The following is a 72,089-nucleotide window of genomic DNA, read 5'->3' as shown; positions in this document are numbered from 1 at the left end:
ACCACCAGTTGGATTCGAACAGCAGTTAAGTGAGAACAAGCAAAAGGAAAGGTTTTCTTCACATTTATTCACAAACAGTCAATGGAACTCACTACCACAAGATTAAATCTGGTCTTAATGCAGGACCTAAAGCCTTCCTTTGTTGCTTTACCCATTGCATATGAAGATATACTGCCCCTTACCATGGAGGATCCTTTTACTCAACATGGTTACTTGCTATCCCTCCTCCATGATATTTGTCTAATCCCTTTTTAAAGCACAGCTGGGAAACTTCTCAATCTTGTTTGACTACAACTCCCATCATCCCTAGCAGCTGTCAGTTGGAGTCCCTCAACATCTGGAGGGAGCATAGATTCCCCAACCCTGTATTAAAGCCATTTACGCCAGTAGCTATCAACCACAACTGGTGGCAGATGGTTCCACAAATTCATATGATTTCACTGCCATGCATCGTGTAAAGAACGTCCTGAATCTTCTGCCCTCAGGGGAGCCAGGAAAGGAGGACAGGCAGGAAAGGGCAGGGCTGCATCCAACATGCAGGGAGCAGCCTGTAGGGAGAGAGAAAAAGAGAGGAAATCTGACCCAATCATCTCGTGGAAGTACAAAGCCACCTTTGAAGAAATTAGGCTCCTGAATTTGGCGAATTCAAGGCTCAGAGATGCTGTAGTCAACAGCAAACGAGAAACATCCACGGCTCTTTGGAGGCAGAGAGATAAAGGATGAGGAACGCAAGCCCATGAAACAGAAAAAGCACATTTAAAAAGGGGCCCTCCTCCCCTTGCTCATCTCCTCCACACACCTTGAAGAGCCTCAAAGTACTGAATAATTTCATTAAAAGTGAAATTCAGGCTAAGGGAGCCAGCTCGGGCAAAGAAGGACACTGCTGCGCCGGTGGAAACCTTAAAAGCCCGGTGCCATAGCAGAGCATTTGTTCACCCATCCATTGGAAAGGCAAAGGAAATGTGGCAGGGTTTCTGGTTTTGCCCCCCAACCCCACACCCCCAAAGGGAAGTCGCAGCCAGGAAGCCTTCTGGTCCCCTGAGGGGCCACCTCCAAAAATTCAGCATTTTCCCCAGGCCCCGCAAATGGAGAGTAACGACCCACCAGTGCGGCTTTCCCCTCAAGAGACACGAGTCAGAGGCCTGGTACCTAATGATGAGTGGGTGGCGTCAAAGAAACCAGCAGGGCAAAATTCATTTAAATAAGGTGGCAAAAGAGTAAGCAAGGTGGGGAAGCAGAGGACCACATTCCCTTCATTCCGGGGGCCACATGCCAGCGGTGGGAGAGGTCAGAGGCAAAAGTGGGCAGAGCAACACACGTGAACTTTTACTTTGGCCCAGTAGGCCAGTTTCTACACACACCTCTCTCTATCTTTCATCAGGCAAGCAGGAGGCATTATTAGAGATCAAGCCAGGCACAAACATTCCAAGTGTAAAGCAGGGCCAGTGAGAGATCTAGCCTGAGGGGAGACCAGCGGTTCTGACAAAGCAACCTGGAGGACTGCATTTGGCCCACAGGCCTGAGGCTCCCTGTCCCTGTGACAGAGACTTGGGGAATGCCAACCTCTTGGTGGCAGAGCTCCTATTCTGCACGCCCTGGTTCAATCCCCAGCATCTCCACGCAGGGCCAAGAAATCCTCCCTGACTCAAATCTTGGAAAGCAGCTGCCAGTCTGCACATACAAGCCTTTTTTGAGGCCTGGGGCTGATGGGAGTTGTAGGCAGTCACACGTCTGGAGAGAACCGGCTCAGGGAAGGCTAGCCCAGGGAGACAATATTGAGCTTGGGGTCCTACTAAACTTCCTTGGGGGGGGTTGCCATTCAACAGGTTGTCAATGCCAATATTCAGGTTGGGCCGCCATGGCGCACCCACCCTCAGCCTCCTCCTAGGCACAATTTTTCTCCGCTGTAATGTTATAGATGGGGAAATGGGACCAGCCTCAGAATACTGACAAACAGTACCAGGGCACACATTTCTTATTCCACAGCAGGCAATTCTGAGGCTTGGCTACACACTAGATTCCTCTTCCTGGCATCAACATTTGCATTTATTTTTATTTGTAGCTTGCTGCTCTCCCAGAAGTCCCATGGTGGGTTACAGCAATTTTACAATACAGCTTTTAAAATCAATTAAAATCGACCAAAAATCACAAAATTAGGTGGATCCTAGAAATATGCGCCTCAGGTGTCAAAGGCCAGGGTAAACAGGAGCATTCACTGAAAATTGTCCAGTGAGGCTGCCAGACGCATCTCAGAGGGGAGGGAGAGCCCCGGCTTCACACAGAAGGTCCCAGTTTCAATCCCCGACATCTCCTTGTTGGGCTAAGAACGTCCCCTTCTTGAAGCCCTGGACAGCCACACCCAGCCAGTGTAGTGAGCTAGACTGACCAACTGTCTTGACTTGATTGAAGGCAGCTTCCTATTTAAATCAGCTCTCAATTTAGAACCATGAGGACGGGAACCCTATTTTACTGGGAGGGGGAATGAACCATAACTCAGTGGCAGAGCACCTGGTTTACATGCCAAAGGCAGCCTGCGACAATCCCTGGCAGCATCTCCAGATAGGGAGAAAGGCTCCCTGCCTGAAACCTGGAGAGCCTCTCCCAATCAGTGCAGACAACCCTAAGCTAGATGGAACTGTTGGAATGTATGAGGTTCAACTCCAACTTGTGGGTTGAGGCTGCATGGGGTTAAAAAGGGTAGCTAGAGAGGAGACCTCTTGGTTGCTAGGCTATACCTGTCCTTTGATCTCCTGCTGTCTCTCCCTTCCTCCTAGACTGATATGCAAAGGATGTTGATCCCAGTCGCTTCCTTCATTCCCAGTTCTTCTTCTCTCTCGAGAGGGGAGCACACATCTTCTCTTTGTCTCTCCTTGTCAACCAGCATGAGGGCTAGCACTGGGACCAGTGCCGGCTGCTCCAACTTAGCTAGTTAGCTAGATATAGAACTCTTTCCTATCAAGTATATACTTATTTTAAAGCTTAAAGTCTCTGACTAATTTGCAGGGAAAGTATAATCTTAGCAAAGATTCGAACGCACACAAGTAAGCTTGCTCAGTAATCTCCATTGCCCAGCATCGCGACTCTCCGACAGCTTATGTGGCCCAGCCATGCAAAACGAGATTTGAGCAATTAAAGGAGCTGTGTGTTGCGAAACAAGGAAGCTAGCAGAGACCTTCAGAGTTTTAGTCAGTGAAGAGTTAAGCCTTTACTTAAGGATAGCTAAACCATTGTGGGGCAGTTAGCCACCAACAACGTCCTCTTTTCCTCACCCTGCCAAGAAACCATGTATGCTTTGGCCCATGAAGGAACCAGCTTCTGGCCCGTGAAGTAACCAGCTTCTGGACCATGAAGGAATCAGATCATCACCCCAGAACCAATTATGATGCAAGATAAACCATTGTGAGGCAGTTAGCCACCAACAGCAACCTCTTCACCTCACCATGATAATAAAAGATGCAAGCTGTGAACAATGAAGGACCCCGCTTCTCGCCCATGAAGGACCCCACTTCTGGCCCATGAAGGACCCCGCTTCTGGCCCATGAAGGACCCCGCTTCTGGCCCATGAAGGACCCCGCTTCTGGCCCATGAAGGACCCCACTTTTGGCCCTTAAAAGACCCCACTTCTGGCCCATGAAAGAACCAGGTTTTCATACAGGCACCAAGTATGATGCAAGCTAAAGCATTGTGGGGCAGATAGTGACAAACAACGTCCTCTTATCCACTTGCAGACAATAAAAGATGTAAGCTGTGGCTCATGAAGGACCCTGCCTCTGGCCCATGAAGGACCCTGCTACTGGCCCATGAAGGACCCCGCTTCTAGCCCATAAAGGACCCCACTTCTAGCCCATAAAGGACCCCGCTTCTAGCCCATAAAGGACCCCGCTTCTAGCCCATAAAGGACCCTGCTTCTAGCCCATAAAGGACCCCGTTTCTAGCCCATAAAGGACCCCGTTTCTAGCCCATGAAGGACCCCATTTCTAGCCCATGCAGGACCCCGTTTCTAGCCCATGAAGGACCCCATTTCTAGCCCATGAAGGACCCCGATTCTAGCCTATGAAGGAACCAGGTTTACGCTCCAGCAGCAAGTATGATGCAAGCTAAAGCATTGTGGGGCAGTTAGCCACCAACAACGTCCTCTTTTCCTCACCCTGCCAAGAAACTATGTACACTTTGGCCCATGAAGGAACCAGCTTCTGGCCCATGAAGCAACCAGCTTTTGGACCATGAAGGAATCAGATCATCACCCCAGAACCAATTATGATGCAAGATAAACCATTGTGGGGCAGTTAGTCACCAACAATGTCCTCTTCGCCTCACCCTCACAATAAAAGATGTAATCTGTTCCCCATGAAGGACCCCGCTTCTGGCCCAAAAAGGACCCTGCTTCTGGCCCATAAAGCACCCAACTTCTGGCCCATGAAAGAACCAGGTTGCACTCCAGCACCATGTAGATGCAAGCTAAACAATTGTAGCGCAGTTAACCACCAACAATGTCCTGTTCACATCCTCACAATAAAAGATGTCAGCTGTGCCCCATGAAGGACCCTGCTTCTGGCCCATAAAGGACCCCGCTTCTGGCCCATAAAGGACCCTGCTTCTGGCCTATGAAGGAAGCGGGTTTTTGCCCGAGCACCAAGTATGATGCAAGCTAAACCATTGTGGTGCAGTTATCCACCAAAAACATCCTCTTTGTCTCACCCTGACATGAAGGATGCCACTTCTGGCCCATAAAGGACACCACTTCTTGCACATAAAGGAACCCGTTTCTGGCCTATGAAGAAACCAGGATATCGCTCCAGAACCAATTATGATGCAAGATAAACCATTGTGGAGCACTTAGCCACCATCAACGTCCTCTTCACCTCACCCTGACAATAGAAGATGTAAGCTGTGACCCATGAAGGACCCCACTTCTGGCCCATAAAAGACCCCGCTTTTGGCCCATGAAGGACCCCGCAACTTGCCCATAAAGGACCCCGCAACTTGCACATAAAGGACCCCACAACTTGCCCATAAAGGACCCCGCAACTTGCCCATAAAGGACCCTGCAACTTGCCCATAAAGGACCCCGCCTATGGCCCATAAAGGACCCCGCCTATGGCCCATAAAGGACCCCGCCTATGGCCCATAAAGGACCCCGCCTATGGCCCATAAAGGACCCCACCTCTGGCCCATAAAGGACCCCGCCTCTGGCCCATAAAGGACCCCGCCTCTGGCCCATAAAGGAACCAGGTCTTAGCCCAAGCACCAAGTATGATGCAAGCTAAAGCACTGTGGGGCAGATAGCGATGAACAGCTTCCTCTTCTCTCGCAGACAATAAAAGATGTAAGCTGTGGCCCATGAAGGACACCGCCTCTGGCCCATAAAAGACCCACCTCTGGCCCATAAAGGACCCCGCTTCTGGCCCCATAAAGGACCCCGCTTCTGGCCCCATAAAGGACCCCGCTTCTGGCCCCATAAAGGACCCCACTTCTGGCCCCTTAAAGGACCTCACTTCTGGTCCCTTAAAGGACCTCACTTCTGGCCCCTTAAAGGACTCCACTTCTGGCCCATGAAAGAACCAGGTTTTCATCCCGGCACCAAGTATGATGCAAGCTACAGCATTGTGGGACAGTTAGCGATGAACAGCGTCCACTTCTCCTCTCACAGACAATAAAAGATGTAAGCTGTGGCCCATGAAGGACCCTGCCTCTGGCCCATGAAAGACCCCGCCTCTGGCCCATGAAGGACCCCGCCTCTGGCCCATGAAGGTACCAGGTCTTTGCCCAAGCACCAAGTATGATGTAAGCTAAACCATTGTGGGGCAGTTAACCACTCATAATGTCGGCTTTGCCTCACCCTGACAATAAAAGATGTAAGCTGTCGCCCATGAAAGACCCCGCTTCTGGCCCATGAAGGACCCCTTTTCTGTCCTATGAAGGAACCAAGCGTTCGCTCCAGCACCAAGTATGATGTAAGCTAAACCATTGTGGGGCAGTTAACCACTCATAATGTCGGCTTTGCCTCACCCTGACAATAAAAGATGTAAGCTGTCGCCCATGAAAGACCCCGCTTCTGGCCCATGAAGGACCCCTTTTCTGTCCTATGAAGGAACCAAGCGTTCGCTCCAGCACCAAGTATGATGTAAGCTAAACCATTGTGGGGCAGTTAACCATCAACAATATCCTGTTCTCCGCACCCTGATTATAAAAGATGTAAGCTGTGGCCTATGAAGGACACCGCTTCGGGGCAAAAAAAAAAAGGACCTCACTTCTGGCACATAGAGGACCCCGCTTCTGGCCTATGAAGGAAACAGGTTTTCGCCCCAGCACAAAGTATGATGCAAGCTAAACCATTATGGGGCAGTTAATCCCCCACAACGTCCTCTTTGCCTCACCCTGACAATAAAAGATGTAATCTGTTCCGCATGAAGGACCCGGCTACTAGCCCATAAAGGACCCGGCTACTGGCCCATAAAGGACCCGCCTACTGGCCGATAAAGGACCCGCCTACTGGCCCATGAAAGAACCAGGTTGCACTCCATCAACAAGTATGTGCTAGCTAAACAATTGTGGGGCAGTTAACCACCAATAATATCCTTTGCCTCACTCTGACAATAAAAGATGTAAGCTGTGCCTCATGAAGGACTCCACTTCTGGCCCATGAAGGACCTCGCTTGTAGCCCTTTAAGGAACCAGGTTTTTGCCACAGCACCAAGTATGATACAAGATAAACCATTGTGGGGCAGTTAGCCACCAACAACGTCCTCTTCGACTTACCCTGACAATAAAAGATGTAAGCTGTGACCCATGAAGGTCCCCGCTTCTGGCCCATGAAGGACCCCGCTTCTGGCCCATGAAGGAACCAGGTCTTTGCCCAAGCACCAACTATAATGCAAGATAAACCATTGTGGGGCAGTTAGCCACCAACAACGTCCTCTTCGCCTTACCCTGACATTAAAAGATGTAAGCTGTGCCCCATGAAGGACCCCGTTTCTGGCCCATGAAGGACCCCATTTCTGGCCCATGAAGGACCCCGCTTCTGGCCCATGAAGGAACAGGGTTTTTGACCACGGACGACCCCGCTTCTGGCCCATGAAGGAACCCGCTTCTGGCCCACGAAGGACCCCACTCCTGGCCCACAAAGGACCCCGCTCCTGGCCCACGAAGGACCCCGCTCCTGGCCCACGAAGGACCCCACTTCTGGCCCATGAAGGACCCCTTTTCTGTCCTATGAAGGAACCAAGTTTTCGCTCCAGCACCAAGTATGATGAAAGCTAAACCATTGTGGGGCAGTTAACCACCAACAATATCCTGTTCTCCGCACCCTGACAATAAAAGATGTAAGCTGTGGTCTATGAAGAACACCACTTCGGGGCAAAAAAAAAAGGACCTCGCTTCTGGCACATAGAGGACACCGCTTCTGGCCTATGAAGGAACCAGGTTTTCGTCCCAGCACAAAGTATGATGCAAGCTACACCATTATGGGGCAGTTAATCACCAACAACGTCCTCTTTGCCTCACCCTGATATTAAAGATGTAATCTGTTCCCCATGAAGGACCCCGCTTCTGGCCCAAAAAGGACCCCGCTTATGGCCCATAAAGGACCCGGCTTCTGGCCCATGAAAGAACCAGGTTGCACTCCAGCAACAAGTATATGCTAGCTAAACAATTGTGGGGCAGTTAACCACCAACAAAATCCTCTTTGCCTCACTCTGACAATAAAAGATGTAAGCTGTGCCCCATGAAGGACTCCACTTCTGGCCCATGAAGGACCTCGCTTGTTGCCCTTAAAGGAACAAGGTTTTCGCCACAGCACCAAGTATGATACAAGATAAACCATTGTGGGGCAGTTAGCCACCAACAACGTCCGCTTTGCCTCACCCTGACAATAAAAGATGTAAGCTGTGCCCCATGAAGGACCCTGCTTCTGGCCCATAAAGGACCCCAGTTCTGGCCTATTAAGGAAGCGGGTTTTTGCCCGAGCACCAAGTATGATGCAAGCTAAACCATTGTGGTGCAGTTATCCACCAAAAACATCCTCTTTGTCTCACCCTGACAATAAAAGTTGTAAGCTGTGTCCCATGAAGGACCCCGCTTCTACCCCATGAAGGATGCCACTTCTGGCCCATAAAGGACCCCACTTCTGGCCCATAAAGGAACCCGTTTCTGGCCTATGAGGAAACCAGGATTTCGCTCCAGAACCAATTATGATGCAAGATAAACCATTGTGGAGCACTTAGCCACCATCAACGTCCTCTTCATCTCACCCTGACAATAAAAGATGTAAGCTGTGACCCATGAAGGACCCCGCTTTTGGCCCATGAAGGACCGTGCTTCTGGCCCATTAACGAACCCGCTTCTAGGCCACGAAGGACCCTGCAACTTGCCCATAAAGGACCCCGCAACTTGCCCATAAAGGACCCCACTTCTGGCCCATAAAGGACCCCACTTCTGGCCCATAAAGGACCCCACTTCTGGCCCATAAAGGACCCCACTTCTGGCCCATAGAGCACCCCACTTCTGGCCCATAAAGGACCCCGCTTCTGGCCCATGAAGGAACCAGGTCTTTCCCCAAGCACCAACTATAATGCAAGATAAACCATTGTGGGGCAGTTAGCCACCAACAACGTCCTCTTCGCCTTACCCTGACAATAAAAGATGTAAGCTGTACCCCATGAAGGACCCCGTTTCTGGCCCATGAAGGACCCTGTTTCTGGCCCACGAAGGACCCGCTTCTGGCCCATGAAGGAACCAGGTCTTTGCCCAAGCACCAACTATAATGCAAGCTAAACCACTGTGGGGCAGTTAAACACCAACAACGTCCTCTTTTCCTCACCCTGCCAAGAAACTATGTAAGCTGTGCCCCATGAAGGACTCCACTTCTAGCCCATGAATGACCTCGCTTGTTGCCCTTTAAGGAACCGGGTTTTCGCCCCAGCACCAAGTATGATACAAGATAAACCATTGTGGGGCAGTTAGCCACCAACAACGTCCTCTTCGCCTTACCCTGACAATAAAAGATGTAAGCTGTGCCCCATGAAGGACCCCAGTTTTGGCCCATGAAGGAACAGGGATTTTGCCCACGAAGGACCCCACTTCTGGCCCACAAAGGACCCCACTCCTGGCCCATGAAGGACCCCGCTCCTGGCCCACGAAGGACCCCCCTCCTGGCCCACGAAGGACCCCGCTCCTGGCCCACGAAGGACCCTGCTCCTGGCCCACAAAGGACCCCGCTCCTGGCCCACAAAGGACCCCGCTCCTGGCCCACAAAGGACCCCGCTCCTGGCCCACAAAGGACCCCGCTCCTGGCCCATGAAAGACCCCACTCCTGGCCCACAAAGGACCCTGCTCCTGGCCCACGAAGGACCCCACTCCTGGCCCACGAAGGACCCCACTCCTGGCCCATGAAGGACCCCGCTCCTGGCCCACGAAGGACCCCTCTCCTGGCCCACGAAGGACCCCGCTTCTGGCCCATAAAGGACCCTGCTTCTGGCCCATGAAAGAACCAGGTTGCACTCCAGCAACAAGTATATGCTAGCTAAACAATTGTGGGGCAGTTAACCACCAATAATACGCTTTGCCTCACTCTGATAATAAAAGATGTAAGCTGTGCCCCATGAAGGACTCCACTTCTGGCCCATGAAGGACCTCGCTTGTAGCCCTTTAAGGAACCAGGTTTTCGCCACAGCACCACGTATGATACAAGATAAACCATTGTGGGGCAGTTAGCCACCAACAACGTCCTCTTCGCCTTACCCTGACAATAAAAGATGTAATCTGTTCCCCATGAAGGACCCCGCTTCTGGCCCATAAAAGACACCGCTTCTGGCCCATAAAGGAACCCGCTTCTGGCACATAAAGGACCCCGCTTCTGGCCTATGAAGGAACCAGGTTTCTGCCCCAGCACCAAGTATGATGCAAGCTAAACCATTGTGGAGCAGTTATCCACCAACAACATCCTCTTTGCCTCACCCTGACAGTAAAAGATGTAAGCTTTGGCCCATGAAGGACCCTGCTTCTGGCCCATAATGGTCCCGGCTACTGGCCCATAAAGAACCCTGCTTTTGCCCATAAAACACCCCGCTTCTGGCCCATAAAACACCCCATTTTTGACCCATGAAAGAACCAGATTGCACTCCAGCACCAAGTGGACGCAAGCAAAACAATTGTAGGGCAGTTAACCACCAACAATGTCCTGTTCTCATCCTTACAATAAAAGATGTAAGCTGTGCCCCATGAAGGACCCCGCTTCTGGCCCATGAAGGACCCCGCTTCTGGCCCATGAAAGAACCAGGTTTTCATCCTGGCACCAAGTATGTTGCAAGCTAAATCATTGTAGGGCAGTTAACCATCAACTATGTCCTGTTCTCCGCAACCTAACAATAAAATATGTAAACTGTGGCCCATGAAGGACCCGGCTTCAGGCCCATAAAGGACCTCGCTTCTGGCACATAGAGGACCCCGCTTCTGGCCTATGAAGGAACCAGGTTTTCGCCCCCAGCACAAAGTATGATGCAAGCTAAACCATTATGGGGCAGTTAACCAACCACAACGTCCTCTTTGCCTCACCCTGACAATAAAAGATGTAATCTGTTCCCCATGAAGGACCCGGCTACTAGCCCATAAAGGACCCGCCTACTGGCCCATAAAGGACCCGCCTACCGGCCCATAAAGGGCCCGGCTACTGGCCCATGAAAGAACCAGGTTGCACTCCAGCAACAACTACATGCAAGCTAAACCATTGTGGGGCAGTTAACAACCACCAACATCCTCTTCACCTCACCCTGACAAGAAAAGATGTAATCTGTTCCCCATGAAGGACCCCGCTTCTGGCCCATAAAGGACCCCGCTTCTGGCCCATAAAGGACCTGGTTACTGGCCCATAAAGGACCCTGCTTCTGGCCCATAAAGAACCCAACTTCTGGCCCATGAAAGAACCAGGTTGCACTCCAGCACCAAGTAGATGCAAGCTACACAATTGAAGGGTAGTTAACCACCAACAATGTCCTGTTCTCATCCTCACAATAAAAGATGTAAGCTGCGCCCCATGAATGACCCCATTTCTGGCCAATAAAGGACCCCGCTTCTGGCCCATAAAGGACCCCGCTACTGGCCTATGAAGGAAGTGGGTTTTTGCCCCAGCACCAAGTATGATGCAAGCTAATCCATTGTGGGGCAGTTATCCACCAACAACATCCTCTTTGCCTCACCCTGACAATAAAAGATGTAAGCTGGGGCCCATGAAGGACCCTGCTTCTGCCCATAAAGGACTCGGCTACTGGCCCATATAGGACCCCATTTCTTGCCCATGAAAGAACCAGGTTGCACTCCAACATCAAGTGGATGCAAATGAAACAACTGTAGGGAAGTTAACCACCAACAATGTCCTGTTCTCCTCATCCTGACAATAAAAGATGTAAGCTGTCCCCCATGAAGGACTCCACTTCTGGCCCATAGAGGACCCGGTTACTGGCCCATAAAAGACCCCGCTTCTGCCCATTAAGGACCCAACTTCTGGCCCATGAAAGAACCGGGTTGCACTCCAGCACCAAGTAGATGCAAGCTACACAATTGTAGGGTAGTTAACCACCAACAATGTCCTGTTCTCCTCATCCTCACAATAAAAGATATAAGCTGCGCCCCATGAATGACCACATTTCTGGCCCATAAAGGACCCTGCTTCTGCCCATAAAGGACCCGGCTACTGGACCATAAAGGACCCCGTTTCTTGCCCATGAAAGAACCAGGTTGCACTCCAACACCAAGTGGATGCAAGTGAAACAATTGTAGGGCAGTTAACCACCAACAATGTCCTGTTCTCCTCATCCTGACAATAAAAGATGTAAGCTGTCGCCCATGAAAGACCCTGCTTCTGGCCCAAGTAGGACCCCTTTTCTGTCCTATGAAGGAACCAAGTGTTCGCTCCAGCACCTAGTATGATGTAAGCTAAACCATTGTGGGGCAGTTAACCATCAACAATATCCTCTTCTCTGCACCCTGACAATAAAAGATGTAAGCTGTGGCCTATGAAGGACACCGCTTTGGGGCAAAAAAAAAAAGGACCTCGCTGCTGGCACATAGAGGACCCTGCTTCTGGCCTATGAAGGAACTAGGTTTTCGCCCCAGCACAAAGTATGATGCAAGCTAAACCATTATGGGGCAGTTAACCACCCACAACGTCCTCTTTCCCTCACCCTGACAATAAAAAATGTAATCTGTTCCCCATGAAGGACCCCGCTTCTGGTCCATAAAGGACCCAGCTACTGGCCCATAAAGGACCCCGCTTCTGGCCCATAAAGGACCCGGCTACTGGCCCATGAAAGAACCAGGTTGCACTCCAGCAACAAGTATATGCTAGCTAAACAATTGTGGGGCAGTTAACCACCAACAATATCCTCTTTGCCTCACTCTGACAATAAAAGATGTAAGCTGTGCCTCATGAAGGACTCCACTTCTGGCCCATGAAGGACCTAATTGTAGCCCTTTAAAGAACCAGGTTTTCGCCACAGCACCAAGTATGATACAAGATAAACCATTGTGGGGCAGTTAGCCACCAACAACGTCCTCTTTGCCTTACCCTGACAATAAAAGATGTAAGCTGTGACTCATGAAAGACCCCGCTTCTGGCCCATGAAGGACCCCGCTTCTGGCCCATGAAGGACCCCGCTTCTGGCCCATGAAGGAACCAGGTCTTTGCTAAAGCACCAACTATAATGCAAGCTAAACCATTGAGGGGCACTTAACCAACAACAACGTCCTCTTTTCCTCACCCTGCCAAGAAACTATGTAAGCTGTGCCCCATGAAGGACTCCACTTCTGGCCCATGAAGGACCTCGCTTGTTGCCCTTTAAGGAACCAGGTTTTTGCCCCAGCACCAAGTATGATGCCAGCTAAACCATTGTGGGGCAGTTAACCACCCACAACGTCCGCTTTGCCTCACCCTGACAATAAAAGATGTAAGCTGTGCCCCATGAAGGACCCTGCTTCTGGCCCATAAAGGACCCCAGTTCTGGCCTATTAAGGAAGCGGGTTTTTGCCCGAGCACCAAGTATGATGCAAGCTAAACCATTGTGGTGCAGTTATCCACCAAAAACATCCTCTTTGTCTCACCCTGACAATAAAAGTTGTAAGCTGTGTCCCATGAAGGACCCCGCTTCTACCCCATGAAGGATGCCACTTCTGGCCCATAAAGGACCCCACTTCTGGCCCATAAAGGAACCCATTTCTGGCCTATGAGGAAACCAGGATTTCGCTCCAGAACCAATTATGATGCAAGATAAACCATTGTGGAGCACTTAGCCACCATCAACGTCCTCTTCATCTCACCCTGACAATAAAAGATGTAAGCTGTGACCCATGAAGGACCCCGCTTTTGGCCCATGAAGGACCGTGCTTCTGGCCCATTAACGAACCCGCTTCTAGGCCACGAAGGACCCCGCAACTTGCCAATAAAGGACCCCGCAACTTGCCCATAAAGGACCCCACTTCTGGCCCATAAAGGACCCCACTTCTGGCCCATAAAGGACCCCACTTCTGGCCCATAAAGCACCCCACTTCTGGCCCATAAAGGACCCCGCTTCTGGCCCATGAAGGAACCAGGTCTTTCCCCAAGCACCAACTATAATGCAAGATAAACCATTGTGGGGCAGTTAGCCACCAACAACGTCCTCTTCGCCTTACCCTGACAATAAAAGATGTAAGCTGTACCCCATGAAGGACCCCGTTTCTGGCCCATGAAGGACCCCGTTTCTGGCCCACGAAGGACCCGCTTCTGGCCCATGAAGGAACCAGGTCTTTGCCCAAGCACCAACTATAATGCAAGCTAAACCACTGTGGGGCAGTTAAACACCAACAACGTCCTCTTTTCCTCACCCTGCCAAGAAACTATGTAAGCTGTGCCCCATGAAGGACTCCACTTCTAGCCCATGAAGGACCTCGCTTGTTGCCCTTTAAGGAACCGGGTTTTCGCCCCAGCACCAAGTATGATACAAGATAAACCATTGTGGGGCAGTTAGCCACCAACAACGTCCTCTTCGCCTTACCCTGACAATAAAAGGTGTAAGCTGTGCCCCATGAAGGACCCCAGTTTTGGCCCATGAAGGAACAGGGATTTTGCCCACGAAAGACCCCGCTTCTGGCCCACGAAGGACCCCACTTCTGGCCCACGAAGGACCCCACTCCTGGCCCACGAAGGACCCCGCTCCTGGCCCACGAAGGACCCCCCTCCTGGCCCACGAAGGACCCCGCTCCTGGCCCACAAAGGACCCCGCTCCTGGCCCACAAAGGACCCCGCTCCTGGCCCACAAAGGACCCCGCTCCTGGCCCATGAAAGACCCCACTCCTGGCCCACGAAAGAGCCCACTCCTGGCCCACAAAGGACCCTGCTCCTGGCCCACGAAGGACCCCTCTCCTGGCCCACGAAGGACCCCGCTTCTGGCCCATAAAGGACCCTGCTTCTGGCCCATGAAAGAACCAGGTTGCACTCCAGCAACAAGTATATGCTAGCTAAACAATTGTGGGGCAGTTAACCACCAATAATACGCTTTGCCTCACTCTGACAATAAAAGATGTAAGCTGTGCCCCATGAAGGACCACTTCTGGCCCATGAAGGACCTCGCTTGTAGCCCTTTAAGGAACCAGGTTTTCGCCACAGCACCAAGTATGATACAAGATAAACCATTGTGGGGCAGTTAGCCACCAACAACGTCCTCTTCGCCTTACCCTGACAATAAAAGATGTAATCTGTTCCCCATGAAGGACCCCGCTTCTGGCCCATAAAAGACACCGCTTCTGGCCCATAAAGGAACCCGCTTCTGGCACATAAAGGACCCCGCTTCTGGCCCATAAAGGACCCCGCTTCTGGCCCATAAAGGACACCACTTCTGGCCTATGAAGGAACCAGGTTTCTGCCCCAGCACCAAGTATGATGCAAGCTAAACCATTGTGGAGCAGTTATCCACCAACAACATCCTCTTTGCCTCACCCTGACAGTAAAAGATGTAAGCTTGGGCCCATGAAGGACCCTGCTTCTGGCCCATAATGGACCCGGCTACTGGCCCATAAAGAACCCTGCTTTTGCCCATAAAACACCCCGCTTCTGGCCCATAAAACACCCCATTTTTGACCCATGAAAGAACCAGATTGCACTCCAGCACCAAGTGGACGCAAGCAAAACAATTGTAGGGCAGTTAACCACCAACAATGTCCTGTTCTCATCCTTACAATAAAAGATGTAAGCTGTGTCCCATGAAGGACCCCGCTTCTGGCCCATGAAGGACCCCGCTTCTGGCCCATGAAAGAACCAGGTTTTCATCCTGGCACCAAGTATGTTGCAAGCTAAATCATTGTAGGGCAGTTAACCATCAACTATGTCCTGTTCTCCGCAACCTAACAATAAAATATGTAAACTGTGGCCCATGAAGGACCCGGCTTCAGGCCCATAAAGGACCTCGCTTCTGGCACATAGAGGACCCCGCTTCTGGCCTATGAAGGAACCAGGTTTTCGCCCCCAGCACAAAGTATGATGCAAGCTAAACCATTATGGGGCAGTTAACCAACCACAACGTCCTCTTTGCCTCACCCTGACAATAAAAGATGTAATCTGTTCCCCATGAAGGACCCGGCTACTAGCCCATAAAGGACCCGCCTACTGGCCCATAAAGGGCCCGGCTACTGGCCCATTAAAGAACCAGGTCGCACTCCAGCAACAACTACATGCAAGCTAAACCATTGTGGGGCAGTTAACAACCACCAACATCCTCTTCACCTCACCCTGACAAGAAAAGATGTAATCTGTTCCCATGAAGGACCCCGCTTCTGGCCCATAAAGGACCCCGCTTCTGGCCCATAAAGGACCCGGTTACTGGCCCATAAAGGACCCCGCTTCTGGCCCATAAAGAACCCAACTTCTGGCCCATGAAAGAACCAGGTTGCACTCCAGCACCAAGTAGATGCAAGCTACACAATTGAAGGGTAGTTAACCACCAACAATGTCCTGTTCTCATCCTCACAATAAAAGATGTAAGCTGCGCCCCATGAATGACCCCATTTCTGGCCAATAAAGGACCCCGCTTCTGGCCCATAAAGGACCCCGCTACTGGCCTATGAAGGAAGTGGGTTTTTGCCCCAGCACCAAGTATGATGCAAGCTAATCCATTGTGGGGCAGTTATCCACCAACAACATCCTCTTTGCCTCACCCTGACAATAAAAGATGTAAGCTGGGGCCCATGAAGGACCCTGCTTCTGCCCATAAAGGACCCGGCTACTGGCCCATATAGGACCCCATTTCTTGCCCATGAAAGAACCAGGTTGCACTCCAACATCAAGTGGATGCAAGTGAAACAATTGTAGGGAAGTTAACCACCAACAATGTCCTGTTCTCCTCATCCTGACAATAAAAGATGTAAGCTGTCCCCCATGAAGGACTCCACTTCTGGCCCATGAAGGACCTCACTTCTGGCCAATTAAGGAACCAGGTTTTCGCCCCAGCACCAAGTATGATGCAAGCTAAACCATTGTGGGGCACTTAACCACCACCAACATCCTCTTTGCCTCACCTTGACAAGGAAAGATGTAATCTGTTCCCCATGAAGGACCCCGCTTCTGCCCCATGAAGGACCCCGCTTCTGGCCCATAAAGGACCCCGCTTCTGGCCCATAAAGGACCCCGCTTCTGGCCCATAAAGGACCCCGCTTCTGGCCTATGAAGGAACCAGGATTACGCTCCAGCACCAAGTATGATGCAAACTAAAGCATTGTGGGGCAGTTAGCCACCAACAATGTCCTCTTTTCCTCACCCTGCGAAGAAACTATGTACGCTTTGGCCCATGAAGGAACCAGCTTCTGGACCATGAAGTAACCAGCTTCTGGACCATGAAGGAATCAGATCATCACCCCAGAACCAATTATTAAGCTGTGACCCATGAAGGACCCCGCTTCTGGCCCATGAAGGACCCCGCTTCTGGCCCATAAAGGACCCCGCTTCTGGCCCATAAAGGACCCCGCTTCTGGCCCATAAAGGACCCCGCTTCTGGCCCATAAAAAAACCAGGTTTTCACTCCAGTACCAGATCTTATGCAAGCAAAACCATTGTGGGGCAGTTAACTAAGAACAATGTCCTGTTCTCCTCACCCTGACAATAAAAGATGTAAACTGTGCCCCATGAAGTACCCCGCTTCTGGCCCATGAAGGATCCTGTTTCTGGCTTATGAAAGAACCAGGTTTTCGCTCCAGCACCAAGTATGATGCACGCTAAACCATTGTGGGGCAGATAATCACCAACAATGTCCTGTGCTTCACACCCTGACAATAAAAGATGTAAACTGTTCCCCATGAAAGACCCCGCTTTTGGACCATAAAGGACCCTGCTTCTGGACCATAAAGAACCCTGCTTCTGGACCACAAAGGACTCCGCTTCTGTCCTATGAAGGAACCAGGTTTTTGCCCCAGCACCCACTATAATGCAAGCTAAACCATTGTAGGACAATTATCCACCAACAGACTCCTCTTTGCCTCACCCTGATAATGAAATATGTAAGCTGCGCCCCATGAAGGACCCCGCTTGTGGCCCATAAGGGAACCCACTTCTGGCCCATAAAGGACCCCACTTCTGGCCTATGGAGGAACCAGGATTACGCTCCAGCACCAAGTATGATGCAAGCTAAAGTATTGTGAGGCAGTTAGCCACCAACAACGTCCTCTTTTCCTCACCCTGCCAAGATACTATGTACGCTTTGGCCCATGAAGGAACCGGCTTCTGGCCTATAAAGCAACCAGCTTCTGGACCATGAAGGCATCAGATCATCACCCCAGAACCAATTATGATGTAAGCTACACCATTGTGGGGCAGTTAACCACCACCAACGTCCACTTCGCCTCACCATGACAATAAAAGATGTAATCTGTGACCCATGAAGGACCCCACTTCTGGTCCATATAAGACCCCACTTCTGGCCCATTAATGAGCCTTCTTCTGGCACATAAAGGGCCCCATGTCTGACCCACAAAGGAACCTCATTTTCACCCAAAAACAACTATGATGCAAGCTAAACCATCATTAACTACAACAAAAACAACAGTATGTCATCGTCATATAAATCAACTATAAATATAACAATTACAATAACATCAACAACATCATTGTCAACATCATTGTCAAGGCAGCGTATAGATAAGCTATAATAATAATAATAATAATATCAACAACAACAACAACAACTCCTCAACTCACCAGCTTCAGCATCCTGGCCACCGTGGCGGGTGCAGCTTTTCCGAGAAGATCGACGTGACTGCATCAGCAGCAGCAGCAGCAACATCATCAACATCAACATCACATCATCGTTATAGTCATCAACATTGTCATGAACATCATCATCAACAGCAACAACACATCATTGTCATCCTCAACATCATCATCATCAACTAAAACACATCATGATCATCATCGTCATCGATATAATCAATATCAATATCAATGTCAAGGCAGGGTATAAATAAACTATAATATCCTCAACAACAACATTGACAACTACAAGAAGATCAATATCATCACCAACAACACCAACAACACCATCAACATCAAGGCGGGGCATAAATAAACTATAATAATAGCATCATCAACAACAACAACATTAGCATCAATATCATCAAGATAAATAAACTAAATCAATAATAATAATACAATCATCAACTCAACTTTGCAGGCTCACCCTCATCCAGCAGGGCGGCGGGTGCAGCTTCTCCGAGAAGATCGTCATAGTCATCATCAATAACAGCATCAACAACATCAATATGAGCATCAACATCAACATCAACAACATCAACATATCATCGTGATCATCATTATCATCGTCATTGTCATAGTTGCCAATATTGCAATCAACATCAACATAACAAGACGGCATCTTCATCGGCAACCTTAACATCAACATCAACAATTGAAACAATAACATCCTCAACAAAAACATTAACAATGCATCACCGTCATCGTCAACATCAACATCAACAACAACATCCTCAACAAAATCATCATCAGCAACATGTCACCGTCATCGACATCAACATGAGCATCAACATCAACAACATCAAGGCAGGGCAACAACAACACATCATCATCATCGTCGTCGTCGTCATCGTCATCGTCATAGCTGTCGATATCCAGATAATCTGTTTCATCCAGGAATCTCTGGAGCTGGGAGGCCACTACACGCTCTATTACCTTGCTCAGAAATTGAATGTTGGACACTGGCCGATAATTATCCATTATAGAGGGATCCAGGAAGGGCTTTTTCAGCAAACTCCTTACAACAGCCTCTTTAGGCACATCGGAACTCTGCTTTGTTGTAGGGAGGCATTAACCACTCCCCTCATCCACTCTGCTAATCCCCCTGTGGCACATTTAATGAGCCAGGAGGAGCAAGGGTCTAGCATACATGTGGTTTCTCTCACCTCTCCAAGGATCCTCTCCCTGACAATAAAAGATGTAAGCTGTGGCCCATGAAGGACCCCACGTGTGGCTCATGATGGACCTCACATATAGCCTGTGAAGGCACTCACCCAGACAATAACAGTTGTAAGCTGTGCCCCATGAAGGACCCCGCTTCTGGCGCATAAAAGACTCTGCTTCTGTCTTTGAAGGAACACGGTCTTTGCCACAGCACCAAGTATGATGCAAGCTAAACCAGTGTGGGGCAGTTAGCCATGAACAATGTTCTCTTCACCTCACCCTGACAATGAAATATGTTAGCTGTGAGCCATGAAGGACCCCACTTCTGGCTCATAAAGGATCCCGTTTCTGGCCTATGAAGGAACCAGGTTTTCGCTCCAGCACCAAGTATGATCCAAGCTAAATCATTGTGGAGAAGTTAACCAACAACAACCTTCCGTTCTCCTTATCCTCACAATAAAAGATATAAGCTGTAGCCCATGAAGGGAACCGCTTCTGGCCCATAAGGGACCCCACTTCTAGCCCATAAAAGACACAACTTCTGGCCCATGAAGCACCCCTCTTCTGGCACATGAAGAACCACTCTTCTAGCCCATAAAGGAACCAGGTTTTCACCCCAGCACCAAGTATGAACCATTGTGAGGCAGTTAACCACAAATAACATCCTGTTCTCTTCACCTTGACAATAAAAGATGTAAGCTGTGTCCCATTAAGGACTCTTCTTCTGGCCCATGAAGGACCCCACTTCTGGCCCATTAAGGAACCAGGTTTTTGCCCTAGCACCAAGTATGATGCAAGCTAAACCATTGTGGGGCAGTTAGCCACCAATAACGTCCTGTTCTCCTCACCCTGACAAAAGATTTCAGCTGTATAACATTAAGGACACCCCTTTCGTGCTATGAAGGACCCCACTTCTGGACCATAATGGAACCAGGTTTTCACCCCAACAACAAGTATGATGCAAGCTAAACCATTGTGGGGCAGTTAGCCACCAACAATGTCCCCTTTGCCTCACCCTGACAATAAAAGATGTAAGCTGTGCTCCATGAAGGACCCTGCATCCGGCCCATAGAGCACCCTGCTTCCGGCCCATAAAGGACTCCGCTTCTGGCCCATAAAGGAACCAGGTTTTCACCCCAGCACCAAGTATGATGCAAGCTGAACCATTTTGGGGCAGACAGCCACCACCAACGTCCTGTTCTCCTGACCCTGACAATAAAAGAGGAAAGCTATGGCCCATAAACTACCCCGCTTCTGGCCCATAAAGGACCCCGCTTCTGGACAATAAAGGACTGCACTTCTGGACATTAAAGGACCATGCTTCTGGCATATGAAGGAACCAGGTCTTTGCCCCAGCACCAAGTATGATGAAAGCTTAACCATTGTGGGGCACTTAGTCACCAACCATGTCCTCTTCGCCTCACCCTGACAATAAAAGATGTAAGCTGTGGCCCATGAAGGACTCTGCTTCTGGCCCATAAAGGACCCTGCTTCTGGCCCATAAAGGACCTCGCTTCTGGCCCATAATGGAGCCCGCTTCTGGCCCATAAAGGACCCCGCTTCTGGCCCATAAAGGACCCCACTTCTGGCCCAAAAAGGACCCTGCTTCTGGCCCAAAAAGGACCCAGGTTTTTGCCCCAGCACCAAGTATGATGCAAGCTGAACCATTGTGAGGCAGTTATCCACCAACAAACTCCTCTTTGCCTCACCCTGACAATAAAAGATGTAAGCTGTGCCCCATTGAGGACCCTGCTTCTGGCCCATAAATGACCCCACTTCTATCCCATAAAGGAACCTGGTTTTCACCCCAAACAACTATGATGGAAGCTAAACCATTATGAGGCAGTTAGCCAACAACAACATCCTCTTCTCCTCTCCCTGACAATAAAAGATGGAAGCTGTGGCCTATGAAGGACCCCACCTCTGGCCCGTGAAGGACTCCTATTCTGGGCCATGAAGGAACCTGGCTTTCACCCGAAAATGAGTATGATGCAAGCTAAACCATCATCAACTACAACAAAAACAAGAAGACGTCATCATCATATAAATCAACTGTAAAAATAACAATTATAATAACATCAACAACATCATCATCAACATCATCAAGGCAGTGCATAGATAAACTATAATAATGATAATAGTAATAAATAACTCAACTCACCAGCTTCAGCAACCTGACCACCGTGGGGGGTGCAGCTTCTCTGAGAAGATCTACGTGACTGTAGGAGCAGCAGCAACAACTTCATCAACATCACATCATTGTCATAGTCATCAACATTGTGATCAACATAATTAACATCAACAACACGTCATTGTCATCGTCATCATCAACATCAACAACATCCTCAACATCATCATCAGCAGCAGCACATCATCATCATCATCATTGACATCATCATCAATATCAACATCAATATCAAGGCGGGGTATAAATAAACTATAATAATAATAGCAACAGCATCAGCATCATCATCATTGACAACAACAGTATCAATATCATCAAGATAAATTAAGTATAACAATAATAATAATAACATCATCAACTCACCTTTGCAGGCTCGCCCTCATCCAGCAGGCCGGTGGGTGCAGCTTCTCCAAGATCGTCATTGTCATCATCAATAACAGCATCAACAACACCGACATCATCAACATCAACAACAACACTTGATTGTGATCATTATCGTCATTGTCATAGTCATCAATATTGCCATCAACATCAACATGAACATCAACACGTCATCGTCATTGTCAACATCAACATCATCAACATCAACAACAACATCCGAAACAATAACATCCTCAAGAAAAACATCATCATCACCACCACCATCAACAACAACACATCACCATTATCGTCAACATCAACATCAACATCATCACGAACAACACCATCAACATCAAGGCGGGGCATAAATAAACTATACTAATAGCATCATCATCAACATCATCATCATCATTGACAACAACAACCTTAGCATCAATATCATCAAGATAAACTATAACAATTATAATTATAACATCATCAACTCATCTTTGCAGGCTCGCCCTCATCCAGCAGGGCGGCAGGTGCAGCTTCTCCGAGAAGATCATCATCATCATCATCATCAACAACAACATCAACATGAGCATCAACATCGACATCGACATCAACAAGAACACATCATCATCGTCATTATCATCATCATTGGCATAGTACTCAACATTGCCGTCAACATCAACATCTACAACATGTCATCGTCAACTTCAACATCAACATCTGAAACAATAACATCCTCAACAAAAACTTCATCATCATCAATGACTCATCACCATCGTCATCTTCAACATCAACAACAGTAACAACATCCTCAACAAAATCATCATCATCATCAACAACACGTCACCATCATTGACATCAGCATCAACATGAGCATCGACATCAACAACATCAAGGTGGGGCAACAACAACATGTCATCGTCATTATCATAGTCGTCGATATCCCAATAATCCGTTTCATCCAGGAATCTCTGGAGTTGGGAGACCACCACACGCTCTATTACCTTGCTCAGAAATTGAATGTTGGACACTGGCCGATAATTATCCATTATAGAGGGATCCAGGGAGGGCTTTTTCAGCAATGTCCTTACAACAGCCTCCTTTAGGCACATTGGAATTCTGCTTTGTTGTAGGGAGGCATTAAACACTCCCCTCACCCACTCGGCTAGTCCCCCTGTGGCACTTTTAATGAGCCAGGAGGGGCAAGGGTCTAGCATACATGTGGTGGCTCTCACCTCTCCAAGGATCCTGTCCACAGCCTTGGGTTGTACAAATTGAAAAGAATCCATTATTATTGGGCAAGCAGAAGCAAGACCTACATCCCCTGAGACTGTATCAACAATAGTGTCCAAGTAGGAACGAATCAGAACAAAGAGCCATGCAAATTATTGACAGTGGGCTGTTGAGTAATCTGGATTACCCTCTCGAGGTCCAGAATGTAAAAGACCCCTGACCACTCAAAACAGCTCTGCTGGACGGCTCCCTGCATACGCAATGGTCGCAGAAAAGAATAATTTCTTTGCTGCCCACACTGCCACGGAGTAGGCCTTCAGATAGGCTCTAGCCCATGTTCGGTCAGACTCGCTCCAAGTCTTCCACCAATGTCACTCTAGTCCCTGTCTTATATGTTTCATCATCGCCAGCCCCTGCCAGGGGGCTGGTTTGGCTCCACTCTGTAAGAGGGGACACTCAAGAGCGATCGTGTCCACCGGCCTGGCCAACAACATCATCAACATCATCAACATCAAGATCAACATCAACCCACTCACCAGCTTCAGCATCCTGGCCGCCATCACCATTGTAGGTACACCGTGGATCGCACTCATCCAGCAGGGTGGCAGGTGCAGTTTCTCCAAGAAGATCTACGTGGCTGCATCAACAACAACAACATCATCATCATCAACATCATAGTATTGTGGCAAATCCAGAAGTGCAGGGTCCCCTCATGATAGTCATGCCACGGCCCCTTGCTTGCTTGCTCTCGGTCATCATCTCCACACTCCTCAGTCCTTCCCATGTGTGCCTTCTCCCACAACAACAAAAGTCCCTAGAAGCCAATCAGCATGGAAAGGGAGTGTGTTAGTTACTGAGAAGAGTCTTCTCAGTGCCTCTCTTACCTCCTTTCACTCCGATTGTCTTCAATCAGCAGGAAAGAACAAGGAAGCATGTTAGAAGATTCTTCTCAATGGCTAACACACTTCCCTTTCATGCTGAATGGCTTGTAGGATGCTGAAGAGATAGGGACCCTGCTCCCAAAAAAGTATGGGGTCTAAGACCCCCTGAGGCTCCATATGAATACATCCCTGGTCTTCAGTATATGACAAAAGCTGTACAGTGAAGGTGCCAGACGCATCTCTACATGGAGAGAATTGCACAACTTAGGGCCTGCCACAAAGAATGCCCTTTCCTGGGTCACCACCAGCCAAACATCTGAGGGTGATGGAACTACCAAGAGGGCCACTTCTGCCAATCTCAACACCCTAGAGGATCTGTAGGGAAGGAGATAGGCCTCAAATATCTGAAAGACCAAGGCCCTGTTCACACGTTACAGTCAACGAGTGTAAAGTCTGTGTACCCGGGTACACAAGGGCCCTGTTTACACGTTACAGTCAATGAGTGTACAGTCTGTGTACCTGGGTACACAAGTAGTTGGGCTGTACACTTGTACAGTTATTCACATGTAACATTCAACGAGTGTACAGTCTGTTATATACACATTTGCTGCCAGGGAAAGAAAATGGCTTCAATGACACTTATTAAATGCGCCATTGAAGCAATTCCCTTTTACTGGCAACAAGGTAAGGCATGCTGGGTCTCTTATACTTCCTGAAACTGTATCCTGTCAAGGGGTACATTCAATAGAAAGAGTTTTGGCAGAAACAGGAATGTAGTTTTACTCTTTTCACTTTTCCTGCAGGTTCTTAAGTTTTTAAAATCAAAACACCAGCTTCTATAACTCTTATAATTATAGTTGTTAAAATATTGTAATTACATAATGGCCTCTCTTTTTTTCTAACAGAATTGATAGGGTTATTTGATGTAGGCATTCACAGCAGAACCTATACATGTCTACTCAGAAGTAAGTGTTATTGCATTCAATGACACTTACTCCTAGGTAAATCTGTATGACTGCAGCCCTTAATGTATTGCATGCTAATATATACATGTTTTATGGGAGGAACTGGAACAAAAAGTAACCTGATTAAAATATTATTTGAACTGAACTGATTCTCCAAACTTGTGCCACCTGCTTTCTTCTGAGAATATTATATTATATTATATTATATTATATTATATTATATTATATTATATTATATTATATTATATTATATTATATTATATTATATTATATTATATTATATTATATTATATTATATAGTACTAATTTTAATTTGAAATTCTGGATATTAAGCAGTATGAAAATACAGAAATGATCTAATATGCAAGGTTGTTCTCATGACATGTAATTAGTTTTAAAATATTTTAATACTGTATTTTAAATTTTATAACCTGCCCTGGGACCTAAAGGTGAAGGGCAGGTAAATAATAATAATACACAAGGGGAAGGGTGTTTGTACAACAGGGATTTTCAACACTTCTTCCCACTTTCATGTACTGTATCTCTTGAAAACTTTTCTTGAGGATAGGGAACATTCAGGAAAGCTATGGGCTGTGGTACAGTGGGTGGGAGAGAACTGCTGCTGTGGAAAGTAGCACTGGATTATTTTACTTTATTTTTATGATTTTTCAGTGGAAATATTTGCAGCTCAGTAGCAAAAAGTTGTCAATAACAACTCTTTTAATTATTTATGTCACAATCTTTAGCTTTTAGATACACCTTACAGTATGACTGGGCAGAAAATAGATAGGGATCTACTGGAAGACCTCTGGGTTTGAATTAGATCAGTGAGGATTTTTTACTTCAGATTGTTTAGCAATGGCAACAATAACATGAATTGCTCCCCCTTCCAAATTTTATAGTGCCAGAATGATTAGAGATTGTGGGTGGGAGTTTTGTGAATTACTTTATGTATGGAGGGTAAGTTCAGTTTTGGTACTCAAAACAAATTGCATTCAAAGAACTTTACAAACATACTCATAGAAATCCATCCATGGTAGGTTTATGTTAAAATGGCATTCTTACCACAGCTCCAGCCAGCATGGCTAATAATCAGGGTGATGGCAGCTGTAGTCCAACATTTATTATTATTATTTTATTAAGTTTATATCCCATCTTTTCTCCAAGGACCTCAAGGTGGCTTAAAAACCTGATTCTCCTCCCCATTTTATCCTCACAACAGCCCTATGAGGTAGATTATGCTGAGACATTGACTGGCCCAAGGTGAGCCAGTGAGCTTCATGGCTATGTGGGAATTTGAACTCTAGTCTCCCAGGTCCCAGTTTGATATTCTAACCACTACACCACACACCACACCATTTATGGATTTGCTCATCTTCCTGCAGCCCTCACTTTTCCTGCTAAGGCATCATGCACCAAACCTAGACATGCCTCAAGATTAAATGCAAGAAAATGGAACCCTCCTCTATAATCTGCTCTCTATTCCATCTCCATCATATAGCTTTGGATGTATGTGATGATCTGGAAGGGTGAGGGTAGCAGAGTGATGAACATATTCATAAATGGTATCTTCTAAATTTTTGAGCATACGTTAGAAGTATGACATTGCACCTATGAGTATGCTGGTTTTGGATTTTTTGTTTTTAAAGGGTTTCACCTTGGCAGTTATTTCATTGTAAGCTGCAAACCAGGCTACAATATTTCTGTAAGGTAGGGCACAGTATCCACACAAATGGCTTACACAAGTAAATTCTATTTAATTAAATGGGTCTTATACGGTATACCCAGATAAGAGGGGTTAAGGACTGCAACCTTAGTGAGTTTTTAGCAATGCACATTAAAAGCATCAGTAACCCCTGTTAAGCTTTCAGTTAGGACCAGCCACAAAATCCTATGCTAAATGCACAATTCTGTGCATGTCTACTTAGAAGTAAGCCCCACTATGTTCAATGTGTTTTACTCCTAGGTAAGTAAACACAGGATTGTTAGGTACATTTTCAAACCTGTACACACAAAGGAATAAATTGCATTGTAATCTGTGGGATTAACATCTGAGTAAATATGCTTATAGATTGCACCATAAAGAAAATGAAGATATGTGGAAAGAAGCAAGATTTTTATGAAGTTTTCCCAAAGATTATGCTACTTATCATTGGACAACCACTGGCTATATTTCTTTCTCCTGGTCTTCAGGAAGAAATGTGAAGTGCATTCTTACCTTAATCCTATGCAAGTTTATTCAAAAGTACCACTGAGTTGAGTTCAATGAAATTTGCTTACAACTGATTGTGTATGATTGCAGCCATATTCTGGTTTGTCCTACTATGATTTTTCATATTGCTTTGTGCCTTATTAAATTGTTTAAACAATAATTATTGTTTTATTATTTTAATTTGAATTTTTTAAAGGTTAACTAGCAACGTCTTGTTTTCTACAAAGGAAAAGGATTTGAAAGCAAAAATATTATTTAAACACCAAAATCAGTATGTTCCAGCTCACCTTCAATTAATATTCTGAATTAACAGTAGTATAAAACACAACTTCCATGTGGCTGTTTATGTTATCATTCAAAATGCATGTTTTCATAACCCAGACAATGTATATGAATAGCAGCTGGATATCTTCACAACCTGTGATGAGAGAAAAAAAAAGAGAAGGCTTTCATTCATTGTGCAATGGACTTTGCCTCTGCAGCTATAAGGTGAGCAGGGGGCTGAAATAATTTTGGATTTATTTATTTGGGCATCAGTTCTACATATAAGATGTGTGGTCAAATGTATCCCTATTTGTTTGTTCTTCATGTGACTGAGTCAATTCATTGTTGTGTATACCTCTCATACATCATGTAAATGAGCAAAACACATCTGGGCACATTTTTAAAAGTCTGAAACCAAACCACCTCTTTATCTCACTTACCATTAGCTCAACCATAAACTAGTTGATCAACAAAGGTAGTTTGAATGATGGTATGTGTGGGAGTACACATGGGGGAAGTTCTTCCAAAAGTAACTTGTAAATGCTCTATGGATTCCTTGCATTTCACGATCAATAGCTGCCTTTGTTCTGAGAATGGGTGGAAGATCACTATAGTCCTCATGGATGGACTGAACACTTCTAGGGTATACCTCAAGTATTTCACCTTTGGTTTGGCAAATATTGTGGAGAATGCAGCATGCCACAATAACATCTGACATCAAATCTTCCACATTCAGTACTGACTGTAAACATTGCCATCTGGCTTTGAGCCTGCCAAAAGCATGCTCAACAGGCATCCTGCAATGGCTAATGTAATTCACTATTAGGCAAAAAACCTTGCGGTTTAAGAATGTACCTATAGCCCACAGATATTTCTACCAAACTTTAAAAAGCAGGGAAATTGGGCAGCTATAGTGAATACACCAGGGGAGCAGGAGACCTGAACTCCTCTCTGAGATATTGTACTGCCCTACAAAGTTGTCAAAATGCAAACACAATTTGGGTTGGTCTTTCACAGTCCAATCCACTTCCTGTGTAGCTTGGAAGAATTTGGTAACATGTGCCTCTGAGCATATGGTGAGTGGTGGCAACACCTGCCATCTCCAAAGATGGAGAATTATATTTTTGTATGTTTGCTGGTGTTCTTCTTACTTTGCTTCTTTCCTGTGTTACTAATGTTTCTACACAGAATCTAAACTAGAAAATTTTATTTACCTCATTATTCATCCTAGAAATCTGTGTCAAATTTTTATTAATTTCAAAGCCTTTTTATTGGTCAATGTCATATGATGGTGAAGATAGCTTTTTTAGTTTCAAACTGGAGGTTATGGTCTATTTCTGTTTTGGGTGCATTAACAGTTGGACCTGAAACTGCAGTTTAATGAAAAATCAGACTGATTACAATATGCTGCTACTTTAGCAATGACTCTAGTTGTTGGAAAAAAGAGGATGCATGTTTTCAGCCTGCTATGTTTAAACCACTTTATTTAAGGCAAGGTGTTCACAATCAATTAAAAACATATAGCACACCTAGAATTTTGCTAGAATATATTTCACCTCCCACTGTTTTATCTTGTGCAAATTGAGACACTTCTGAGGTCCACTGGAGACTATTTTGCAGAAGTCAGTGTCATTATTCCACAATTACGTTTGGAGTTTTTTTAGTATAAATTTTGGAAAGGCAGAGAGGAGGACAGGGATGGGAGCAGGCAGGAGGTGGAGGGGAGAAGGACAGATGTGGTCGTTTGCATGTTTATTGAGTTCAGTGGGATTTACTCCCGTGCAATCATGCTTAGGATAGATAAAACTGACTGGGGGGGAGGGACGGAGGGCTGGAGTGGGCAGGGAAGGTGGAAGAAGGAAGAGGGGAGGAGAAAGGGAGAGGAAAGGGGAAGGAGGGAAAAGGCAGGTCTGATCATTTGTATGATTATTGAGTTGAATCGGATATACTCCTATGCAATCATGATTAGGATAGGTAAAACTGACCAGGCTGGGCCTGCCAACCAAGACGTCTTCTGTATCTTTCACAGTTGGGCAGGGGGAAGGGACAATTCTACCTTGTGGTTTTTCCCATTACAATGTTGCAAGAACACCGGTACTTGGCTGACTTTCTCTTCTCCTAAAGATACAGGATCAGTCTCAGGCCCTGAACCTGGCAACCCTACCTCCCACCCAAATTTAAAACAAAGCTGTCCCTGGCCACATCCACACCAGGCCTCTATTACACTTTGGACAATCATTATTTATTTATCTATTTATTTAGTGTATTTATATACCACCCCATAGCCGAAGCTCTCTGGGCGGTTTACAATAACTAAAAACATTAAAAACAAATATACAAATTTAAAAACACATTTTTTAAAAACAATTTAAAACAATTTATCATGGTTTCTCTCAAAGCCATGGCTCAAAGCCAATCATGGCTTCTCTCAAAGAATCCTGGGAAGTGTAGTTAGTGAAGGGTGCTGAGAGTTTCTAGGAGACACCCTGTTCCCCTCACAGACCTTCAATCAGAGTGGCTGACTGTTAACCATTCTCTCAGGGGAATAGGAGTCTCCTCTCAGCACCCTTCACAAACTACACTTCCCAGGATTCTCTGAGGGAAGCCATGACTGTCTCAAGTGAAATCAAGTCTGGTGTGGGTGTGGCCCTCTGATTAGCCAAGCCCAGCAGCTGTGAGGCTTTTAGAACACTGATAGTTGGTCCTTACTGAGCATGCCCCGCGTTATAATATGCTTCCAGCTAAAATTTCTTAAATTAATTAAAAATCACCCAGGCATTTTTTTAACTTTTAAACTGCAGTAGATGAAGGTCAGAGGGGCAAGGTCAGTATTAGGATTACAGGTACTCTGTGAACATGGCTGATTTTTAATGTATTTCAACAGATTATGAGAACTCGCAGAAAAAAGTCCAAAAGGGCTCTGAGTTTTTTCTCTCTCTTTGACTTTGAACTTTGAACTCTCGATTCTCTCTGACTGTTTTGTGTATCACCATGAAAATTGACAGGGTTGTTAAGCAAGCGTTTCTGAGTTCAGAACTGTAAGTTTTGTAAGGTTTTGTTTTGAAATGAGCTTATGGGAAGCCTCAGAATGGCATGGGGGATATTTTCCATTTAACATTGCAGAATGTGAAAAATCCCCGCTGACTATAGTATACAGCCACTCTTGTGGCTGTATAATGATTAAAATTTTTCTCCTGGGGAGTTCTTGCAGCCTTATATGCTCGCATAAGCCAAGGTTTCAGTGGGAAAGCTTGGTCTGCTATGATAACTGGCTTCACCGGTGTATTAATACCTGATGGCCAGAGGTGAAAGTTCCTTCTTCCATTTTTTTGAACAGCGGGGATGTTCTGAAAATAGCTGCATCATGCATGCGGCCAGACATCCCTGCATATACATCAAGAAAAAGGCCTTTACGATCCACTAATGCTTGAAGCACTACAGAATGAAAACCTTTTCTGCATCTAAACTCTTCGCCTGATTGTGGTGGTAAGTGTATGCAAATATGCGAACTATCCAAAGCACCCACACACTGAGGGATTCCTAGAGCAAGAAATTCTTTTATTACTATTTCTTCATTCCCAAGTTTGATAATGTCATCTGTGTAGATTTCTACTATGGCTTTAACAACTTCAAGCAGTTGATACTCCTAGTCCAAACAACTCACTCAGGGTATTATATGTGCTGTTATGAGCAAGCTTCCAGATGGTTACAGCAACCCTTTTTTCAACAGAAACTGCCTTTCACATCTCTGTGTCTGATCTAATAAGAATTGGCTTCAGATCCTCAACAATAGCTTGAAAGGTTGCTCTACTCATCCTAAAATGCTTTCTCCATCTTTCCTCAGTCCACAGCTTAGTCATGACAGTGCTGAACCACAATTTGGTAAGTTCAACTTCCCACACTAGTCTGTCCTGCTCCTCCAATCCATTACATATCTCATAATCTGTTATTAAGCTTCTTTGAAGCAGAAAAGAAACCAGAGATATTGCTGCTTTCTGTCTATGGAATATGCCTTCTATCTTTTCTTCATAGTTATTCAAAATGACTTCAGATAAATGCAGTGTTTCAGCATCAAACAAATATGCAGTAGCCTCCAAATAATTATGCCTATGTTTCACACGCAAATATGCCAGATTCTGGAACTGCTCATGTGCATTTAGTATTTGTATTAGTAATTCCAGATCACATACAGCATCCATTGTAGGAATAGATTGACCCTCTGAGTCTAAGGTGAAAGTAATACTTCCTTATACAATGCTAGGAAGCAGTGGGATTCTACTTTTAACCTGGAAGAACATGTGACAATATACCATAGATCTATAAGGGCAGACTCACATACAAGGCATGCATTCAGGCTCACTTTGGTAGCCATCTTTAATCCTTCTCAAGGGCAAAACTCAAAAGCCGAACTTAGAAACTGGGTATACAATTGCACAACACATCTGCGTGCTAGAAAGTCAAACACAAAGCTTTGGTATACAGTTGTGTACTGAACTTAGGCTAAGAGGAGGTCAGGGTGACACTTCACTGAAATTGATCTTTGCTGCACATTTAAGGAGTTCTAAATAGGGAGTTTTGGGCTGGAATCCTAAATCAGCCTTCACCTTGCTTCTAACCTGCAGTATTAACAATGGACAACATTGAATGAGTGGCAACTAGCATTCACCCACATACCCTGAGCCTGCAGTAGAAGCATTCTGCCTGTATTATAAACTAGCAGTAGTACTACTGAGAAATAAGCTCTACAATACAATACCCCGCTCTCCGCCTCTCTCGCTCTCCGCCTCCTCCCTCGGCGCCTCCTAAGCACCCATAGAGCATGAAGGAAGAACAACGCTGCACAGAAACCCAGTTTGAAGCACATGATTTTTATTCACAAATCAGTGGAGCTGAAGACTTCCCCTGCTCCCTCCCAAGTAATGCGCAAAAGTAATGCTGGAAACATTACAATTACTCCTCAAAAGTAATGAAGTTACTATTTGTTCTATTACCAACAAAATATAATGAAGTTACCCACTCGTTACTCAAAAAAGTAATAAATTACAAGTAATTCGTTACTTGCAACTAGTTACTTCCAAGCTCTGGGTTATTCTATAACTATTTTTCTAACCTTTTTGATTTATAATTGAAATGATATTCCATAAAGATTAGGACAATAATTTAAATTTTCATACTGTGGTGCTAAACATAAAAAAACATTATAAAACTTATGAATATCTTGTTGTCCCCCATCCTCAGCTTGCTTTTGTTCATATTCTCAGGCTGATTTTGAATTAATCAACAAGGATGTGGAAAACTCCTACATTAACACAAGTTACTACACTGATTTTTTTAAACAGACTTATGTATTGTCCTCAAGTGGACCAATGTGCTTAATAGACTAGATCTCATCACTCCCATACTGCTAGATACAACTGGCACATTTTTTTTCTCTTTAAAAGAAAAGCCCTGAGTATGCCACACCAGGGTCTTCTTTAGTTGTTTTTCTTTTATCTAAAGTGAGAATACACAGGTAATAAAAGTTAGAGATAAGTTTCAGCTGAGTAGTTGTAATTAGAGCTGAGCTAAAAGGGGGAAATGTTTTTCAATGAAACTTTCCCAAGCCATGAAAAGCACATCTATTGGCCATTTATCATGGTGCCTTGTAAACGGAAGCTAAAGTGTTCATGGGAAGCAGATGCCAGTGGGTGAGAGAATCCTTTCTTGTTGCCAAGACAACTGCATTAAAGTTTGGCATGCTCTGTCATCACTACAGAACAGTGTGAAAGAACATGGAGCATTTGCTCAGTTGCCCTAGCACTGGGAATGCACCCTCCACACACACACCCCAAATACAACCCGTGGGCAATGTGGCATTCAATGATATCACTCTATAACCAAATCTTATTGGATACGTGGTACTGGATGGCTGGAAAGATCATACAGAAAGGGGTAAGCAGCAGCAAAAAAGAGGCATCTGTGCCTTCCAATAGTTGGGAAAAGCCATGAAAAAGTGAAAGATTAAATAACTTTTCAGGGGATGGATTGTTTCCCAAAAGTTCTGTTTTCACCTCAAAAGTTCAGCAAAATCCTGTCTCTCATTCATCTTATGAAAAAGAGAAATTATTCCTTCCTGGTTTTTGCATGGCACATTTCATAACTCTAGATATCTGGTTTTGAACTAGGGATGGAAAGATCAGTACCTTTCAATTGCAAGCAATTTCTTGTCATATAATGCATTTTCATATGTTATTTTCACTAATATATTCATCTGTATGCACACTTTCCCCTAATATACACATTTTTGTAAACACTGTTTGGAAAACGGCATTGCAAAATCTGGATAAGTGCAAATTATGAAGGATGGCTATGTTTCAGTTTTCATATTGTTTTAGTAAGTGTGAGATTTGATAGATTCAGCTTGAAATGCAAACTGAATCGAATTTCTTCCCCATCTCTATTTCATCCCCGATATGTAACCATAAAATGTAATGGCCCTGGTGTAGTTGTAGTTGTGGACATGTAAAGAGGGGTAGCCCAAGATGTACTTGTTTCACAAAGTGACATCTAACCAGTTCAGTTTGACAGGGCCAATAGCATGGCTTATCAGCTGACTGTCTGCCAGTCACAGGTGGGTGAGGATTTTATGCTAAGGATTTATGCAAGTGACTCTGTCCTTTAAATATTACAAATATGCCATAACATGGACACAGAGAAAAGCGGTTCTCACTCTTTTGCTTTAACTTGAAATATTTTTGCTCTAACCTAAAAGGTGGGGTGCAGAGTATTTGCAGAGCTTACCTCACTATTAAGGTGGCAAAAGAGTTTGTGAGTGCTGTGATGTTCATGTATTAGTGTATATATGGTAAGTGCTGTTTGTATAGGAGATACATGGTAAGTGGAATGAAAGAGGAGGGGGGAGTGAATGGGCAGTAGAATGCTGGATGATTGGCTGAGTGTTTAGAATGGCTGAGGGTATAAATGGAAGGATGACAGTTAAATCTGGGTGGACGGTGAACGTGAGTGGGTTGTTTTGGTGGGTTTTTGAGAGGAGATTGGGTGGAGAGTTGGTGGATGTGAGGAGAGTGTGGAGTTCGGATTAATACTAAGACCAGTACCTCAGGAATAGATGAAACCATATGCTTAAGTGCCTTTATAAAGAAATCTTGTTATCTCTGTTATTTAATAAATATATTTGGTTTACCAAAGGCCTGATCCTTGGCTGGGGTTCCACAGACCAGAAGGGAGGGTAAGGTAAATACCAAGGCTGAAGGGTAACAAATGGTGGCAGCGGTGAAGAGAATAACACCACAAGTATTCAGAGCAAACCAGGATTATCTGCATTGATACAAAGGGATTGGGACAGCTTAAGCACGCAGTCACAGAGGTAACCTGATAGAGAGACTCAGGCAGAGTCTCTGGGAATACGGGTTATAGGACGTGACTGGTGGTGCTGCCTAGCAGGGGGATCTGGTGAGGTCTATGCTATAGCGGGGAGAGAAACCATAAAAAGGACAGTCCGGACTGGTGGAGTCGCTGGTGGTGCCTAGTGACAGGCAGTAACCACGAGCAGGTAGGAACCTGACAGGGAGAGCCAGGGAAGGGCGTCACAAGTGCCCTTTCATCCTATATGTCATCTCTTCAGCAGACTGCTTCCTGCAACCTCTCTGGGAGTCCCACGTCCAGATAGCCCATGACATCCTCAGCTGGGTTTTCTTATAAATGTAGGAAGATGCAGAGACTGACTGCTATGTTGCAGATAGCTGTTTGTGTTTTTTCCAAGTGTACAGTTTTGTTTTACTTAAAAAAAGATGCCAGAACAACATTAAAGATAAAATGAAGAAATTCCCTGAGAAACAAAACCAGTGAGTGCACCAGTCTCAGGTACTCATCCTCCCTGGCTTCCCGCACTTCAGGTAAAGCCCAGGAAAAGACATCATGAGATAGCTCCACAGGAGGATCTTTTTTTCAGATTAGGACGCACAGGAAGCCAGGGAGGATGCAGAGCACTGGTGGCTTGTGCCCATTGGGGCTGATGGGGCAGAAGGCAGGGAGGTCAGTAGTAGGCAGATCCAGAGCAAATGACAGGCAGAACAAGAGCCAATGACAGGTGAGGCCAACTAATTCTCAGTTTGTCCTAATCCTGCTCCCTGCTGAGTTCCACAAGGGCAAAACTGAGACTATAGAAGAGGAAACTAACAGTCAGGGTAACCTCTTAGACTGGTTGTAAGAAGCAGGTAGGTGGGGGTTGGCTGGGGACAGACTGAGGTTGGTGGGACTGTGCCCCATTCACCCTAGAGGACTAGAGTCCACTGATGTAGAACACAGCAGAAAGAAGCACACATCACCCTTGGCCATCTCACAATGATAAGTGACACTGAACCCCACACTCACTGAAAGTCTTACAAAACAGGAATGCATGCTGCAAATGAGGCAGAAAAATGGAAGCCTCCCTTGTAGGGAAGAAAACCTTTGAGGAACTGGAGGACAGGTTTCTCCACAGCAGTACTGTTTGTTAAAGTTTGGGCCCTTGTGTAATTTTTATTTACAGCTACATCAATAAAAGAGTGAAGAAAGTAGAGCATGAGCAGTGCATTAATATGAGTCAGTGTGACTGAATGGCTGGCATGTTACATTTAGAGGTAAGAGTTCATCTCTCTGCTTAGCCACAAATTTTACTGGATGGCATTAGGGCAATCAGTCTCTCTCAGCCTAAGTTGTTGTTGTTGATGTTGTTTACATTTCTACCCCACCTTTCTTTTCATGACTGAAACCCAAGGCAGCTTACATATGGTTCTCAGGTGGTCTCCCATCCAGGCACTGACCAGACCTGATCCTGCTTAGCTTCAACAGGGAGCTGGCCTTATGTGCCTTCAGAGTTGTGAGGATAAATTAGAGGGGGCAATGTGTACCACTCTGAACTCCTTGGAGGAAGCATGGAATAAAAATATAATAAACATGAAGCCAGTAATCCACTTTTTAATGAAGGGGGGGGTGGAAGATTTTAGGATAACTTTCAAAACATTCACAACAGCTTTTTTCAATGGACTTCTTGAAACTTCATAGTCTTATTGTAGAGACAGACAGATGACAAGTTCTGGTTTTTGTCAATTTCACAGGTGTTCATGAGTCAGTTATGTCTTGTTTCCACATTAAGCTGCATTTATTAATATCCATACAAAATTGATCATAAAATATATATTTAAATATGAATTGTGAATGCATCCAAAATATGCATTTAATGCATTTGTTGTTGTTGTTTTGAGGTGCAGTTCATATCAGTCATATTGGAATTCATAGGAATCAAAATTCCTCAAACACCTACATTTTAAAGTTTTTTAAAAAATACCTTAAAATTCTAAAGAGACAGACATCAATAGCCAACAAAAGCTATAGCACATACTTTGTCACTGGTACACGGAAGCATGAACAGAAAATATGCATGACAGAAATAAAACAACATTAAGTTTAAAAAATGGAGAAAAACATATACTGGGTCACATTCTGAAGTTGAGCAGAAGGTATGTCAGGATACGTAAGGCTACAAATTTTCACTTTTTTTTACATCAGTCAACACAGAACATTTGTGTGCTACTCCATAAACTGCTTAATGAAGAACAACATTTTCTCTAAGATAATAAGACTACTTAGCAAGCTTTGTTATGACCAGGAGCCTTATTAATTAGAAAACTCTCCCATCATTCAGTGCCTAGTCATATAACCATTTTCTCATTGTGAGTTTATTTTTGAGATGCATGTGGAATCCACTCCTATGAAGGGGCTCAACCTGTGGCAAGTTGACTAACCATCTTACTCCAGTCAAGGATCAAAGCAGACTTTCTTCATAGCCTACCAGTAGGGAGTGACTGTACGCATTTTCCCACTGTATCTCAACCACGTGGTAACAGCTAATGTGGTAGCAGCTGCACTGGTATCCACTTCCAATAGTCTGTACAGGCTTCCATGGCAATTGCCTTCCAACCTATGTCATGCTTGTCATGCCTATCAGTACCAGCCATCAATTACATCTTCAGAACTGTCCCAACGTTTCCTTCCTAGAAAGACCCTCACAATTGCTGCATGGGGTGTTCTCATTTCCCTCACTGGAAATAGGATGTCCTTGCCTGCAACTGAGAGGAAAGGGAAAGGCAACACAGTCCATTCAGTGTTGACTGCCGTTTTGTCCATGCAACAGGGGCAAATTTACTTCCCTTCTCAGTTGGTTGGGAGGGGGAGCTGTGACGTCCTTCCCTGGTTCTCCCTGTCAGGTTCCCACCTGCTTGTGGTTACTGCCTTTCACTAGGCACCACCAAGGACACCACCAGCCAGGACTGTCCTTTATATGGTTTCTCACTCCGCTCTAGCACAGATCTCACTAGATCCCACTGCTAGGCAGCACCACCAGTCACTTCCTGTAACCAATACTCCCAGAGACTTTGCCTAAGTCTCTCTGTAGCTTGTTACTTTGTGACTGTGTGTCTATGCTGTTCCCAACCCCCTTGTATCTTTATATATAAAGCATACAACTCTGGGTTGCTCTGGATACTTGACTTGTTACAATATTTCCCTTCACCGCTGCCACCATTAGATACAGTTTCTGTTCAGCCTTGGTAATTACCTTGCCTTCCCTTCTGGTCTGTATATTTCCCCAGCCAAGGATCAGGCCTTTGGTAAACTAAATAAGTATTTATTTACTAACAACAGGAAATAACAAGGTTACTTTAGGAATGTTTCACAAGTGTATGGTTTCATATATGGTCACTCTTTATGTTTCTGTTCATATATATACTCTTTAAATATCAGCCAAATACAATCCAAACTTCCCTCAGAACTCTGCCAACCAACCCTCACCAAACAACCTCACTCCAACCAACTCAACAACTTCTCTCCCTCATCACTCACAAACCTCCATTTATACCTTCAGCCAGCCAGCCACTTAGCCAATCATCATCCAGCATACTTCAGCTTCTTACCCATGTACTCCCCCTTTCTCTCTCAGTCAATTACCATACATCACCTAATAGACCCGCACCTACCATATTTACAGTTGCTTAAACTACAGGAACATCACAGGAGCACCTTGACACATGGCCCATCACTGAACTCAAATGCAATCCACTTTAAAAGATTACCACTGAGTACATGTCCACTCAGGGAGGTTAAACATTCAGGGGCTTGAAGACACAGAAATCCCACTTTCTAACTTCAGATTCTCTAAAGGTACCTCCAGGACCCAAGGAGCAAAAACTCCACAGATCTGGGTGAGGTCCAAATCAGAAGGTACAGTCCTCATTTGGCAATGTGAGTCCACTCTTTCCTGAGCCCTATTTGGAATAAGGAAACTAGATACAGTATGTGATAATGATAAACCTCCACTTTTGACGCCTAGCCACTGTTGATGCAACACTTCATCCAGCTTCGCTCCCTGTAACCTGTTGGGACAGGTCTCTTACTCTTGAAGAAACCTTGCTCCCTGATGGGTTGGACTGCTCCCCAGCCTTGCTGGTAAGAGAAGAACTGAAGCCACACAATTCTAGTTGCAGGAACAGGACATCATCCAAGTCTGGGACCCTGGTAGCACACCTTGGCCTATTTTATAACATGATTGTACTGTGCTCTTTGTTGTTTTAGTTGGCTTATGAAGCAGAAGATCTTACCTAAGTGCCAGTTATGCTCAAGATGCCCTTCAGATGCTTTCGAGCCCTAACTCTACAATTGTTAGCATCAACATAAAATAGCATTGAGAAGGGATTATAGTTAACATTATTCAAGTGTCATACCTGAACAATTTTCCCACATGGAATTGTCTTCGTCCTTGTTTATCATGCACACAGCATGATATCTTTCTGTTTCTGTAAAACATAAACTAAAGTAAGTTAATTCTATATAGAATTATAGAATGAAATATTTTGCATTTAAATCTCTTTGCCAAGAAATTTGAATTTATAGTAATCAATTGTTTTTTGTTTTTTTAAAAAAATTGTCAAACATTGCTACAAATTGATATAATTCCTTGGGGGGGAGGAAGCTGTAGCTAATTTCTCGGTGTGATTAGCTTCATATCAGCAAGCCAGCAGGAATATAATTATGCATGAAATGATAAGTAGGCTTTTATATTTGCTGGAATAAGGTTTTGCCTTTTTAAAAAAAAATGCTTCAAGCTCTGCTGTAGAGTTCAAGGAAGGTGGTTCAAAGAGTGAAACTTTTCTCATGCACAAGCAGAGTCCATTTTAAATTAGAACTTTGTCTTAGATTTACTCACACTATTGGCCCATCTAGCTCAGCATTGTCCACACTGCCTTGCTGTGCCTCTCCTGGGTTTCAGACAGGAGACTTCCCCAAATTTACCTGGAGGTCTGGGGACTGTCTGCATATAACTTTAAACCAATGTTCTGTCTCTGAAGTCTTCTTCTGGGTAGGCAAACATTCTTTTTGCTGATATTAAGTGCATTCAAACTAAACAGATAGAATCAATTAAAAATTCTTCTAAATCAGGTTGCAGCCTTAATGTCCATCCTTCCTGATCCATCAGGTTTCTCAGAACTCCTGGGAGCATGGTAAACCCTAGTTTCATGGTTTGGTTGAAGGCTGCAGAAATGTTTAGTGTTCACACAGACAGAGCTGTCAAAAAGTGAGTTTTTAAGGGCCGCCACAAAGGAAATGCCCATCAGCTATGAATGGCATTACACTGTAGGGACAAGATGATATGGCAAGTGATGACACTGTCTGGCCACAACTTTCGCACTAACACAATGATACGAACAGGCAAAATATGACAAGGCCACAGTAATGGGAAGTATGTGGTAGAGGGTTGTTCTGTAGATTTGAAATATTCTTTGAGTCATAGGTATTGGAAATAACAAAGTTTAAAAGATTCCAGTATCATTATGCTACTTAATAAAATGTAAAATGAATCATTTCTGTGATGGCTCAGTAATCTGTTCCACTACATATATAGTCAGCATGATCCAGCTAAAGTTACATTAGATGTTTTAATTTCCACTATTTCCAACAGTAAATTAAGCACATGTCAAAATCTATGCTGTTGAAACCAATGAGAATTAAAACTATTCAAATAGGCTAGATTGTGCCCATTGTTGCTATTCTCACTGTTCGTGATGTCCACATAAAAAGAAATCAGAAAGGGAATGAATTATGAATCCCTTTGTTCTGCTTTGTTTTAAGGAACAAATGCAAAAAATTTTATTTTTCAGTGTAGCAGAGTCTAATGATAGGATAGGAAAAAATATCAGCCGTGGATAAATACAAATTTAAATTCTCACACCTATGGCAATGGTGCTTTAATTTGGAAAGAATAATTGTTCAGTTTCTTGGAGTGGCTGAGCATTGTATTGTCCTTTCAAAGTATTGTCATCCCAATTCAGTTCAAAATATGCTGATGAACTTGAAGAAACAAAAGTATATTCTTGAAAAAATAATTTAAAGGATGAGTGATGAATCTCTTTGTTATAAGGCTTAGTAAACCGTGCCTATTAAATTAATTAGTAATCCATGCCCATTATTAAAATCACAAGGAAAACTACAAAAATGTATTCACCACCAATTTTTCTTGGTAGATTATCACAAGCAAAGTGTAAAATGAAGAATACTGCAGTAGCCCTAATCTATGTTTGCTCATGCATAAGGTGTTGCATGTAATGCAAGTGAAAATGATACACAGAGAAATCATACCCACTAATGGTTTATGCAGGTACCCCATTTCCACTGCATTAGGAAGAGTTGGATGGGCCAGACACACCCACCTTCAGGCTGTACAAGGATGCTATCTTTACATTGCTGGGACTGGCCTTGCCCTGCAGTAGGTAAAGAGACCTGCTTCAAGCAGCACCATGAGAAAGGGAGAAATGATATCTGTATTGTAATTTGTATGGCAATCGCTTTCAAGATGTTGACTCTAGATAGGTGGTGAGGAGAGGGCACCTGGGCTCCACTTCAGTCAGCAAAATGTATTGGGCCGACACTGCACAGATAACATTAGCATGAATATATTCCTCAAAGAATTGTCTTCCCTATCCTTGTGCTTTACTTGATTTGTCTGTAAGTAGTTACAGGCCTCTAAATCAGTCTCAAACTTTTTCCTGCTCTGCGCAGAAGAATCCTATTTGGATTTGTGCCCATGGAATTGTTGTCCTGCACCATACAAGACTACAAATGCAGTGTGATAACTGGGTTGAAGCACAAAAATATAAACATTACTGAGCTTACTGCTGAAAACGTGTTGTTTCAGGTGGATACAGGATTGAATTCAATTGATAAGTGAATGCAGATGAAACACCAGTGATGAGCACTTGAAGTTTAATGTGAATTGGAGTTCAGCTCTTTCCTTTTTTAAATGTAAACTGAGTGTAATAAAAATTATTTTCTATATTGCTGACCCTGCTGACATTTTTTGGCATTTTAAAAAAGAGGAACACAAAACACGCGGTTAATTTTTGGCTATCAAATTGTACAAAATTGAGCAGGGAAACAAATAAAACCACCTGCTTTTAGTGAGATGTTGGCTGCATAGAAAGAAGAGCAAAGTCCTTTTCACTCATTCTGTGTGTGTGCGTGCGTGCGTGCGTATCCGTGGTGGGAGAAGGAACAGAAGGGATAAAAGTCCCAGTTCTGCCCTCCATGGCTGTTTCAGTGTCCCTCCGTAGGTTGAACAGCCACCACATGAAGAAGGGAGCCTCCTGTACTCATTGAGCTCTGTGTGTTTTTAGAACAATGGACTACTAGAGTTCTGATACAGTAAGGCCCCACTCATATGGCGGGTTACGTTCCAGACCCCCACCTAAAAGTGAAACCCGCCAAAAAGCAGAACTCCGTCAATAAAATGGTGTCTGATGCCCGAAAAATGCCATAAAAGCGGAACAAGTACTGTATGAGTGGGGCCTTACTCTAATTGAAAGCCGCCATATTAGCGGAACGCTGAAAAGCAGGTTACCGAAAAGCGGGGCCCTACTGTACGTGTGGAAGTAAAGGAGGCTCCTTTTTCAGACAGGCATCAATGGTCACCCTTCAACACATGGAGGTGACTAGAATCTTAATGGAACTAGCGCTCTCATGCCTAGTGCCCCCCAGGTGTTTTACATTGAGAAGAAGCCTGAAAAGAGCTCATCACTAGTGCTTATTTGAAATTCCATTGTGCTGTCATTTGAAGAAAAAGAGTAGATTTGCATGATAGAAATTCAAACATTTTAACTTACTTACATTATTTCTTACAAGTAGAGATGGATAAATCAGTCTATTTCCACTCCTCTTCACTTTCACTTGTGATGGCCCACCAGCCTGTGCTGCATTAATATGAAGCATTAAAAAAACCTATTGGCATAAAATTTGCATATAAATATATATTTAAATATGCATTTTTAAAATATTTCCCCTCAAAATATGTATTTCTAAATGTATTTTGATGAACTTTTTGAATCAAGAACTATGTCAGAACATTGAGGAAAGGCAAAACCCACTGAATAGCTATATCCTGATCCTCGCATTAATTTGGGAGGTGCAGATAGGTAAAGGTGGGAGGGAGGGCCCAGGAAAAGCAAGGTGCAAATATTTCATGTCATATTCACAAACAGTGTGTGTGGGAACATACATAAAGGCACCCCCCCATTGCTTTAACTGCAAAATTCCACAGTCTGGATTTTTTATAGCCAATACACACACAATACACCTAAGCATGTGCAGCATGACTGAACCAACTCTCAGCTTAACCTACCTCACAGGGTTGTTGGAAAGACTCCATACACACATACTGGAGATATAAAAATACATACACCCCTTAATATAGTTTACCGCCAAACTCACCTGGTGATTGCAGAACATTTTTAAAAATAAAACAGTATTAGTTTCTTGCCAAATAACAGCAGCCATATCTAAGTAAGCCCTGCCTAATTGCCTTAAAATAGGATGGGGGTGGAGGGAGAGAGAGAGAGAGAAGGATTAATAACACAATCCTATACTACGTCTACTCAAAAGTCCCATACATTGTCAGCACAATCATAACCATGTCTATTCAAAAGTAAATCCTATTGAATTCAATGGGGTTTACTCCCTGGTATTTGGGATCAGGACTGCGGCTTTACTCCCAGAAAAGTGAGCACAGCATTAAAACCTCATGTTGGGAAGGTTTTCAAAACAGGCTATGGACAAATAAATTGCCTTGTTCAGCAGCCCAGGAAAATTGAAATTTGTATGACTCCTTATATTTAGAAAACTGTAACACATTGTAACGGCATCATAAGCTGCATGTACATTTTCTTATTTCTGTTCAAAAATTATTTGATAGATAAAATGTATAATATGCTGTTCTTGCAAATAATAAAAAACCTGCTTGTACACTTTTATCATCATCATCACTGAAATTATTTACTGTGCATACCTACCAAGATCCAGTGTGCTGTGTGCTTCTTTGATCTTCTGGACCCTGTGCTGGATGGGCACACAGACAGAAAAGTGGGCAGGCAGGCACACATGCTGCTGATGCAAGCTATAAGCTTACTCAACTCATGTGATGTGCAGACATACACACCATTAACCAATATGCAGAGATAAGCAGGAAAAGGCAGCTCTTTTGGGGACTTGCAGGGGTTTCTAGCTATTGCCTGGTCTTCAACAAATTCCTTGTTAATCATAGCTCTGACTTCACTCATTGGCTAAAAATGTGAAAAGTCAGGGAATGGAGCAGCTGGCTAGCTCATTTCACAAATTGTGTGTGTGTGGGTGCTGCTCACATTTGGTCTATAACATTTTTCCCCACAGAGCACTTAGAAACTTGCTTTTTAAAATATGAAAGCTAAAAGTACAGACCCCTTTCTGGCCCTGGGTCCAGTAGAAATGGACCCTTTCTACCTGTCAGTTGGTGGCCCTGGTCCCAAGTGTTTCCACGGACATGCACAACACTTCTTCCAGTTTTGGGCTGCAGCCACTAAAACTATATTGGATCCAGTCTATTGATTAGGTGTTTCAAAGAAGTCAGTTTTGCAAATGAATGGAGATTACTCCAAATTTATGCATTAAAATCCTGTGTTTGTTGACAAAGGTGTCTATTCCTTTTGGAGACAAAACTCTTGATTCAAATGAGCACCTGCATATACAGCATGCACAGAGCACTATACTGTACAAGCTGGAATACTGAATTATATTCTACGAAAAGGAAAATGCTGCTTTTCCATAAAGAAAAATTGGGAAGCCTGTGTTTGCGAGGTTCAGGAAGACTGCAGAGCCCTGTGTGCACCATTTTTAGCTCTGGGGTTTTGAGCTTTGGTGCTTTTAGGGTGCAAACCCTCCTGATTAGAGCTGTGCACAGACCCCCTGATCCAATTTGTTGCTCCAATTTGTAAATACAGATCAGGCCTAATCTGGTCTGGAGATTCAGACACAATCCAGATCAGAATCACAATCCAGATGTTAAAATTATCCAGAAACCCCTTTGACTTACACTACAAAAGCAAAACAGCTATAATGTTCTTGTGTGTGTGTGTGTGTTTTACCTAGAGACATGAAATTTGGAGATGTGGTAGCTGCAAGTTGCAGGTGAATAGTGGAAGGGGTTTTCATGCTAGCCACCTTTAAAGTTTAAAATGTTTTAAAAATTAAAATGGATATAACATTTTTGCTTTTTCACACAGGGACATGAAATTTGATTACATGGTAGACCCTATAGAGGGAATTAACCCTGCCAAGGGGGTTAATTCCAGAGGGTTTCTTGCTAGCCACCTTTAAAGTTTGCTTTTCCCAAGAAAGATTTTATTTAAATAAGACCCTGTCATATATGAGGCAGATTGCCAACAGCTGTAGTGAGGAAAAAATAAAAATACTATTTAATATTAATAATATTCACTGTGGTTAGCAATTGGAAATAGTAATTCTTAACTCAGAATGCTGGCTAATTTGCCCACAAGGTTTGGCTGGCTGGTTGGCTGGCTAATAATAATAATTAAAAAATGTGTAACTACACTAGCTGGTTGCTTTCTATTGTTTGTGGGTAGTAACTGAAAATAATAACAACAATACCAAATTCAGAAAACTATCGCTAAATATGCCCACAAGATTTAATACTAATTCTTACAATGACAATCAAGTCCAATAAAAAATAGCACAAACAACTTTAAGAAAAATTAAATAGGGATGGGACTAGAATTGATTGGGAAAGAACAGAAAATATATACAAGCTGAACAAATGTCACCCAACCATCAATAAACATTTCTAAGAGACAGAGCTTTACAAAAGATTTCTGCATTTTTTAGACTTCACCCCTTCCAAGCACTGTGACTGGAGAGTGTTTGGTGGGGTGATAGCATTATATCTTTCCTCAGGGCTGGCTCCAGGCATGCTGGGGCCCTTGGGCATCAAACTGCCCTGAGCCCTGGCATGTGTGCATGTGCACACGCGTGCAGCCCCCCCCACCCCCACACCTACCTGTCTCCTGTCTTTTACCATTGCCCTTAATGAAGATGGTGGTCGTGGTTTCCCTAAGAGGATGAAGCCTCCGCCGCCATCTTTGTTGATGGCACACGTGCGTGCTACACGTGCAGCCATCAGCTAAGATGGCAGCAGCGGCTTCAGTATCTTAGGGAAGCCACGGCCACCATCTTCATTAAGGGCATTGCTAAAAGGCAGGAGACAGGTAGGTGGGGCAAGGGAATGGTGGGCAGGTGGAAGCTGTTGCCCTGCAATCTGCGGATGGTGCCACGGATCACGGAAGGGGTGTGGAGGGCCCCTCAGGGGCTCCTGTAGCTCCAGGGCCATCAGGCCAGTACCCCACCTGGCTGCCCTTTGGAACCAGCCCTGGCTACATGTGCCTGCTGTAGAACAAAAAGGTGAGGGAAACCCTGAAAAGCCATGTTACTGTTCACAATGTTTTCCTTTTAGAAAGGAAAGGGGCTTCCTCTCTGCCCAGTGACCACCATCCAATCTTCTCCCCTCCCCCACCCCTCACCCTTCTTGCCCTCTTCCCCTCTCTGCCCTCCTCCTCCCCTCCCTGCCCCTCCTTCAGGACAGTTTCACCTATCCTAAGCATGACTGCACAGGAGTAAATCCCACAGAACACAAAAAGCATGCAAATGATCAAACCTGCCCTAACCTCCTCCTAACTTGTCCCCTCCCTCTTGCCCCTTTCCTCTCCCTTCCTTCACCCCTCCCTTGCCTACGCCCTTCCAATCCCCTCCTTCCCACTCCTACCCCTCCTTCCCACTCCTACCCCTACCCCTTCTCCTCCTCCCCCATGGTCAGTTTTACCTATCCTAAGCATGATTGCACAGGAGTAAATCCCACTGAACTCAATAAGCATGCAAATGATCAAGCCTGCCTTTCCCCCTCCTTCCCCTCTCCTCTCCCTTCCTCCTCCCTTCTTCCTTTTCCCCTGCCCACTCCAGACCTCCCTCCCCATGGACAGTTTTATCTATCCTAAGCTTCATGGCATGGGAGTAAATCCCACTGAATTCAATAAGCATGCAAATGATCAATCCATTCTCAGCAGTCTTGCACAGGATCCCATTTCTCACCTCCCGGATTAAAAAGCAGATAAATTCACTAATAGGCAAAAAAACTATAGGAAAATTAACTAAAATTGCAAAGTAAATCAAACATATTTAAAGTGACTATCTGAACTATATCAACCGTTTTAATATTGTTGCTTCCTCCCTGCAAAAACAAGGTCAAAGTAGCACATGTCTTGTTTCTGATATTTGGGCTGATTGCAGGTGTTGCCACCACTCACTGTATGCTCAGGGGCACGTTACCAAATTCTTCCAAGCCACACAGGAAGTGGGTTGGACTGTGAAAGACCAATTGTGTTTGCATTTTGACAAATATGTAGGGCAGTACAATATCTCAGAGAGGAGGTCAGGTCACCTGCTCCCCTGATGCATTCACGATAGCTGCTCAATTTCCCTGCTTTTTAAAGTTTGATAGAAATATCTGTTTGCTGAAATTGGATGCCCTGATAAATTTGTGAATATTTTGCGACTCCTCCATGACAACATGACGGTGACAATTTTGGACAACAATCGCTCTCCAAGTGATCCATTCAAAGTGGGATCAGGCGTCAACAGGGATGCGTCATTGCTCCGACCTTATTTGCTATTTTCATTGCCATGATTCTACACCTTGTTGAGGGGAAACTTCCCACTGGTGTGGAAATCACATATCGAGCAGATGGAAAGCTTTTTAATCTCAGTAGGCTGAAAGCAAAAACAACCTCTGTTGTAGAACTTCAATATGCCAATGATAATGTAGTCTCCGCACATTCAGACGAAGATGTTCAAACTATCCTATGTCAAAGACTTGTCCCCCTAGGGTCCCTTGCCTTCAGCGCCCCAAGGGGGGTCCTTTGCTTCCAAGAACAGTCCCACTTTCCTAGGTCTCTTCTTCTCAGGCAAACTCACCCTCTTCCAAGAGTAATTACTCATGGTAATCCTGCCATCATCCTTCCTCCTGGTTACTTCCTCTGAGAGAAGGGATATCAGAGGACTGCGTGAATACTGACGGGACTAAGCCCAATTCATTAACAGTGATCAGTAGCGTTCAGCAATCAAGGACTAGATTTAGAATCTTTAGTTCCAAGCCAATACACACCACTTATAAAAAGATAGTTTATTTAAAAGTCAATGAGTTGGTATTTACAAAAGAGAGCAGCGTTTGTTTCCTTAAAGCTAATCGCCCTCAGAAGGCTACATGAGGTACGTTGGCATAACAAAAGGGGAGAGGTTCAATGCAGACAAAGGAATACAACAAAAGTCTATCTAAGCTAAGATCCTATACTTACAATAGAGTAGACCCTATTCCTCCAGTAGAACAGCCAGGTTCCCAAATGCCTTTCTCTGTCACACTTCAGCGAGTCGAGGTAGATGGAAAAAGGGAACTAACTTGAGAGATCGTCCTTCCTTTTTTTATGGAGCTTACCTGTCACCAAGGGGGGGGGGAGAGCAAATAGTCATATCCTGGCCTTCCGAGATTTACTCCTTTGAAGTCTTTGAAGATAAGGGGCTAGACAGCATCACCCAGGGGTCCTGATCTGACTTTTAATCCCAGGAAGTTGATAAGGGATAACAGTTAAGGATCAGTTGTATCCCCTTGCGAGGTCGCAAATTGTCTGTCTGACACAGAGCTGCGGATCTTCCCCAGTAGGGAGTCCTAGGGAAGCACAGGCTCCCAGAATTCTCTCTGGTTGACCCATTTCAGCTTGACCAAAGTTAGCTATTCTTGACATCCTAAATGTCTTTGCAGAAGCATATGAAAAGCTTGGCCTCTTGCTTAACATCAAAAAACCAAAGTGCTTCATCAGCAGGTGCGAACCAATCCCTCTGTAGCAGCATCAATCCAGCTTAATGGTGCGACACTGGAGAATGTTGATCACTTTTCTTATCTTGGCAGCCATCTCTCTGTAAAAGCTGACATCAACACTGAAATTCAGCATTGTCTGAGCTCTGCAAGTGCCGCATTCCCCCAAATGAAGTGTAGAGTGTTCAAGGATTGGGATATTTGTAGGGAGACCAAAATGCTTATTTACAAAGCCATTGTACTATCGACCTTACTGTATGCCTGTGAAACATGGACCAACTATAAACGCCACTCCCAACTTCTTGAAAGATTCCACCAACGCGGCCTCTGGAAAATTCTGCAAATTACTTAGGAAGATAGGCGGACTAATGTTAGCGTATTGGAAGAAGCAAAGACCACCAGTGTTGAAACAATGATCCTCCAACATCAACTTTGCTGGACCAGCCATGTTGTTTGAATGCCTGATCAATGTCTTCCAAAGCAGCTACTTTACTCCCAACTTAAGGATGGAAAATGGAATATTGGTGGACAGCAAAAGAGGTTTAAAGATGTTCTTAAAGCTAATCTAAAAAAATATAACATGAGCATAGAGAACTGGAAAGCTTTGGCCCATGAGTATCCCGATTGGAGGTTGGCCATTATCAAAGGTGCTATGGACTTTGAAGAAGCATGAGTACAGAGCGAAAGGGACAAACGAGCTAAACCTCATCATGACCATCTTCCATCTGGAAACCTATGTCCTCACTGTGGGAGGCTGAGTGGACCCAGAATTGGCCTCCACAGTCACTTATGGACCCACTGTTAAAGACCTTACCCTGGAAGAGAATCTTAGTTGGCCACGAGTGATAGTCAATGATGAATGATGATAGGTACATTCTTAAACCACAAGGATTTTTGCTATTAGTGAATCCACATTTAGAGATGTGAAGGCCTGGACAAAACCAGAAGAAATTGGAGGGAAACTTTTTTTTTCCAGGCCTTCACATCTCTGTGCAGTTTGATTCTTTCTGATTACTTTCTCTGCAGTTGATCGGATTTCAGTACAACTTGTCTTTTATTCTTCCTTTAGGAGGTAAACTAACATTTCTTTTGTCTACCAAGGTAACCATTGTGCCCCATTTCCCACTTTTATATTAAATTTGATTAACATGGAGAAGAGGGAAGTCATATAACTGTAAGAATCAAAGTCTACTGTATAATAAAATGAAGGTAAAGAATGAATTATTCTGACTCATTTAATAATAATAAACATAGCGACAGGACTTGTTCATGCATATGCTCAATCAGGCAAAGCTCAGTATTTAGAGTTTGGAAACAGCCCTTTCAGCAGTAATGTGACATTGTGACCAAAAAATGAAAAAAATGCTGCCCAACAGCTTAAATCTAAAAGGGCTGGGATAGAATGATTTTTTTTTAAAAGAGAACTTGAGTTAACACTGATCCATACTGGGGGGGGGGGGAAACCTTTCTTCCTTCAAGCAGTAGTTCCAAGGCATTCAGACATTGATCTCAGGCAGATCACAGGAAGGCATAATAATCACCTCCTTCCCACTCTGTGATGTTCCTCCACTAGATCACTGCATAAATCAATAGTTCTACTGCATCAATAGGTATATACATACAACTTTTCAAAGGTATAGCGAGATTCTCAGGAGTTTCTGGGTCACCTTTGTGCAGAAGACAATTACAGCTCTCTTTCTTAACTGGCAGCAGAGTCCCCATCGATAGGATGCCATGCCACAATGCTAACTACTGGGAGGAATGACATAAGGCAGAATGCAAAGGAGTGGAACTCAATTTAATCTGTAGAGCACAAGCTTTCCTTGAAAATGTGGTGATGACCCAGATATTAGGACTGATTGAAGCTACTGAGAACTTGACCAATCCGGAAAAGAATTGTGCTGCTCTATAAAACAGAAAGATTTTAGGTGTGGTGTGGCAATAAAAAAAGCTTATGGAATGCTTTGTGAGTTATCACAATGAAGATGTCATTCAAAAGACTCCCATCTGAGTTCTCCCCTCCTAGATTCATCCCATTCACTCGTATGCATGACTTCCTGTTCTACGCATTAGTGTGGGAGGTTTGACTCCAGTTTGCATTTCTAAAGACTGTTTTGCACAACTATATTTTTCTCATGGAATTGGTGCTGAAACAAACCATCTATGGCCATTTCTTTCAACCATTTGAGCAGAAGTGGGGGGGGGACTGAACATGTTATCAAAGAGAAGTGGACTTTGGTGAATGTTTTCCTATTTTTGAGGTGATGGGGCTACAGTAACCTTATTTTACTGCATGAGGTCAAGGGTTTTTAATTTTTTTTTTCTTTAGACATGATGAGTAAAATGCCACACTCGCTTGTATCAGCATGAAGCTTTCACACTGGCTTTCATCTTAGCAGTACTTCCTGGAACACACACGTGACACTGTGTAGTCATATGGTCATCCCAGGAAGGGCAGCCAGGCTGGAAAGTGGCATGCAGACAGCTTTGAGCTGGTGTAAGTGTGCACAAGGCATTTAAGGAGTTTTAAGAGCAGATTTGTTCTATAGTGAAAACAAGAGCAAGTAACCCGTAATATGAAAATCTGGAGATTGATTTGGATTAGGAAAATTTCAGAAGCATCTATGTGAAATATATTAATAAAGAGGTCCCAATCTGGTGCCAAATGATACATCTAACTTGCCACGTTTGACAATTATTACCATTCCATACACAATATTTTATTTATTCCATATTTTAAGGACACTAATTTTCCTTTTGTTGGATCTAGCATTTTTATGGTTTGTTCAGAAGTATAAAGAATTTTTAGTTCATTTCTATTTTTAGCTCTTTTCAGTATCCCTGTGCTATTATAGAGTGTATGTGCATGTCATAAATAAACATTGCACAATCAAAAATTGAAAGCATTGTAAATTATTAAAATAATCTTGGCAAAGGATTGTGCTGTCATTAATATATTGCCTACAAAAGGACATCAAGCTGCCATAAAGTTTAATTTATACTCTGAACACTCAATCAGCAATGTTCCTCAGCTTGCTTACATTTATGGAACAAAATCCAATATGCAAGGATGTTATTTTTTTTTTAAAGTATTCTGGGAAAACATAAAGTGTACCTTTGCTGAAATTAATATGAGATAAAGGGTATTTCAAAGAAAACTTTCAACCCTCTCTTTAGGATATTTTTAAACATTAAAATGTTGAGATTTTTTGTGCCTCCAGGGCTAGCTCAGACATTTTGCTGCCTGGTGCAGAACAGCAAATTGCAACCTCATGGCACTACTCAATACCAGTCAAGTTATTTTGGCATCCAAGGCAGGGTAACCTACAAGTGCCTCCCCCATTCCCTGGCATTAAAAATACAATAATAAATTAAATAATTCCCAATTTGCTGACCTTTCATGGCTCTCAAAATCCATTATCTGAGCTGGATGGCTCACCTTTTCTAATGGGAGGGCTGGCCCTGAAACAAGACGGGATAGTCCTGTGTTAAGAAACATATGGGAACAGCCCATTCTGAAGGCATCCATTCTAGAGTTATGGCACTTAGACCCAGAAGATTATGGCAGCCCTTATAGCTCCACTTTGCTGGCTGTTTTGGCCACTGATATAGCACCATTTAGGGATTGAAATATTTCACATTTTTGGTCCATAGGCCTAGCACACCCATATATACCTTCTTCTCGCACAGAGATGAACTCACACACATTCTCTCTGACTCTCTCTCACACACACTCTTTCACATTTCCATTCATCATCCAGGACAATCCCCCCAACCTTGTGTGCTGTTGTTTATTTCCAGGATTATCCTACAGCAGCCTGATAAAAATGCATATGTGCAACTCTTCAGCCCTCCTCATACAAAAAGGAACAGCAAGTAGAGAAGGCACAATGTATGAAGGCTTCCTAATCTCAATTGACCATATTAACACAAGGATAGTGGGGTCCACTATCCCTTTCTACTCACTTCCCCTCTTTAAGTACATAAGAAGAGCCCTAGTGGATTGGTTCAAAGGCCCATTTAGTCCAGCATCCTGTTCCCATAGTGGCCAACCAGATGCCTATGGGAAGCCTTCAAGTAGGACCTGAGCGCAACAGCACTCTCCCTACTTGTGATTTCCAGGAACTGGTATTCAGAGTCATGCTGCCTCCCACAGTGGAGACAGAGCACAACCACCTCGGGTAGCAGCTATTGATAGCCTTAGATGAATTAATTTTATCTTCTTTTAAAACCATGCAAATTGGTGGCCATTACTATATCTTGTCAGAGCGAATTCCATATTTTAACTCTCTGCTGTGTGAAGAAGTACTTTCTTTTGTCTGTCCTGAGCCTTCCAACATTCTGCTTCATTGCATGGCCCTGGGTTCCAGTATTACGAGAGGAAGAGCAAATCATCCACTTTGTGAGAGCAATGTGCAAAGATGGATTTCGTTGTGACACTTTGGGAGGAAGATGCAAGTCATTCCTCTCCTCCTGCTTCTTTCTTCCATTACAAGACTCTTCTAGCTTGCTGGACACTGCTCCCCAAATAATATTCTTTCTATGGCTTACTAACAGAAATATAGAGTGATAACATTTACTATGTGTGGTGTGGGTGTCACGTGCTGGTGCTGTTTGTGTTCATATGGTGATTCATAGCTGGGTGTGTTGAAGTTACCAGCAGTGATTACATTTTGAAAATAGTTTTTGTGCAGTCTTTTTTATTTATTTGTTTGATTAAGTTTCTGTGACTGGATTTTATTTTCTGACTGGCTGTTATATTGCATTTGCAATTTTGTGCTTCCCATGATGATATTACTCAGAGGAGTGAAAAGAAAAGAACTATACTGAACTTGAGGCAAATTTCTCTAGTGAATACTAAAAATATGACCTGAGAAATAAATAAACACAGGGGGGAAAATCCTCAGCTTGGCCTTGTACCAATGTTTACAATGATATCAGCATGTTTATCAGTTGCGCCAATAGTTAGAATTAAGACACTTTCTTAACAGAGGAATGATAATACAGAGAGCCTAAGCCAGCAATAGCTGGTTTTTATTTTATTTTCTGTTCACACAGGCCTCAGCCTGGCATCCATCTTGGGAGTTAACTTATCTAAACAAATGAATTTGCATTTTAGCTAGTAGGGGACAACAACATGGAGAAATCTTTGAAAGAATTCCCGGATGCTCTACGAGAAAAGGAGTTGCAGTATGAGCCCTCGTTTGAAACAGAAAGAAGCCAAGCCAGCTGCAGTAGGTGAGTTTGTTATCTCCTGTAATATAGGGCTTATCTACATGGGAGCATAACATTGTATTAAAGATGCTCCTTTTACCTCCGTCTTCTGTTTGCACAGTCCACATAGGGGGCTCAAAGCCAGCTGCAAACCCAGTGCTTTTCATTCACACTGAAGGAAAAGGATTAATCACGCAGCTTCCTAATGACCACAGCCTCTTAAGGTCAAAATTTAACTTCCTCTGGTTACCTTGGCAAATGAGCATACTCAGTTTATTCCAGAGTTTCATAAAGTGCGATTATTTGTATTTTCACTGCTACAATCCAGCTGGAATGCAAATAGTTCCTTGAACAGTGTTATGCTTTTGTGCACAAATTAGAGGAGAAAGAAAAATAAAGCACAGTCTGCAACAGGCTTGCAGAACGGGAGCCAGCAGCCAAACAGGAAATGAAATTAAAGAAGGGAGGAGGAGGGAGTGGGCGTGGAGAGGGGATGATTGACACACTCAGCTAAAGCATTGGAGTAAAGCATCTACAAGCACTCAGAGTAGGGTTGCCAGGTTCTTGGCCTGAGACTGATCCTGTATCTTTAGGAGAAGAGAAAGTCAGCCAAGTGCAGGTGTTCTTGCAACACTGTAATGGGAAAACACACAAGGTAGAATTCTCCCTTCCCCCTGCACAACTTTTAAAGATACAGAAGACCTCTTAGAGGCCGAGTTACAAAGTATACATCAAGTGGTGGATGTTTAGATGCACTACAGTTGCAGTGACTGCCTTGCACCTATGAGATGGCTTGTCTTACTGACACATTTTATGACCTTTCAGGATTGCTTCTAGAATTAAGTAGATTAATACAGCCATGCAAAAAGAGAATAAAAAGCCATCAAGCTAGCCCCAAAATTCTAAGCTTTAAAATGACACTTCTGTGTTATTGTTGTGGTTTTCATACAAAATTCTGTCTTAAACTTTCCCCAAAGGAAGAGTATAACAGTGTTAGTTTTAAGGAAAGACGAGAGAGGGGAAAAAAGAAAACAGGCAGCAGAAAGCTCTGATATAGCACGTTGATTGTATTCAGACTTCCATAATCTCTAGGCAGCAGCTGTTATGAGGGCAGTGTGTATGAAATAACAAAGGTTGGGGAAATGGGAAATCAGGAAATGTGAATTAAAAAACCCTTCATACTTCAATAGCAGGTAAAGGAATACATAACAACAAAGGACTACAAATGATGCTAAAGCTCTGGTAAGGAGAAATTAAAATGAAAAACACATGAGTTCATAAAAGTGACAGTGTTTTAGACAAACAAGCAAGGCTTGGCATATCCAAGAAAGTACTGAACCCATTTTAACAGTGATCAACACATTTAAATTCCCTAGAGATCACATCACTTCAGCATAACTCTGATACTTTTAAACTCTCTCACTGAAATGAAGCTACAAACGAGTTCCAAAATTAACAGCTTGAAGACGTTTGTGGGTGCCATTTAAAACTTAATTTTCAGATCTGAATAAGGAAGGGGATTATTTGAATAGTTCTCTATTTAAAACCCTGCAATTATTTCTCATGGTTGGGTTGAATCTGCTCGACAACAGAGTGCATGTTTTGTATGTGTAGGTTCATGGTGAAAAGACTACTTTTTGAGACCTTAGAGAGCTGCTTCCAGTCACTGAATCAGAAGTAGGCAATGGGATGCCCCCCTGATGTTGTGGACTACAACTCCCATAATCCCTTTCCATTGGGCATGCTGATGGGAGTTGTAGTCCACCACCTCTCGAGGGCACTATGTTGCCTACTTCTGCCTAGATGGACCAATGGTCTAACTCCATGTAAGGCACCTCCTGGAAGCTTCCTTCCAGATATAAGGAACAGTCTTATGAGAAAACCAAGGGCAGCTACACAACCAGACTTACTATGAACATCAACACATACCAGAGTTTATATAGTCTGTATTCACAATAGTTCTGTAGCCATCACACAACACACTTTACCCAAACTCTGCTATGCTCTGGCATCAATCCAAAACAGAAGCGGTTTTGGGTAGTAGGTTTCTTTTTCATTAAAAGTGCATTAGACTGTAATCCTATATATACTTACCTGGGAATAAGCACCATTGAGTTCAAAGGGATTTACTTCTGCATAAATAACCACAGGATCACAGTATTCCACCTTTTCTTTTCTTTTTTTTACAATAGTCATAGCAAATTCTTTTGAAAAATACAGAGACAGAATTTAGCATAAAATAGATGAACTAGTAAGCAAAATAGAAACATCTACATATTACAAAAGTATTGTCATTATTGTTACTGATGTGATAATTAGTAAGATACAGAAATACTGAAAAACATGCATGAATTGTAACCCCCCCTCCTAAAATATAAAAAAGGGGGAGGAAATAACCAAATGTTTGGTCATTGCAAGCGGGCCAGAATCGGTTTTATATGTTCAAACTGTCTGGTCGCTGTTACCAATCTGGCCACTGCATTTTGCACAAGCTGCAGTTTCCAAACTGTCTTCAAAGGCAGCCCCACGTAGAGTGCATTGTAGTAATCTAACCTGGAGGTTACCAGAGCATGGACAATTAGGATTAGACTCAATTACATTTGGACTCTATTCTAAAGGAAGCAAAATGCATCAACATTTTGCAGCCCCCCCCAAAAGAACAGAGGTATTAAGCTTAAAGGCTACAAAACAGGTAAAAATTTTTAAAATATTGAGTTCCTCATCACTACATTTTTCCAACCATGGAATTAGCATAATGGAAAAATGTCAGAGAAAAACAAATAAATAAATAAGTAAATAAAACCTGCTATCTCTGAACAAATATCCTCTCTAAAAATAATCATATACATGCAACCATTGTACTGAGTCTCCTATGAGTTGGTAGGTAGGTTGGTTCACACATGTGGCAGCTCTACTATCATCCTTATGATTGTGCATATTTGCAGATAAGCACAGAAAGCAATGGAGAGCAAAGAGTTCTTCTAAAAGCATGGGGATGGAGAAAGATAAGAAGTGCACTTGAATTATTATTGTTCCGTTTGGTGGCGGTTGTTTTGAAAGCTTATCACTTACTAGCTTCTGCTGTACAATGCAGTCAACAATTTCACTTGGGTACTCACACATACATAATCAAATTTCCAGTTTCTCTTTTGTCAGGAGTAGTCGCACTCTGTAGCATATGGTGCCAAATACGATTTGTGAATACCGCAAGTATCTCAACTCAATCTATGACCAATCTCAATATTGTAATCTGCCAGCCAGGAAGTGCCTGATGTTCCTGAAGTAACCTTGTAATTGCTATCTTTCTACAAGCAGTGGATTGCGGTTTTAGGAGTTCTGAATAGAACCAACTAAGGCATCAGTGAAATCTATATCATCTGGGTATAAATACATATCTTCAGTCATTCACATTCAGATTTTACTGAACATATGAGGAGAGGAGAGGCCACACAGACTAGTGCACTAGCTCTGCTCTCCATTGCCTTTCACTCAACTCACAAAGTTATCTGTTTTTTGTTATTGGAATCAAAGTTTCAGCTTTATACAGCTTATTTGATAATGAACAGCCCAACCATAAACAAGTTTAATCAAAAGCAAGTTCCACTGAGCTCAGTCTGATGTATTCTTGAGTAAGTGTGCATATGATCGTGGCTTAAATGAAACTGATGAGCGACTGAGGCTGCAGTCCTGAGCACACTTCCTTGTGAGTAGGTACCATTGAACGCAATGAAGTTTAATTATGAGTAGGCACATATAGGACTGCACTGTAAAATCTTGTCTAGTTGTAAAAAAAACCATAACCACAGGATTTTTAGATTAAATAACTGCAGTCCTTTTAAGGATGCTGCCACCATGTAGCGCTATTTCCAGGTTCAATCCTTTAAGTGGTCTCAAAAACATTTGACATAGCCTTTTTCACAACTTTCTGAACCTGAGGTCAACATTGCTTGCATTTTTTGTTCTTATTTTTTATTTGGGATGCAATATATTCTTGTGCTAGGGTACTGATTATTTTCTCATGACAGTTTTTATCTGAAAGTCTTTGCATGCAACAGTTTCCAAACAGCAACTGGCAGTAAAAGTACAGTCAGTGGCAGCTGGTGCCTACCAGATCAGGTGGGGCTGCTGGGAGGTCACAGGGCATGGTGAAGTTGTTCTGTTTTTCTCCCCATCCTTCTCCCTTGCAAAGCTACTGTGTACGGTTAAGCATTATACTTTTACACAAGTTAGCACAAGAGAATTTTGCTAAAATCAAACATTGCACCAAACTTCCCGGTAGTCCACAAGTTCACTATCTTTGCTGACTGATCCTGAATGCTGGGAGTTTCTCTGGCTTTTCCTAACATTTTTTTTCTGTTAAAAAATGCATCAAACTTTGCTTTGCTAACTTGAAACTGAGAAGTCCCCATCTTTGCTTTGCTAATGTGAAATTGACCAGCATGTGTTGGCTTTGTATTAAAACAATCTCTCCTTGGGGGTAGGGAGGAGAATCCCATACCTTTCAGGATGGGAGGGGAGGGGAGGAAGCACCAGGCAGAGGGAAAGCCACTTTCCTTTCCAAAAGGAAAACACTGTTAACAATATTATTTTTCAGGAGGGGAAAAAACAGAATGGTCAAAGCAAAGGATAGCAGAAAAATAATTAACCCAAAATAGTTTAGCAGAATGCACCAACAAGCAGCTCCCATCCTTAGTTAGCACCTACCTAAGCTGAAAAGTGTCCTGTCATGAATCCCTACCGTCAAGGCACAGGGATCATGCATCAGACCCAAACCCACCCTTAGGGAAATGGGACTGGAACCAAAAAAAATACTACTTCACCCTTGCCAAGGCTGTGCAATCCAACACCAACCCTGCAAGGTAGAAGGTAGGCTGGCACCACCCCTGTTACTGGTCCACTCAAAGCCAGGGGATCTCTGAGCCCAGAAAATAGGTAAAACCAAGATCCTATGCAGCAAGAGCCACAGTTACACTCCTTGCCAGGAACCTCTGGTTTAATACCTCAATTTAGAATTAAGCTTTTAACTTCTTTTCCCTCTTTGGTAGTTGCGTGACTGAGAATGGCCAAGGCACTGAATCCAGAACCACCCCTTCTCTCAATGAACACACCAAGTTAAATAGAAGTAGCTTTATTCAAATATATAAGTGCACATAAAACATATAGCAGCAAGTAATCCTTTAAGACCATACACCCAACAGGGGTTTTGGTACAAACAAGAGGATTCAAAGACACAACAGAAAATAACAACCTTTTCTAGCCTAATACTTACCCATGAGGTAGATGGTTGCAAAGGCTACTCTCCTAAGAGAGGTTGGCATCAGAACAAGAAGAATGGAACCCTGCGTAGTTGCCTCCCATAGGCAACACTTGGGGAACCAGGAACCCTTTAGGTCAACTTCAGGGAACAAAGGCTGGGGGTTTTCAGCCCTATACTTAAAGAAAAGAATCCTAACGGTCCAAGATTAATTGACCAATCAGGAATTGGCTGATGTAACCCCTTTCTGGATGTTTCTCACTTTTTCGCGCCTTCCAGGCCCCCTCCCAACTGTATGTTCAAACTTCACAGGCCAGGGATGACCTTGAGTGCCAGGCACTTGTTAATCAGCACAGATAACCAGGTGCAGCTTGTTGAGGCTTCTCCTAACCGTCTTCAGCTGGAAAGTGAAACTCAAGATTTTTTACTTTGTCAGAGGCCTGTCTTTTCCTACTATGAAATCTCCCAGAGTCCCTTGCTTGAGCCAAGATATTACTTATGAGATTTTTAATAACTCATGAACATATACAGGTTCATGACATGTCCTACTTTGGTTCAGAAGGGCTCCTTGTTGCCACGGTTGCTTCTCTGCTGGGAGAAAAGTTGTGTGGCCCCCACCTGTTCTGTTTCTCTCCCTAGCCTCCTCCTTTGTAAAGAAATAGGGTGTTATATTGATCAGGATAAGACCAATGATAAAATAAAGCTTCTTTATTTAATAATTCTTAAACAGTAAAACATCTGAGCTTGTTCTATGATAGGCCTCACCCAGCACCACAACACTGACTAACTCCAGTAACTAAATCAGTCTAGCTCCCCCTAGGGTGTGTAATACTCTCTAGAGAAAGTTAACCCTTCCTTTGCTGTGCATCTAACTTAAAGACACATTTCACTACACAGGGGACAAATAAACACTGTAGTTTTATTAATACTTGGCACTTATGTGTCTCATCTTGGTTCAGAAGGTGTCCCTGCTGTCATAATTTCTAGTGTGAGTTCATGTCAAAGAAGCTGTACATTACCCAGAAGCAAGCCCCACTGAATAAGTATGTACAACAGCCTAAATTGGTTAATCTTAAAGATTCCACACAAGACTGTTAACAAGGGCCCCCATGAATGCCTAGTCTTATGGGACAATTGTTGATGATACTGTGCTAGATGGACAAAGGGTCTGACTGTATAAGGCAGCTTCCTATGTTGTGTTATCCCTAGCTAATATAATATTTCTCAGATGGATGAATTATGCTGAATTAAGTTATAGATAATAGTCCTGTGAAATTGCATTCATTTCATTATAGGCAAAAAGTGTTCAGAATTGTTCCTTTTAAAAACATTTTTTTTAACTATATATATATTCAGAATGTATTTCATATAATCTGAATATCACATTAAGACTGAATGGATTTATCTCTGCTTGAATCGAGCAGATTTACCTTGTATTTATTTTCTGTCATCTACGTAGTTTCAAAGAAACTGCAAGAGGGGCTAAAATGTGGATGATTGAACATTATGGACACAGGGAATTTAAGTCAAAATGGCTTTTTAAAAATAGGTAATTGAAAATGGTTGTGTAAGCAGCGTTAGTGTGAGAGAGGCGCATATTATACAGCAAAGAAATGGTGTGCACTATGCTGTACAACAAATTAGCAGCATAAACTGTTATTATGGAGAATCAAGAAGGGAACAGCAACATATATAATTTTCACTTTTCTGCATGTTTATTTATTTATTTAATTTATTAGTCGCCCATCTGGCTGGTTGTCCAGCCACTCTGGGCGACGTACAAGATAAAACAATACATTAAAACATTAAAATTTAAAACCATAACAGTAAGAAACCTAACCCACCCCAAAAGCCTGCCTGAAGAGCCAGGTCTTCGCACTTCACACTCAAGGCCCAATTCACACAAACCAGAGACTGCATGTAGCTGCTTTAAATGCAATGCAGAGTATGGTCTATGAGGCAAGATTGTGTACTTGGTCTAAGAGGCAAGATTGTGTACCAGCAGTACTTGGCCGAGGGCAGTAGGCCCGGTAAGGCCCAGCTGCAGCAGAAGGCACCCCTGCAAGCGTTCAAGCCTCCAGCCTCCGCAGCATGAAGCGCCCCGCAAGAAAGCAGCCCTGCAGTGTCGGATAGCTGGAGGGAAGATGATGGTCTGCTGAGATTCTGCTTCCAAAGCATACAGTTAAAATGCTGCTTGTCACATAATGACAAATATGATGCCATATGTGTATGTGTTGGAAAGCCAATCTAGACTATCCACGTGCATGTTGCATACCTATCCGTAAATAAATAAATAAAATTGGGTTGGACCAAGACTGAATTAGTTGAAATAAGATCCCATTCAAATCAGTGGGCCCAGTTAGTCACAATGACCCAATGATTACACTGGAAATTAAGCTCAACTAACTTAGTATGGATCCAACACATTATGTTTATTGCATCCATAAATGCCCTGATTCAGCAAAGAAGCAAGCCAGGTTTGCCAACACATAGCTAATGAAGATAGAGATATAAATTTGTGGCTGCTTTCACACATGGGGCTAATAGCGCTAGTATAACGGATTAAAAAGGTAGTGCTTCTGTCCCGATTTCTAAAATCCCTTTCACACTGCAGTACCTCTTGCGATAAGGAACAGTACTTTTTCAGCCGATATAGCAGCATTTCGCCCAACTGTCTTTCACACAGCTTGTTTTCGTCCCTCACCCATGCACACTGTTCCCCACTGTGTAGGAGGTCTAAGATCTTGTCCCGTCACCATGCAAGCCCTCTCCCTTTAGGATCTGACTTTTTAAATTGTTTTAGTTGTATCAAGATGGGGGTGTGCGGGAAATGCTGCTGCTATCTGCGCTGGTGCCAGAATACCGGTACAACGTTCATCAGGCAAAACAAAAACAGAAAACCCTGCGCGACTAAGGGGTGGGAACGCACTGCATGCTGGGATGCCTGTCACGTGAGCGGCAGCAGCTAGCGAAAAACTCCCATGATCTTCCGGGTTTCCAGCCTTGCTAACGGATTATTTCTGGTATCATTTATTGTGGAAATTAGTGCTATACTTGCACTACATTCCACCAGAATTCCAGAGCTATCCGGTATGTCATGTGAAAGCTCAAATATAATGCGCAAATTACCAGGTAAGAAATCATCAGAATAATGGAATAAAGTGCAGTGTGAAAGCACCCTGTATCTTCATCCACATTGATATGCTTATTCAGTCCCTACCGAACTAGCCTGATGTGTCTTTTAATGATCTCAAGGGTGTATATGCCTATCCTGGGCAACTAGTTGCTGTGCACCCTTAATCATGTGCAGACAGAACTGGATCGGAGTCAAAATGCCTTCCATTATTCATTAAAACATAATGTGGACTTAATATATTCCTACATGTATGACAGAAATTATGATAGTATGAACAAATTCCATTACTTGTGCTCTCAACACTGTTAGAATTAAAAAATTCCATTCAGCGCTAGTGCAGATGCATAATACATATAAACATATTTATATTATTTATATCTTCTTATTTTATCAACTTATCTAATTGGACATCATTATGTAAGACCCAGAGGAAGTTGGATGAGAGGAAGTTGAGAGGCAGAGCAAATTATTAAAGTGTGTGTGTGTTGGTCAGTGAAGCATGCTGTGAGACTCACAGACAGGGTTTTTAGCAGAGAGAGTGAAACCTGAAGCAGAAGGGTTAAGCTGGAAGAACAGAGCGCCAGTTTTGCCAAGGTCAGAAGCTGGCTGGGAAGTAGATAAGAGACATCTTGCTGTGTCTCAGAGTGTGGGGGAAATGTCTGTGAAGAGAGAACTGTGTCTAATGTCTTTGCCTAGTAAAGACTCTTACAAGAAACTTGCCTGGCCTATCTTATTCCTGTTCTAAACGGCTCTTGGATTCCATCCCTGTATGATCTATACACGCAGACACGCAACAGGGGTTATGGGCCCAGCTTATCATACATGGTAGCGGGTTCGAGAGCTGTTGACGTGGCGTTGGTGCAGAGAGAAACAAAAAGCAAGTAAGAGTGGGCAACATGGCTGTAAACCTGTTATCCGGGATGCCGATGGAGAGACTGAGTGCTGTAAACTACTCCAGCTGGAAATGGAGAATGAGAGCAGTTCTGATTAAAGAAGAGTTGAATGATGTTGTAGAAACCCCCCCTCCGGCAGCTCCTTCAGCAGCGTGGTTGAAGAAAGACAAGAAAGCGAAGGCTTTTATTACTCTGGGGCTATCTGATTCTCAACTGTTGCTGGTGAGTAATGAGCCAACAGCTAATCAGATGTGGGAGAAACTAAAAGCCGCTCATGTACAGCAAACTGCGGGGAGCAGGCTGTGTTTAGCACGGAAATTTTATCAGATGCGTTTTACAGATGAAGTGACTATGACAGAGCATCTGGCTGAATTTCGGAGATTAAATGCTGAGCTGCAAGAAAGAGGAGTGCATCATAGTGACATTCAGATGGTTTATATCCTGTTATCTTCATTTAATCAAAAATGGGATGTGCTGGTCTCGAGTCTGGAAACTTTACCTGACGGACATCTGAATTTGGACTTTGTGGAACAGAAACTTCAACAAGAGTGGAATAGAAGACAAGAAAATAAGAAAACAGAGAAAAAAGAGACTGTGACTGTGACTGAACAACAAACTCAAAGAAGCAGGCAAGAGACTAAAATATGTTACTTTTGTGGGTCACGTGGACATATACAGAGACATTGTTTAAAGAAGAGGAATAGCAGGGGCTTTGAAAGTCAGGGAACAAGCGTGAACTTTGTTTCTAAGGAGGACAATAAACTCATTAACTCTAAGTGGCTTCTTGACAGTGGAGCGTCTAATTGCCTAATCACAGACTCTAGTTTATTTTACACTTCAAAGCCGACGCAGGAGAAGCTTTATCTGGCTGACTCAGGACGCGATTGCAACAGGCACGCTGAAGATGGGTAATTTGGGAATTTTAACAGATGTATTACTGGTGTCTGGTTTAAAATATAACATTCTATCAGTAAGAAAATTGGCTCAAATAGGTTGTAAAGTTACATTTGAAGGGGATAGATGTTTTGTGAGAAAAGATGGTGAAATATGCATGCAAGGGAAATTACAGAACAAAATGTTTATGGTTGAGTTCAAGCTTGATAAACCCATGTGTGCTTGGATAGGAGTTAATAAAGATAAACATGATAATTGTTTCCATGAATGGCACAGAAAACTGGCACACGCACATTTCGAAAAGATAATAAACACCCCAAAACATAGTCAAGATTTGAAATTAACACATTGTGAGCATGTGGATGAGTGTGAGGTATGTTATAAAACAAAAATGACTGTAACTCCGGTAAATAAGAGCTATGAAAGCACGACCACTGAACCTTATCAGCTCATACATGTGGATTTGGCTGGACCTTTTCAGTGCTCAAAAGGTGGAGCAAGGTTTTATTTAGTGATTGTGGATAATTTCTCCAGATTTACACATGTGTTCTTATTGAAAAAGAAAAGTGATGCAGAAGAGAAATTAAAGACATTCATACAGAGAACAGAGACACAATATGGGGTTGTTATCAAAAATATCAGATCAGATAGAGGTGGAGAATTTACCAGTAATTCATTTCAAACATATTTGGAAAAGAAGGGAATAATACAAAGTCTCACTGCTCCCTTCAGCCCATCCTCCAACGGAACGGCAGAGAGGAAGAACCGGTCATTGCAGTATTCATTGAGAGCAATGCTAGCAGATGCTGATATGAATAACACTTATTGGGGTGAATGTATTCTGTACACTGTTTATATTCAGAACCGCCTGATGCACAGAACAATAGGCATGTCTCCCTATGAGAAACTGACTGGAAGAAAACCCAGGGTGAAACACATAGAACGTTTTGGAGCAAAATGCTGGGTACATGTTGCAAAACAGTCAAGAGCTCAGGCAGGACGCATTTTGGGATTTCAGAATTCATACTATAGAGTTTGGTTGCCTGAGAAACAACAAGTAGTGTTAAGCAGAAGCATAAAGGTGATAGATAAACCTTGGAGAGAGAGTCAAACAGTTATCCTAGATAGTGCAAGCAAGCAGGAAGCAGCTGATGTTCCTTTTGGACGACAAATTCCATTAAAAACTGCATTGACTGATCTAATACACGGTGGCAAACGTACTGTAAAAAGGCTGAGAGGTGAAGACATGACAATGCAAGATACAGAAATGCCAAGTACCAGTGCAGGCACAGGTGCAGGTCCAAGTAAAATAGAGAGTGAAGAAGAAATGGAAATAGATAATGTCAGGCGATCAGAGAGAAAAACGAAAGGTCAACCACCTCAGAGATTCACATTTAATATTACACAACAAAATAATGAGACAGATGAAATTCCAGTAGAATGGGAAAAAGAAGGACCAATAGATAAAGAAACAATGGATCTAGTGTGGCAATTTTGTGTTGAAGAATGAAATGTAAATGTATTATCAAATGAAAGTGAACAAATAAATGAATCTGTGAAATCTGTGTAAATAAAGAAATAAAGGAACAAGAACTGAGCTGTAAATGTAAATAGAAACTGTAAGAAAAACAAACCATGTACTGAAATGTATTGTAATGAAAAGTTAATATTGTAGAAATGTAATAATTGTAACATGAAGTTTTGTAATCTGCGAGTCTCAGGTGGGGGCTGTTGGTCAGTGAAGCATGCTGTGAGACTCACAGACAGGGTTTTTAGCAGAGAGAGTGAAACCTGAAGCAGAAGGGTTAAGCTGGAAGAACAGAGCGCCAGTTTTGCCAAGGTCAGAAGCTGGCTGGGAAGTAGATAAGAGACATCTTGCTGTGTCTCAGAGTGTGGGGGAAATGTCTGTGAAGAGAGAACTGTGTCTAATGTCTTTGCCTAGTAAAGACTCTTACAAGAAACTTGCCTGGCCTATCTTATTCCTGTTCTAAACGGCTCTTGGATTCCATCCCTGTATGATCTATACACGCAGACACGCAACAGCGTGTGTGTATTTCTTCAGATGGGTCTGAAGATTACTTGCTTGGAAAAGGAGTAAAAGTATATATCTTTCTGGAATGTATTTACCTCACTCTGAGTACAGAATTGTCAAAGCAAAAATAATATATTTGATAAGCTCCAGAAGGGAATAGGTAAAATATATTTCACTGTGAATGTTATATTTATTAGACTACATGTGGGAATATTGGATCAGTCAGTTTTTGCTTATGGCCAAAGTATGGAGTTAATCAAATTCAGATCTTATATTTAACATGAGAGACCACCTTGGTTATGCACAGTAAGGAGACAAATATTTATGAGGTTGCTAATCTCATAACAGACAAAGTTGAGTTGGATTTAACACTGGTTATTGCCTAATAATGGCTAATTCTTTAATTTGTGTTGATCTCTGACCACCAATGCAGCCCTTAGGCTGAATGAGTTATTGCCCTCATTTTTGTTGTGCTGCAACTTCACCCATTTAGTGGTCAGCGAGGCTTATTTCAGCTTATCAGTCCATCCAAACCAACCATTAGAGAGCTGACTGGATCTACATAACAGTGTCTCAGTCTGAACAAACTTAGCAGCTTTGAGGACCACTGTGCCATGGCATTTTTGGAATCTTATCTCTGCCCATCTTGGACAATCTTAGCTGCTTCTGGCCCCTCTAAACTTTGTCTGCCCCTGTTTCTGGCCATGGCTGCTTCTGGACTTGATCTCAGTCTGTCCTCAGCATGTCATTTGCCTCTGACTTATCTGAGCCCTGACTAGGGATGGGATCCATTGGCCGGTGCTATTTTGAAAGCGTTCTGTTGACCTAACAGGCCAGTATTGATTCAAGTTCATTCTTTGTCTGCTAGCTGTTGTTTTTACCAATCTGTTTTTCACCCTTGCAAAAAATATTGGTATTAATATTGACATTTTGAAAGGAAACATAGATAAATGAAAAAAAATCAACAAAGTTCTTAATGTTATAGAGGTGGGTTGTTTTTGAAAAAAAATAGCTGCAAAAATCTGATCCACAATAATAGAGAATAAGCTAATTCATGGAAAATTTGGCACCGAATTTGTATTGAGCGGAATTCTAGCATATCCTTAGCCCTGACATAGATTAAGCAAAAATTCTGGGATCAATAAACTGTGCTTGTGTCTAAGCTTACAGAGGTTTGTTCAGTGGGGAAACAGAGGAGAGCCTTTTACACTGGGGTACCCACCATATAGAATGCTCTCTCTTTTGAGATTAGGAGAGCACTGAAAGTGGAGTATTTTCCCAGGATTTCACTGACCACTATTGCTGGTTCCTGGTGCCTTTAGTTCATGTGCTGGTTTTATTGATAATTTTTTTTTCATAATCTGAACCACTTTCATATTTTTTGATAATGAAGAGCAGTATAAAATTATTTAAATAAACAATGTTATGTACAAGCAAAATCTAAAAAAGGTTGTTTTTTAAAAAATACTTTTACACTGTTTAATCAGAATTTTTGGCTTGATGAGTCTGCTAATTATTTCAGTGCACTGATTATTTCAATGTACTGTGGATCTCTTCCAGTCATTTTGAGTCACCTAGGGCAAAAAGTATGCAAGTTGTATCCTCAAACTCTTCAGCAGCACTCAAAATCTTGTTTTGGTCTGAAACTGTGTGGAGCAGTTTTAGGCCAAGGCTCCATAATTGTACACAGAGGAAGCAGTGATCATAGAGAGGCAATGGAAACATAAGGCTTCACCGGATGGCCATGACAACTTGTAGCGAAGACTAATCCAACTGCCCAAGCAGAGTAACCAGTTGTCTGCAGTAGTTTTAGGGGCACCAATGGGCTTACTACAAGTAAATGTGTATGTGATTAAGGTGTGGTGGAAAAATGGCAAATGCAATTCAATATAAACAAGTGTAAAATTATGCATATTGGAGCAAAAAATCTTAATTCCACATATACGCTCATGGGGTCTGAACTGGCGGTGACCGACCAGGAGAGAGACCTCGGGGTTGTAGTGGACAGCACGATGAAAATGTCGACCCAGTGCAGAGCTTGAAAGATTACTTTTAAAAAGTAATAAATTACAGTTACAATTACTTGGCCCAAAAAAGTAGTAATTACCGTTACAATTACAATTGCTCTGAAAGTAACTGATTACTTTACTTTTTCTCAAAAGTAATCACTACAATTACATTTCAGTTACTTTTTTAAAAAAACTCCTACAAGGTGCTGGCCTTGGCTGCTGCACATCTAAGAAGCCTAAAACAATATTAAAAATAAACACACACACACAGGGGGTAGTAGAATAAAAAAAATTATCCATAAGATTAACATAATGGCATAACAGAATCTCACATCCCCCCAAGCAATGAAGATACCCCAACTCTTGAAATCAAATTTTACACTTGAAATGCTTTTATAATATCTTTCTGTTATGTCTCAAAAGAACAAGATGCTCAAAGAGCATGTCAGACAAGGAATGTCTTTTTACAGTCATTACGTTGCCACCAGTCCTGAACAGGCGTTCTACTGTGGCGCTTGAAGGCATGCCTGTGTTGTGCTGCAAAAAACACCGCAGCACACGTGGAAAGCCATGGAGTGATGACACTTCCCTGCTGGGAGACCTCAGGTACCTCACCAGTTCCTCCTCAGCAGTGTCCACTGGTGACTTCTTGCCCTGGGGCAGAAAGTTAAAGAAGTCATCTTCTAAGTCATCTCCTTCCTGGTCTTTATCTGAAGACTGATCACTGTCCTCATTAAGTACACCCATCTTTATTTCAGCTTTCAACAAGGCTTCCATTGTGTATCTAAGAAAGAGAGAGGATATGTTAACACATATATGTTAGGAAACCATCATCTGCTCTTCATTTCCTGATGCTTGTCATGTCCCCTGGTTCAGGGTCCAGCCTGAGCCTGTGGATGATGACATGGAAGGTAGGAAGGTGACCAAGTCACCACACTCATGGGGCAGCACAGCAGACCCTTAAGGATTACCTGCAGCAACCCAAGGTTGTGATGAGGAGCCCCAGGAAGAAAAGGACCAGCCCCTGCCTACCACCTCAAGCCCTCTGATGCCTCCCTTGAGACAACATTTCCCTTGGAGTAATCCACCCAAAGGGCTTCCCTAATGTTCTTACTTGTTGGTATGGGTGGTGGCCTGACACGATTCCAGTCGATCTAGTTTGAAGCGAGGGTGTACGCAGGCTGCCAGAAGAAGCAGATCCCTGCCAGATCCCCACCTCTCAAGGGTTGTCTGCTGCTGCTTCAGCATTTTGGGAGGAGGGGTGTCATGCATTGGTTCAGGAAGGCCACATCTCCTTGCCTTTATTGCTTCTTCAATTGCTCTCAGCTTCTCAGGGTGTGCCCTCTGAGGAAGAAGAACAAAGCATGAATCCAAGAAAAAATGGAAGAGGAACTTCACAATTTAAACATAAATAGACAATGGACACTCTTTGAGGACTAGCATGACAAAGGCTTACCTCAAAATGTTTCTTCACATTGGATGAGGGGGAAACAGCTGATCTCAGATTTTTGATCCTTGGAAGGCAGTAATTGCATCGTACAACAACATTTTTCCCACTCTGGCTCACAAATGTACAAGCTTTCTCAAAGCCAAACCATGGTACTTGCTGTTCTGCAGATGTGGCTGTGGGCAACTGGCACTGCTTCATGCCCTCCTCCTCCTCATGCACAGGGCCTCCTTCCTGAACCTCACTTTCTAGTTTTGCCTCCTCAGGATCAACAAGCTGTGATGCAAGTGGCCGCACTAACTGACTGCTGCTCTCAGCAGCAAAACCTGCAACAGGCGTCTCTGTAATAAACAAGAGATAATGCTCCTATATGGGTGAACTTCAGCTGTGATGTGCCCCCATCTCTTCCCCATGCTGCAAGATCCCCCAGTCAGAGTGGAAGTAAGCAGGTCGATAGCACAATTAAAAGAGATCCTATTTGCTCACTGAATAACCCTGCCTGGGCCAGTCTAACCTACTATCTCACAGGGTTGTTATGAGAACAAAATGAGACTAGGGTTCAAATCCCCACATAGCCATGAAGCTCACTGAGTGACCTTGGGCCAGTCACTGCCTCTCAGCCTCATGAAAACCCTATTCATAGGGTCACCATAAGTTGGAATCAACTTGAAGGCGGTACATATATTTTTTATTTTGAATATGATGATTATGATAATAAATATGCAGCATTTCAAATTAATTCTGTATGAGAAGCATTCCATGCCAAGCTTGGAAAACCAAGGATGAGGTATAAAATGTAGACAAAAATACTTTTGACAAAATGCCGTTTATCTTTTATATATATGAGCCTGGGTAGGGAACATTTAATCTAGCCTACTTGCTTTCAGCAAGAAGGGTTAAGTGCCGTCAGGCTAGGGCAGTCACCAGAAGGCCACAGCAGAGACAAAGGAGCCTAGTGTTGTGGAGATGTTAGATGGGAGCTTTGGGGAGTAAAGATGGAGGCTCCTGAAGGCTGCAATTTTAAACACACTTACTAAGGGATTAAGCCCCATAAAACTCAAGAGGACTGACTTCTAAGTAGATATAGTTTGGACTGTGCTGTTGGTAAACCTTGACTAGGGTTCTTCTGCAAAGACATCCATATCCAAGCAGGGTTGGCAACCGCCTGCCTGGAATACCCTGCCCTTATCTTTTGATGTGGCTGCTCCAAATGTTTTTACAGATTTGACCCTTTACTTCAGAAAGAGGTCTGAAAAATGAGTAAGAGTAAGAAGTATCTTTTAAAATTGTTCTTTTCAATTCACTCTTGAATGAACATCATACCTAGGGCAGATCCACACCATTCCTTTAAAGCACATTCAACACCCATTTGAAGCACATGAATCCCACCACAGAATCATGGGAACTGCAGTTTGTTAAGAGTGGTGAGAACTATAACTGTGAGGGGGAAATGACACTTCCCAGAATTCTTTAGGGGAAGTCATGTGCTTTAAATGCGAGTTGGATATGCTTTACACATATTGTGTGAATCCGCTTAATAAATTTTGCCTGCATGTAAATTGTTTTAATTAATTTTTCAAAATGAAAATAAGCTATAAAGTGTAGTGGGTGACCATGGGCCACTCACCATTTCTCAGCCTATCTGCCCCTCAGGATGAAAACAATGGAGAACCATGACTACCCCAAGGCATACTTAAAATGTAAAGGAAGTATTGTACAACCATAGTATGCAATTGGATACTTATAGGGACACAGCATGACAAAACTGGGTGGAAGTAAAAGTTCTACACTTAGGAAAAAGAAACCAAATGCACAGTTATAAGATGGGGGATACTTGGCTCAGCAGTACGACATGCAAGAAGGATCTTGGAATTCTTGTTGATCACAAGCTGAATATGAGCCAACAGTGTGATGTGGCTGCAAAAAAGGCAAATGCTATATCAGGCTGCATTAACAGAAGTATAGTTTCCAAATCATGTGAAGTATTAGTTCCCCTCTATTCAGCACTAGTTAGGCCTCATCTTGAGTGCTGTGTCCAGGTCTGGTCTCTGCACTTCAAGAAAGATGCAGACAAACTGGAACAGGTTCAAAAGAGGGCAACAAGGATGATCAGGGGACTGGAAACAACGCCCTATGAGGAGAGACTGAAGGAACTGGGCATATTTAACCTGGAGAAGAGAAGACTGAGGGGCGATATGATAGCACTCTTCAAGTACTTGAAAGGTTGCCACACAGAGGAGGGCCGGGATCTCTTCTCGATGATCCCAGAGTGCAGGACACAGAATAATGGGCTCAAGTTGCAAGAAGCCAGATTTCGACTGGACATCAGGAAAAGCTTCCTAACTGTTAGAGCCATACAACAATGGAACTAATTACTAGAGAGGTAGTGGGATCGCCGACACTGGAGGCATTCAAGAGGCAG

General features: G+C 43.4%; 1 protein-coding gene across 1 annotated transcript; it reads right to left on the bottom strand.

Moving 5' to 3' along the window:
• Positions 1 to 23,651: 23,651 nt before the first annotated feature.
• On the bottom strand, positions 23,652 to 69,474 carry LOC133386062 (uncharacterized). Its single transcript, XM_061629686.1, has 4 exons — positions 69,335 to 69,474; positions 68,736 to 69,004; positions 37,509 to 37,626; positions 23,652 to 23,832 (listed from the first exon to the last, which is right to left on the bottom strand). Exons 1-4 carry the CDS (start codon positions 69,466 to 69,468, stop codon positions 23,652 to 23,654), a joined length of 702 nt encoding a protein of 233 aa, XP_061485670.1. The 5' UTR covers positions 69,469 to 69,474.
• Positions 69,475 to 72,089: the final 2,615 nt, after the last annotated feature.

Source organism: Rhineura floridana, chromosome 5 (genome assembly GCF_030035675.1).
Source record: "Rhineura floridana isolate rRhiFlo1 chromosome 5, rRhiFlo1.hap2, whole genome shotgun sequence".
Classification (NCBI taxonomy): Eukaryota; Metazoa; Chordata; class Lepidosauria; order Squamata; family Rhineuridae; genus Rhineura; species Rhineura floridana.
The sequence above is the reverse complement of the archived record's forward strand: the minus strand, read 5'-3'. Positions and strand labels throughout refer to the sequence as shown.

What these genes read in the sequence shown, in the direction of transcription:
- LOC133386062 (XM_061629686.1), bottom strand. Translation starts at nt 69,468, where the DNA reads ATGCTGAAGCAGCAGCAGACAACCCTTGAGAGGTGGGGATCTGGCAGG. An exon ending in CAACACAGGCATGCCTTCAA is followed by an intron (nt 37,627 to 68,735) that starts GCGCCACAGTAG and finishes CTTTCCTCTCAG; the next exon opens with TTGCAGGCAAGGACATCCTA. An exon ending in GAAGATGTAATTGATGGCTG is followed by an intron (nt 23,833 to 37,508) that starts GTACTGATAGGC and finishes TTGTTGATGCAG; the next exon opens with CCACGTAGATCTTCTTGGAG.